This window comes from Brienomyrus brachyistius, unplaced genomic scaffold (genome assembly GCF_023856365.1).
Source record: "Brienomyrus brachyistius isolate T26 unplaced genomic scaffold, BBRACH_0.4 scaffold76, whole genome shotgun sequence".
In the NCBI taxonomy this organism is placed as follows: Eukaryota; Metazoa; Chordata; class Actinopteri; order Osteoglossiformes; family Mormyridae; genus Brienomyrus; species Brienomyrus brachyistius.
Window position 1 is genome coordinate 115,850 of NW_026042351.1, and position 71,899 is coordinate 187,748.

General features: G+C 46.1%; 2 protein-coding genes and 3 long non-coding RNA genes across 6 annotated transcripts in view; 3 read left to right on the forward strand and 2 right to left on the reverse strand.

The window, feature by feature from the left end:
- Positions 1-1,208: 1,208 nt before the first annotated feature.
- LOC125726797 (uncharacterized) lies at positions 1,209-2,573 on the forward strand. Its single transcript, XR_007388399.1, has 3 exons — positions 1,209-1,272; positions 1,846-2,295; positions 2,407-2,573. It is a non-coding gene; the product is annotated as an uncharacterized LOC125726797 (long non-coding RNA).
- An 894-nt stretch (positions 2,574-3,467) lies between these two features.
- On the forward strand, positions 3,468-5,608 carry LOC125726800 (uncharacterized). Its single transcript, XR_007388403.1, has 2 exons — positions 3,468-3,741; positions 5,367-5,608. It is a non-coding gene; the product is annotated as an uncharacterized LOC125726800 (long non-coding RNA).
- Positions 5,609-29,267: 23,659 nt separating this feature from the next.
- On the reverse strand, positions 29,268-30,450 carry LOC125726798 (uncharacterized). The gene is made up of 5 exons (XR_007388400.1): positions 30,373-30,450; positions 30,225-30,296; positions 29,812-30,045; positions 29,505-29,611; positions 29,268-29,400 (listed from the first exon to the last, which is right to left on the reverse strand). It is a non-coding gene; the product is annotated as an uncharacterized LOC125726798 (long non-coding RNA).
- A 6,831-nt stretch (positions 30,451-37,281) lies between these two features.
- LOC125726786 (uncharacterized) lies at positions 37,282-38,876 on the forward strand. Of its 2 annotated transcripts, none has more exons than XM_049003281.1 (2): positions 37,282-37,375; positions 37,817-38,876. In XM_049003281.1, exon 2 carries the CDS (start codon positions 37,912-37,914, stop codon positions 38,737-38,739), a length of 828 nt encoding a protein of 275 aa, XP_048859238.1. In that variant the 5' UTR covers positions 37,282-37,375; positions 37,817-37,911; the 3' UTR covers positions 38,740-38,876. The 2 variants fall into 2 exon arrangements, with proteins under 2 accessions (XP_048859238.1, XP_048859236.1); XM_049003279.1 differs by having other exon boundaries at positions 37,312-37,375; positions 37,701-38,876.
- A 13,107-nt stretch (positions 38,877-51,983) lies between these two features.
- The window catches only part of LOC125726783 (NLR family CARD domain-containing protein 3-like), a 20,394-nt gene continuing 478 nt past the window's right edge, over positions 51,984-71,899 (reverse strand). Inside the window, exons 2-7 of the mRNA XM_049003274.1 lie at positions 67,247-67,348; positions 66,606-66,719; positions 55,648-55,711; positions 55,236-55,464; positions 52,904-54,614; positions 51,984-52,309 (exon numbers count right to left, since the gene is read on the reverse strand). Of these exons, the coding sequence (XP_048859231.1) occupies positions 52,222-52,309; positions 52,904-54,614; positions 55,236-55,464; positions 55,648-55,711; positions 66,606-66,719; positions 67,247-67,308 (2,268 nt within the window). The 5' untranslated portion in view covers positions 67,309-67,348 and the 3' untranslated portion in view covers positions 51,984-52,221. The remainder of the gene's footprint in view (positions 52,310-52,903; positions 54,615-55,235; positions 55,465-55,647; positions 55,712-66,605; positions 66,720-67,246; positions 67,349-71,899) is intronic.

Sequence of the window (71,899 nt, forward strand, 5' to 3'; positions counted from 1 at the left end):
ACCCACTGTCAGACCCTATGCTGGTGCAGTGGGTCCTGGGTTCCTCCTGGTGCACGACAATGCCCGGCCTCATGTGGCAAGACCATGTAGGCAGTTCCTGGAGGATGAAGGAATTGATACCATTGACTGCCCCCCACGCTCGCCTGACCTAAATCCAATAGAGCACCTCTGGGACATTATGTTTCGTCCATTCGATGCCACCAGGTTGCACCTCAGACTGTCCAGAAGCTCAGTGATACCCTGGTCCAGATCTGAGAGGAGATCCCCCAGGACACCATCCGTGGTCTCATTAGGACCATGCCCCGACATTGTCAGGCATGCATACAACCATGTGGGGTCCATACAAACTATACTGAGCCAGAGGTCAGCAGAGACAGGCCCGGGAGGACCAGGACGTCCACATACAGTCAATATTTTACATAAATTGCATGCAAAGATAAAAATATTTCCGTGAAGCTCAAACTGTTCCTAAGTACAAAGGAACTTTCTACTGCATTTATTATTTGTTTCACTTTTAAAATGTTTCCAACGATGTGGATTTTCCGAATGTTGAGAATCTATTTGATATTATAGTTTGATTTTTTTTTTCATTACAAGTACATTGCATTACAAAAAATACATCTCTTTCAAAATTTATCTTGCTTTCACTTTTGCTTCACGATCTGAAAGAGCTGAAATGCCTCAGGCTTCTGCGTGAGAGACAGATGCGCCGTGTATGCGGGGGCGGAAACGGAAAATGAAGGGAGTGACTGCTTCTTTAAATGGAGATACAGTCATTGATTAGATTTTTTTGTAGTATTTAGAAATTTGAGTGTGAGAAGTGTTTCCGATATGTTGTGAGTTTTCCCTTTAGAAAGACACATTGTAAAACTTCTGAATGACGATTAAACTACGTAGTACAGCATGAAATGTTTGAGTCATGATATTAAACGCTTTGAACATTTATCACCAAAATGAGTTTTTGTCCAAAGAATTCTCGATCTGGAAAGGACCTGCTGGTTTTTGACACTTATGCCAGCTTTCATAAGCAGGGGGAAATCATTCATGTGAACGAATATAATCAGCATGTAGTGAATTCTGTCTCCATTCTACTAAACACCTTTGCTCTGGGGACCTATTTACATTAAACACAAGGGCATGTCGCTTTGCATGCTGGGAAATGCAACTTAAACTGGAGGAACAGTTTAGCAGCTCTGGCACTACAATATAAACTGAGGGCTGGAGATCAGCTGCAGACACTTCAGCTACTAGCGTATCAGGAGACCTGAGGTGGTAAGTCGTCAGTGACTGTACATTATTTGTGGATATTAACGATTTTATCTTTTTTTATAATTTACATCTGTGTTCTGTTAAACACAATAATGGAGCTGGGAAACCAAGCATTTCACTACACATTGTGAAATATATTGTAGAACAATATATTAAAGAAATAAAAACTGAAATTGACATGACTTGATTTTATTTCATTCAGAAACTTGATGGTAACTTCAGTCACATAGAAAAGAAATTATCAGGGGATGAACATTTTAATTAATTTATTTGGTACTTTCATTTTTGCACTAAGGAGTTACACTACATATTTTATTACACACCTATATTGTATAAATATATTCAGTCTGCTCACAGTCTGTAAATAATATATTGTTTTATTGTAAATTGTATGTTTTTTTAACACATTATCTACAGTACAATTTGCAAGGAATTATGACATATGTGAAACTCACCACAATTATTACTAGATATTTGCTAACGTGAGAATCTGTGTGAATCAGCCCAAATTGTCCTATTTGTTCTCTGACTTTTTGTCTTAAACAGACCATAACCTTCAGGTTTATTCACTTGCAGTTATAGGCACTCAGTGCAAAGCAGCTTCGGACTCCAACCTATAGGAAAGCATGGCTGGTGAGTCAGTTACCACACTGGCTTTTCTGCTCTGCTGTCTGGGCCTCCCAGCTGTGCTCCGTCTGTCTCTCTCTGAAGCACGTAGACTGATGGTCAGAGATTCTGTAACTGGGGCATCAGCTACACTGACATCCAGTGAGCGGGACTCAGACCAGCTGATGAATCTCTGAGGTGGAGGTGTGACTGAGGGTCTTACTCTGATGGTCAGAGATTCTGTAACTGGGGCATCAGCTACACTGACATCCAGTGAGCCGGACTCAGACCAGCTGATGAATCTCTGAGGTGGAGGTGTGACTGAGGGTCTTACTCTGATGGTCAGAGATTCTGTAACTGGGGCATCAGTTACACTGACATCCAGTGAGCGGGACTCAGACCAGCTGATGAATCTCTGAGGTGGAGGTGTGACTGAGGGTCTTACTCTGATGATCAGAGATTCTGTAACTGGGGCATCAGCTACACTGACATCCAGTGAGTGGGACTCAGACCAGCTGATGAATCTCTGAGGTGGAGGTGTGACTGAGGGTCTTACTCTGATGGTCAGAGATTCTGTAACTGGGGCATCAGCTGCACTGACATCCAGTGAGCGGGACTCAGACCAGCTGATGAATCTCTGAGGTGGAGGTGTGACTGAGGGTCTTACTCTGATGGTCAGAGATTCTGTAACTGGGGCATCAGCTACACTGACATCCAGTGAGTGGGACTCAGACCAGCTGATGAATCTCTGAGGTGGAGGTGTGACTGAGGGTCTTACTCTGAAGGGCTCTGCTGGCTGTAAAGGGCACTTTTACAGTCATATAGGCCTTTGCTGTGTGCAGTTGCAGCACATCCTGTTTCTTTATATCTTGGTGTCTGACTGCTGGTGTTATAGGCTATATATGCTACTTTCTGCACGATTGTAAACAACCGACATATGCAAATGAGGTTTTTTATTGGCTAAGCAGAAAGGGGAAATATCTGTCTTCAGATGTAACAGGGGATGAAAAAGTACCTCCCACTATCTTTCTCTTTCCCATGAGCTCATGCTTTGTGTGGCTCTGCACTAAATAATTATTAAAATAACTGCATCATCTAAAACACCTCTGGCTGACAGTTTTTTGCACATTGTTATGAGTATTCAGTCAAACTGAGACAAATGTTTAACATTCATGGTAACTGATATTGTGTTTCTCTCCCAAAGCACCTGCTGAATTAAGAATTGTGCTTTTGGGAAAAACGGGATCTGGAAAGAGCAGCACAGGAAATGTTATCCTGGGGGAAGAGAAGTTTGGAGTTTCCTGCTTTCTTGAAAACACAACACAAATTGTCAAACAGAGGAAGGAAATGTTAATGGCAGGAAGATTACAGTAACTGACACACCAGGGATAATTGACACTGAAAGGTCTGAGGAAGATCTGAAGTATTCCATAGTATCCTGTCTCACTGAGTGTGCTCCTGGTCCACACGCCTTAGTGCTGAGAGTGGGAAGATACACCAAATAGGAGGAAGAGTCAGTGAGGAAGATACTGAAGTGGTTTGGGGAGGAAGCCCTGAAACACACAGGTGTCCTCTTCACACATGGTGACGAGCTTGACAAACACAAGACCATTAAAAAGTTTGTAGAGAAGAACAAGGATCTGGAGGAATTTGTTGATAAGTGTGGAAATCAAGTACATGTAATTGACTCCAACTACTGGAAGATAAAAGATGGTAAACTGGGCCAAGGGTCAGGAAGACTTTCCAGTACTGGTAGATACTCATATGAATCAGAATACAGGAGCAACAGCTTTCAGATTAAACAGCTGCTGACAACTATAGATAACATGGTGACAAAGAATGGAGGCTGTTATTTCACAAATGAAGGTAATAGCAGAATCTATACAGGATGAAGCCAATAAAATAAAACAAGAGAGAAAGATTGAGGAACATGAAGTTTGGAAAGAGGCCTCAAAGAGAACCAGAAATAAGATTCTAAAATCAAAAGTATCAGGAGCAGCAGCTGCATCTTTGCTGGGGCTCCTGCTTGGAGTCGCTGTTGGAGCAGCTTTACCAGCTGTGATGTTAGTCAGACTTTTAACTGCAGCAGTAAAGTCAATCTTCGGCGGTAGAACAGCACAGAAAGTCAATGTCAAAGCTATAGCAGCAGAAGGATTGTCTGAAGTGGCAGTAAGGGGAACAGCTATAAGGATAGCAGAGACAGAAGGGGCAGTAACACATGTAGGGGCAGTACTGGGCACGTGTAGAGTTAAGGCTGAGATAGCTTTGGCTGTAATAGGAGCAGGGATACTAGCAGGAATTGGACTGGCAGTGACTGGAGGAGTTTATGCCATAGCAGGAGCAGTAAGAGGTGGGATGGCAGGAGCCAAAGCTGGAGAAACATGCGTCGATACCAACCGTGCAGCCAAGGAAGCTACAGGGCAGGCAGGGTGATCTACACTGAAGGACGTGTGGGACGCCACACAAAAGCTAGCCATGTCTAAAGAAACACAGTGAGCTTGAGTAGCATCTCTGCAAATATCTGGTGTCTGTTCACAGTGGGGGCTGTGCCCCGCATAACTTGGGCTTTTTGGATATGTTTGGCACAAGTTCCAAATGTGTGGTGATGTGTGACAAAATGTTTCTTATGACCCATAAGTGGCAATGTATTTAGAAAGAAAGAGGCTATCCCAAGAAATACTACTAGTTACATTGTAGCCATTTTGGATAGGTTTTGCTTAGGTTTGGGATAGGTTTGACACTCAGTTGCACCATTTGCGCTTTCCTCCATAAAACCTGTTGGGCTCCATCAAATGATATGAAATTGGGCACACATGTAGAAAACAAGTTCGAGAACCGCATAAAATTTAACCTAATCCACCATGTTGTCATACCCGGCTCATCCGCTCCTCGTGTGTGCCACGCCCCCTGATTACCCACGTGTATTTCCCTGATCGTCTCCAGCTTTGTCTAGTTACTTTGATTAGTCCTGTGTATTTAAGTCCTGGTCTCCCCGGTTTCCCTGGTCCGTCATTGATGTAAGTCAGCGTCTGATGTTCCCTGCACCTCGTTGTCCTCCAAATAAACCCCCGGTTTCCCTGTATCCCGCTTGCTTGCCTGCTCCTTACCCACACGATCGCTGCTCGCTGCCGTTACCTCCGCGAGCGATCGTGACAGATCTCCCGTGACACATGTAGTTTTTGAGCAATTTACAAAATGCCAAAACAGGTTTTTGTATTTTTCAACTGTTTTTGTTATTTTTGCCTGTCCATAAATTATACACAGGTTACTAATTTCAGTTATTCAGCTTCCTAAAATTAGTTGTGAGAGATCAGCTTTGATTTTAGGTAACAGGCATGTGTCTCTGACTTTTACATCTGAAGTTATAAGTTAATCATCCCTAAGAGGCAACAAATGGCCTGATCAACATGAACCCCAGGTGCAATCCATAGGGTTAATGAGGAAGCTTCAAGAGTCATTATGAACCATCAGTGATATTTTTCTCTTTCCAGGTAGCTTTTGTACTGTCTGAGATGTTCTCTGATGATCTGTTCAGTGCTCCTCAGATAAACGCCTAAATACTCATGCATGGACTGACAGCAAATGAGCAGCTGTGTCCGGCAGATCCTCTGTTTAAGAGGCAAATGTGTCTCCTTGCAATAACATCTCCTTAACTCTGATGTCAAAAACAGGATAAATGGTTTAATTCTTAACTATAAGAATCTTCGATATTGATAAAAAAAAAACACAATAAAGTTCAGCATGCTTGACTTACATAATTCTCTCTGCTTCATATTTTTGTGAGACAGGTGATGACGATGCCAAATTAGCCTTCAGAGTGACTTTCCAGCGGCTCAGGGCAGGATCATCATGGTGGGTATGGTGCACTACTGACCACAGATTGGGACATTGTGGGTCGGTGGAAGGAGTACTTCGAAGACCTCCTCAATCCTACCGACACGCCTTCCAATACGGAAGCAGAGTGTGGAGACTTGGGGGTGGACTCCCCTATCTCTGGGGTGGAGGTCACTGAGATGGTTAAAAAGCTCCTTGGTGGCCGGGTCCCGGGGGTGGATGAGATCCGCCCGGAGTTCCTCAAGGCTCTGGATGTTGTAGGGCTGTCCCGGTTGACACACACCTGCAGCATCGCGTGGACTTCGGGGGCAGTGCCTCTGCACTGGCAGACTGTGGTGGTGGTCCCCCTCTTTAAGAAGGGGGACCGGAGGATGTGTTCCAGCTATAGGGGGATCACACTCCTCAGCCTCCTTGCTAAGGTCTATGGTGACCTCAGGATTAGGTCTCTGCTTTTTGCAGATGATGTGATTCTGTTGGCTTCATCGGACCGTGACCTTCGGCTCTCACTGGAGCAGTTCGCAGCCGAGTGTGAAATGGCTGGGATGAAAATCAGCACCTCCAAATCCGAGACCATGGTTCTCAGCCGGAAAACGGTGGAGTGTTCTCTCCGGGTCGGGGAGGAGTTCCTTACCCAAGTGGAGGAGTTTAAGTATCTCTGGGTCTTGTTCATGGGTGAGGGAAGGATGGAGTTTGAGATTGACAGGCGGATCAGTGCAGCGTTAGCAGTGATGTGGGCACTGCATCGGTCTGTCATGGTAAAGAAAGAGCTGAGCCAAAAGGCAAGGCTCTCAATTTACCAGTCGATCTACGTTCCTACCCTCACCTATGGTCATGAGCTGTGGGTAGTGACTGAAAGAACAACGTCATGAGTACAAGCGGCTGAAATAGGTTTCCTGAAATGGGTGGCTGGGATCTCCCTTAGAGATTGACCGAGCTCCTCAGCCTTTCCGGAGGAACTCGGAGTAGAGCCGCTGCTCTTCCGCAGGGTGGCTGGGCTCTCCCTTAAAGATAGGGTTAGGAGCTTGGTCATTCGGGAGGGACTCAGAGTAGAGTGGCTGGGGAGAGGGAAGTCTGGGTTTCCCTGTTGCCCTCGCAACCCGACCTCAGATAAGAGGAAGATAATGGATGAATGGATTGATCATTTATTTGCCATGTAAGTTTATGATATTGAATGGAATGTGTGACCATGCCCCAGTCAGTGAAAGTGTGTTCCCTACCCTTAAACCCCAGAGGGTTAAATTCATTGGGAGTGACACTGACTACCTCCGCTGTAAACAAGGCAGAGTTACACAGAGGACAGAAGGAAGCGTATCGCTGAATTACCTGGACCACACATAGTAAATACACTTCAGACCAAGCAGAAGCTAGTCGACCTTTATTATTCAATTTACCATCCAATATATCAGCTGAGGAAGCAGAATTAGTAGCACTGCTAGAAGCTATTGTAACCTTGGGCTGCAAGGTTACGTAACCCCGACTACGCCACCAGAGGCCCTGCCCCTCAGGACTTCAAATTAACCCCACGACTTCCCTTTGCAGTTACATGTGCATGAACACACAGAGACGCATATCCCAGAATTAAAACAATTTATTAACAATAATTTAAAAATGAACCCTCCCAGCCAGTAAACAATTACCAGCATATGACACCAAAAACAGACAAATGGGGTTGAGAGCAAAACCCAGGTGCTGGTGGTCCAATACTATAATCACGCCTTAACCCCTTAGTCAGCCAGGGAAGGTGCTTACCTGGAAGAAAAAGGAGGAAGGGGAGACACCACACACATACACCCCAAGGGCACACATATCCAAGTGGGAGTTAATATCAAAATCACAGCAAACCACATCCTGGAGTTAATACTTCTCACCCACCCCACACTCACTCCATGCAGTGCAAGAAAACAGCCTCCAACCCCCAAACTCCAGCACCACATTCACTGGCTCTCCGCTGTAAATGGGGAAGAGACTAAACTACCCTCCAGACCTCCTACTATACCAGCCAGCACCCAGTTAGCCCCGGTAACCACACCCCCCCCTTATTCACAACAATGCCAGTACAACGCACATAATCTTACAAAACAAAACGAAATCAAAACAGGCAAAACAGCAGTGACCAGCTCCTGAGCATCAGCATAGACCCGGACACACTTGTCACCCCGAACCCAGCCTAGGAAGAAGATCAACAGCCCTTACATACCCGGAAGAGAACAGAAATGCACTCAGCCACCCCGTCCAACCCCTATTACTCATTACCTTACGCCGCAGCCGGGACACGGAACCAACCGCTCACCACCATTTCCGTCGCTCGCAGAAGTATCGCGGCAGCAATCGAACCTCCCCCACTAGCGGCTTCCCACCGCTTTTATCCACGCCGATCCCAGTTCATTGCGTGTACCGCTGTTTCGACCCAATTAAGACTCCATCATGAACCGCCCCCATTTACCTAATCAGCGTCTCATACATACAGCCGGATACGGGATCCGCGGATGACGTCATCCCTAGCGATCACCGGTTACACTATGAAAGCGCACAGAACCACCGTGTATATATACCGATAGCCATTACGCATTCGGAGTAGTGCATGATTTCATCATCCAGTGGGGTTGCGAAAATTCTTAACATCCACTGGGACATCAAACAAACACCATGACGTTATCAGAAACCCTATCTCAGTAGTTAAGGTGCGAACAAACATAACTAAACACCCAGACGAGCATCAGCAAAATAACAACATTGTAGCTCAGCTAGTGAAATTAGCGGGGAAGAATGGCAAGCTGAGAATCAACAGCTTCACAGCATTAACGCCATTCAGATCAGCCCATAAACTGGAAACAGTATCAGCGAGACTTGTGGGTCTCTGATGGAAAGCTGGCACCTCCACTAGACAAAGTGGTGCCTGGTCACCATTAAAGCAGGTATAATAATCGGAAAAGGCAAATATGTCGTGTCAGAGGCCTTACAGAAGCCCATACTCACACTATACCGTGAGTTTGCGCATGTCTCAGCAAGGAAAACCTTACAAATTATACACAGCTACTTCTGCTGGCCAGCAATGGCATCAGATGTAGAGGCAGGTGCAGAGCATGTCATGCATGTGCCACCATCAATCAGGGCAAAGCAGGTCGCACTAAATTGCACAGAGCAAATCCCCCGAAAGGCCCATGGGTGGATTTGCGAAGGGATTTCATTGGTCCGCTACCCAGTGCCATAGGAGGGGTATCGGTATTGCCTCATAATAAGTGATAAATTCTCAAAGTGGGTTGAAGCCATTCCTACGTGCAATAACACTGTAAACACAGTGATACAAGTGCTAGTGAAGCAAATCATCCCATTACAGGGGAGACCAAGGGAAACTGGATGCTATCTGAGCACCCATTTCACAGGACAGGTAATGTGAGATGTGTGCTGGATGCTGAACATCCAGTAAAAGTTCCACATCCCATACAGACCCCAGAGCTCTGGGATAGCAGACGGTAAACCACACAATCAAGGAAGGCATCCCAAGGCAGACAGCACAGTGCCATAACCGCTGGGCTGATGTGCTTCCCACAGTGCTGACTGTGCTGTGAGCAGCCCTTACAAAAGCAACAGGCATTAGTCCATATGAGCTTATGACTGGGCGAGTAATGAAAGTGTTTTGCTCATTTATTATTCAGCTTTTCACTAGGCTTAGTTTTTAGAAGCCCCCTGTTATTGAGGATGGTAGGTCACAGATATTAGTCTCCACCAAATTTAGTTGCTGGTCATTCTTTCTTTTGGTTTTCACTGATATATTCAAATTGATTCAATGTTTTTGATGCTGTATTTGAAAGTATGTATTCTCTAAAGAAGTCCTAGTGTGCTACTTGTAGTGAAAAATAAGCAGTGTGGTTTCATTTTGCAGTTGGCTGGCCGACATCCTACCCTTCAGGAGTCTCTAAGTGACTCACACTGCAGACTCCCAGACAGGCCACAGCCTCCCACTGAGCATCACAGGAAAACTAACCAGAGTCTAATTCTATGGCTGCTGTCAACATCAAACTTCTGTGTTTCTGTGCTTTTTAGAGACCCAGGCTTAACCTTCAGAAACCTACAGAGATGCAGGATGGTAGCCCACCGATTTTATTCTACAGGAATTTATTGTTAGTTGTTTTTCCGAATTCTGTGGATTGCCTGAGAAAACTGGTGCATATTAATTGTCTCTTTACCTCCAGTTCTGTAGTGGCCCTTATAGGTTAGTAGTGCCAAAGGAGTCTTTTCAATGGCTGTGATGCATCTGAATAAATATGAGCCAGTCTTGATCTGCTCTGTGTGAGCGGCCTTGGCCACGAGGTGAAAGAAGATCCCTGTTTAGCACAGGAAGCACAAACCTGCTTTTCCTGTATCACAGGCATGGCTCCTTCCCTTGGGTGAACCTCAGCTGTTCCCCAGGAGGTCAAAGCTGTTCTTCAGCTGTATCTAAAGCCATATGTAATTTACTTCATAATCACTGAGAAAGGGGCAGGACATACAAGAATTTTCTTCTTCCTGCTCCCCTTTCACTTATGGATTGTATGTAATGAACAGTGTGTGTTTGTGGCTTAATGATGCTATTGGAAAAATTCACTAAGTGCAATAAATGAAAATTGAAAATGAGAGCCACCGGGAGTAAAAGCCATCTGCTTATTACATGTGCTTTGTCATACATTGTTGGACAATTAAATTTGTTACTATAAGTGAACATTTTGGGGATTTTTTTGTTGTGCTTAAGTAAATTCAAAACATATGAGGCAAAATTATTAATGTTAAATTAATATGCTTTGCCTGGATATTAACTTAAATGTGTATAATATTTTACTGCAGAAATACGTGGAAATTAATTAAAGGCATTAACTGGCTCCTGAAAATAATAAGTGTAAGTGAACTGAACATTCATTCAGGGACATTGTATTTCATCCCACCTATAAAAATAAGTTTCAACAACTTAACATAGGTTTAATAATTTAAAGTTTTAAAATCATAAATCATTTGTCAACAAAATTCCTTAAATGTTTTGAGTAAAAACTAGAATTAAGCCAATTAATTTGAACCACTTAAAGGTAACACTGGGCAACACTGAATTTGTAACTGACTTAAAAGTGTCATATTCTACAGTATTCTGATGTGCTGAACATGAAAATGACCATGAAATATTTTTATTGACTCTCGTTTGGAAGATAATTCATATAGCGCATTTTCTACGTTTCACAAATTTATCTAGTAGGACTGTAACAGGGGGCGGCATGGTGGTGCAGTGGTTAGCACTGTTGCCTCACACCTCTGGGACCCGGGTTCAAGTCTCCACCTGGGTCACACGTGTGTGGAGTTTGCATGTTCTCCCCGTGTCGTCGTGGGGTTTCCTCCGGGTACTCCGGTTTCCCCCCACAGTCCAAAAAAACATGCTGAGGCTAATTGGAGTCGCTAAAAATTGTCCATAGGTGTGTATGTGTGAGTGAATGGTGTGTGAGTGTGCCCTGTGATGGGCTGGCCCCCCATCCTGGGTTGTTCCCAGCCTCGTGCCCATTGCTTCCGGGATAGGCTCCGGACCCCCCGCGACCCAATAGGATAAGCGGTTTGGAAAATGGATGGATGGATGGATGGACTGTAACAACATCTTAAATAAGCCTAGAATGATGTAATATTGCACCAAATGGCACAATAATTATAATCCAGGGTTTTTTATTGCATCATTTTCTGAATAATAATGAACCTGCTAGGCGGCTGCTGAAGTAAGCTAACGTCAGCAGTGTACTAGCATGAGCAACGTCAGCATGTAATATTATGCAAGACTTCGTGGGATACAGATGAAGCTATTGCTAGATTAAACTAATTATATATTATTTATTTCATAAATTTAGTCATAACAGTAATGCCTCGAAAGTGCGTTAATAACATTGACAACTTTTGTTATATTTGTGGAGAAGTGACTTTTGCTAACCAGAAGAAAAGTATCACTTCTCAAGTGAAGAAGGCATATCAGCTTTACTTCGGTTGCAAGCTTGGCGATCAAGACAAACCTTGGGCCCCACATATATGCTGTGTTACATGTACAGCACAGCTTTCACTGTGGCTGAATGGGAAAAGACCATCAATGCCGTTTGCAGTTCCCATGGTGTGGAGAGAGCCAAGTAACCACACAAATGACTGTTACTGCTGCTTAGTTCCTCCTCTTTCCGGCGGGATTACGAAGCAGAAAAAGTCGAGAATTGTGTACCCCAACATAACCTCTGCATTGGGACCAGTTCCACATGGTGAGGGACTTCCTATTACAGAACCTCCAGCAGAATAGTCTCTTGATTCCGCTGATGAGGACGTGGGTGAGCCGACTTGTTCTTCTCCTGGTCCGTCAGCATGCTGTGATCCAGATTTTCACCGTGGTCCATCGTTAACCCCGCACAGAATAACACAGGAAGAACTAAATGACTTGGTTCGTGATTTGGAGTTATCCAAGAACAAAGCAGAACTGCTAGGTTCAAGACTCCAGCAATGGAATCTTCTAGAAGAAGATGTCACAACTACTTCTTATCGAAAGCGCCATCAGCATTTGGAGCCTTTCTTCATAAAGGAAGGTAATGATCTGGTATTCTGTTCCGATGTTGAGGGCCTCATGAATGCCTTGGGAATCACTCATGACCCAAAAGCATGGAGACTATTTGTAGACTCTTCGAAACTAAGTCTTAAGGCTGTGCTCTTGCACAATGGGAACCGTCTTCCATCTATTCCAGTTGCACATGCTGTCCACATGAAAGAGACGTACGATACCTTAAAGCAGGTACTGAATTCCATTGAGTACTGCAAGGACAGATGGCACCTCTGTGGTGATTTGAAGGTAGTTGCCCTTTTAATGGGACTGCAGCAAGGATATACAAAATACATGTGTTTCTTATGTGAGTGGGATAGCAGAGCAAGAGCACTGTGCTACTTGCAGAAGGAATGGACTCCCAGACAAAATGTAGTAGTATGATAGAAGAATATCCAGCACCCAGCCCTGGTCGAGGCTCACAATATCCTGCTACCACCGCTTCACATTAAACTAGGTTTGATGAAGAACTTCGTGAAAGCCATGGACTGGACTTCGCCAGGATTCCGATACTTGCAAGAAAAATTCCCTCAACTCAGAGAAGCAAAGATTAAAGAAGGAGTTTTTGTGGGTCCTTAGATTCGAGAGCTCTTCAAAGATGACCGGTTCAACAACTTGCTGCAGGGTGTTGTAGGAATTATTAGCTCAGGTAAATTTTAATATCTCCACCAATATGTTTTGAAATTAATTAACTTTTAATTAATTATTATTTAATGCTGATTATTAACCAATTGTTATGCCGAATGGTCGGCTCCTCCAAACTCAATTGCGAATCCCCGATATCTGTTAATGTGAGACTTAAATGGGATTCATTAATAACCAGTATCGCTTAATAACCTGGGTTAGTAGGCTCGTCCAGCGAGCTGCGTCACCAGGTAATGTAAACGATCGGTAGCGAAGCTCCCCTCACGGCCAATGAGAGAGAGTCTCGCGATATTTCAGGCGAGTTTAGAGGTTTCAGAGCGTAGTAGCCAGATCGCACAGAGGCAGGGACTATTGTGAGCACTCAATGACGGAGGCTGAAGTTGTGTAAAAAGACATGCATTTATTCCTACAACTAACATAAAACAGACATTATACCTAACAAACAATAAACATGAAGTAACGGAAAAGACACAAACGATGTAATCATGAAAATGTAATGACCAGATTTAAAATGATTAACCTGAAAAGGGAAAACTGTTCTGCAAAGCAAGCAGTTTGTAGGAATATAAACCTAAAGGAATATAGCAGGTGAATAGGACAGTTTAGGTTGTTAGAAAGGAAAGGAAGTTGGTTTACTTGGATGCAGGAAAGAGGGAGGTCTTTGCAGTTGGTTGCAGTGGCTGATGAGCTGATGGGTGATGGCTCTCAGGGAGGCGCGGTGTTTGCAGCGGTTGTTGGAGTGGAGTCCCTCCGGTTCTTTCTTCTGGTGAAGCTTGGGCTGAGTTGCAGTTCTTTGGGTCTTCACCGACGGGCTTTAAGAACGCTGCTTGTTTCTCCGTTTTCTTCTCTTTTTCTTTTCTTCTTCTCCCGATTTTCTCCACTCTTTGTTCTGAGGTGCCAGGTTTTATAGCATAAGGTTCGTGATTAGGAGTGACCAGGAATTTGAGTCCTGGACCAATGGCTGACCATCCATTTGGCGGGCTTCGGAAGGGGGTCGGTATCAGTCCTTTTGGGATTTATGACCAGACTGACTTCTCTGGTAATGGTGATTTTCATTAGGCTGGTGTAACTTTTGATATATCCACTTTTGTGGTAACCATTGACCAGATTTGGAAACTGGAGTGATTTTCCTTCGGTTTGATACCAAACATGCCGTACCAGCCCAGCGGTTCACACCAAATACCATCTGTGATGATTAATTAATGACTTATATTATGCTATTATGTTATGTTCTATTACTCATACCAGTATATGGTACAGGTGGTTTAGGTTGTACCTCAACAGATATTACCCTTTATACAGACATTATATGACATATTCTCATGTCATAAGCACATCTTACCCTTAGATAGGCATGGTAGAATACAAAGATCAGATAAGGGTTGCCGAGGAATGTGGCAAAGAAAAGGGGGGGAGAAGGTTTGTCAAACAAAGAAAAAGAATCTCCAAAAGTTAAGACACATTCGAACATAACCTGTACATATCTGTATATTAAGACTAGTAGTCAAGAGTAAATACATATACAGATATACAAAAGCCAAACTTAAAAGAAACTTTCTTTGGGGTGTTCGTCCGTTCGGTGAGTGGTATGTAAGGCAGGATGTCTGGGGAGGGGGTTGTGTGCCAAGTCGAGGGGCCCCTGTCCTTGGGGTCCACTCTGCTGTCTGTAGGTCGTTAAAACTTTGAGCAATAGAAGTTGGAGTGCTGGCCTCCCTGGTTATCTATGTGTGTGGGGTCACAAACCCCCCTTTGGGGCCTAGGTCGATGTGTGCCTCTCGTACCAGGGTAGGCCTTGTCTCAGGCCACCTGGAATTTAAGCTTTGTGATATGTGCATGGGTGATCCTACAGTGTCTACAAACTTTCTCGGGAATGTTATGGCAGAAAACTACAGGGAACTAATAGCAGACATGCTGCTGCAGTATCAGAAACTTGGCTGCAACGCGTCTTTAAAGATCCACTTCCTTCATTCCCATCTGGATTTCTTTCCTGACAACTGTGGTATAGTTAGTGATGAACATGGCGAACGTTTTCATCAAGATATCTCAACGATGGAACAAAGATACCAGGGAAAGTGGTCTAGCACCATGCTCGCTGACTACTGCTGGACACTACAAAGAGATGCTCCCGAACAGGTGTATAAGAGAAAGGCAAAGAAACCAAAGATGTAGTCTATAACTTGATTTTTACGGGTATTAGCCGTAATCCTATTACTATTGGCATTCAGTAATAGACGTAAACAATATATTGCAAATAACAAAAAAACTAGAGCCAATTTTGCATTTTAACTGTCATATTCGTGTTCAGCACATAGAAATTGATAAGAATTGGCTAATTTCATTTCAGTTACATGACTTTTGTCAAAATTTGTTGCCCAGTGTTATGGGAAAACCAACAGCAGGCCTGGTGTCCCCTCTTAGATAAGTTATTGGGCATTGAATATCTGTAACGCGAGTCACATGTAACGCGAGTCACAATGTTTCAACTGCACTTCATACTGATTTCTTTAATTGTTTCAATCATAATAGCTTTATAGTAGTTTCTAAGATAAACTACAGATGGAAGCACTTTCTTTTACCCACAATTCATATCACTTCCTGTTAGTTCTGAAGCCACACCTCATTAACAAAAACAAAAGAAATTATATCCGACTTCATCTTGAATTTCAGGTAAGTTTAAGGAATTTTTTTACATTATACTTTTAAGTTTTAAATACTGAAAAACTATATAGACTTACTTAATACTAAAGAAAAGAAAATTAAGGTAAACAAAGGCCTGTTATTGAGGTCTCTAAGTATGACTACACATCCATTATGTACATGAACATGAATACAGAGTGATGCATCTTGTTACTGCCTGCAGAATAAGGCTGTGTGTTTTTATCTTATCTTAAACTTATCTTAAACACAGATAAATTTGTTTAAAAAACATTGGAACAGATGATGAAAATTGAAACCTGGCCACTGCAGTTGATATGCACAAATCTAGCAAAGACGACACAATTATCATAATTGTGAACTTGGGTTGATTTAAAAAAAAAAAAACAGAATGTAATTTTGTTTTTGAAATACATATTCAAAGTAAAGCTCAGCTTATTGTTTTTCCAGCTATCTTACTTCCATCATGCCTCTTTCTGCTGCTGAGAGACAACGTCGCCAACGTGAGAAGCTCCGTGCAGAAGGAAAATATGCTTGGTTTTCCTGATTTTAATTCGTAGTGGTCTCTTGCAAGATGTCTGAAGAAAAAGAGTAGACTTCAGCATTGCATAAATGTTTATACAAGTATTATATTTAGAAATCAGCAGTTCATGTATGACTTGATCTATTTAGTAGGTAAATCATGTACACTAGATTCAGGAAACAAAGGGTTAATGCTTATTTTGATCAAATACAGAGTCACCTGGAAATTTGCTAGGTCAGAGATTAGTGTAAAATAAAAAATGCTTTTCATCTGGTGACTCAAGTGAACTTTTCCAGTTATAGGAAAAATGTAACGTGAGTCACGGTAACACGAGTCACACCAATTCTGCAAGTCCCCAAGAATATTTAGAGAGAAGTATTTTCTATTCCATCTTAATATAAGAGCCTAATGTGTTTCTAATGCATTACAAGTATTCCTTTGTTCCAGTCATTTACCATTGAAGGAGACTTTTTTTAAAATGATGGCTTAGTTTTTTGCTCTTTCCTTTTCGTGTAACGCGAGTCACACTGTAATTAGAAGTAATTAAAAGACTAATTAAAGACTTGTCTTACTTTTTGTTTATGTCATTTCACACCCATTGCCAATTGGCACATGCATGCAAGAAATGGTGTATAAATATGTATGTGTGGGCGGTACACAAAACAATAACCTGAAAACAGACCAAAAAAATGTAAGGCGAGTCACATGGAAATGCCCCCCTAAAGTAGTCAAACCACAGAAAACCGCCAACAGAGGCAAAGGGAGAAATTGCGGGAGACTGTATGGAAGATGTCTGAACAGGTGTTAAGCCCTGAGGAACCTGTAGGGGGACTTTGGGAGGTTCCTAGTAATTTGAGTGCCCTGCAAAAGACAGATGAGACTCAGAGAGGCTTTCAGTAAGGTTGTGGAGATTGAGGGGAAGAAGACAGGAGCCGCTGCCACTTTACTTTGTTCAGGACGGTCTGTTGTACCATCAACCAGAGGGAAGCAGGTCAGAACAATTGGTTGTCCCTAAGTGTCTCAGGGCCAAAGTGCTAGCCTTAGGCCATGACATTCCTTGGGCAGGTCATTTGGGCACTGTGAAGACACTTGAGCACTTAGCCGCTCGGTTTCACTGGCCGGGGTTATACACTGAGGTGCAGAACTATTGCAGGACTTGCCCCACATGTCAGCTGTCTATCAGTCATAGAGTTCGACCTTACCCTCTGCAGCCGCTTCCTGTTATGGAGGTTCCATTTCACCGCATAGGTATGGACATAGTTGGACCCCTAGAGAGAACCCGTTTGGGTCACAGATTTATTCTGGTAGTGTGTGATTACGTCACCCATTACCCTGAGGCTTTCCCCTTACGCAGAGTCACAGCAGGAGCTATTGCCCGTACACTTTTGCAGTTATTCTCCCGGGTGGGGTTACCTCAGGAGGTGCTTACAGACCAGGGCACTGCTTTTCTATCCAAGACCCTTAAGCAAGTCTATAGGCTGTTGGGGATTAAGGGGGTAAGGACCACTTCCTATCACCCTCAGACAGATGGGTTAGTGGAGAGGTATAACAGGACTTTAAAAAGTACACTGTAAAAAAAGACAATAATAAGTTTTATATCAGTCAATTTGACTGTAATTCACGTTTTTTTTCCTGTTATGTTAAATGACAGAAAAAAATCATTAAAACTACATTGCATAAACATATATTTACGCACAGTTTGTAAAATAACAGAGAAATCCCTTCAGTGAAACTGGACAATTTCTTTTCTGTATTTTTACAGAAATTAGACTTATGGTTACATGCTTTATCTGTAAAATTTAAATGTTTTTACTGTACCAACATGCGCTGTTGGTTTATTAAATCGCAACAGCACTTTTTTGTGAATTTTCTTTCATTAACTTTAATTTTGCATTCAATGTATATAAAATCTACATTGGTTAACCGTTCTAAAACCTGTTGCACATTTCATTCTTAAACATATATCCACCACAATTGTACTGTGTTGTTGTATATATATTAAATAGTTTGTGTAGAGTTAAGGTTACAAACATTACAAAAAATAATTAAAAATTAGATAATATGGGGAATGTACGAGTCACCAAATTGGTATTTAGTGTAATTCATCCATCCATCCATTTTCTAAACCGCTTTTCCTACTGGGTCGTGGGGGGGGGTCCGGAGCCTATCCCGGAAGCAATGGGCACGAGGCAGGGAACAACCCAGGATGGGGGGCCAGCCCATCGCAGGGCACACTCACACACCATTCACTCACACATGCACACCTATGGGCAATTTACCAACTCCAATTAGCCTCAGCATGTTTTTGGACTGTGGGGGGAAACCGGAGTACCTGGAGGAAACCCCACGGTGACATGGGGAGAACATGCAAACTCCACACACATGTGACCCAGGCAGAGACTCGAACCTGGGTCCCAGAGGTGTGAGGCAACAGTGTTAACCACTGCACCCCCATGCCGCCCCTTTGTCCGTATATTTGATATTAAAAAGCGTTTCATTATCATGATATTACAGCGATCTACGTTAAAGACTTTCAAACCTGACCAAAAGGTCCTCCTGCTCTTGCCAACGACAAAGAACAAGCTGCTGGCCAGATGGCAGGGGCCCTATCGGGTGAGTCGGCAGCTGGGGCCGGTGACCTATGAACTGGAGATGCCAGACAGGCGGAAGCCTAAGCAGGTGTTTCACGTGAACCTGCTTAAAGAGTGGCAGGAGCGGGAATCGCCACTTAGTGAGCAGTTGATGGTGCGAACAGTGATGGAGGAGGACTATACAGGGCCGTTTTTCCCATGTAGGGGTACAGCCCAGGAGTTGGACCTTAGCCACCTGATTTCACAGCAGCAGCGTGAGCTGCAAGGCCTCATACCTGAGGGCCTGTTTCAAGATTGACCAGGGCGTACCTCGCTGGTGAAGCACGACATCCGGCTGAAAGAAACTAAGCCAGTGAGACAAAGGATGTACCGTATTCCTGAAAGCACGTTGTCTGCACTTCAGGAGGAGTTGGAGGTGATGCAGCAGCCTGGGGTTATTGAGAGATCTCACAGTGAGTGGAGCAGTGCAGTGGTCCTGGTTCGCAAGAGGGATGGGAGCCTACGTTTCTGCATTGACTTTCAGGAGGTGAATGCACAGTCACAATTTTACGCCTACCCCATGCCCCAACTGGAGGCCCTTATTGAGCGCCTGGGGAAGGCACATTATATCACCACCCTGGACCTTTGCAAGGGGTATTGGCAGGTGCCAATGGCCCCAGGAGCAAGGCCGTATACTGCCTTCCGAACCCCTCAGGGTCTGTTCCAGTTTACGGTGATGCCCTTTGGCCTGCAGGGGGCACCAGCCACGTTCCAGAGACTGATGGACCAGGTACTGGATGGCACTAGCGCTTTTGCTGCTGCCTACCAGGATGATATTGTTGTATACAGCACCACCTGGGAGGAGCACCTGGAGCATCTGAGGGAGGTGCTGCAACGTTTATATAGGGCTGGGCTGACCATCCAGTCAATGAAATGTGCCCTGGCCCAACAGGAAGTCTGCTATTTAGGCCATATGTTGGGGTGTGGGGTGATTCGGCCCCAAAAGGGCAAAGTGGTGGCCATCCGAGTCTGTACCAGGCCCAAGACAAAGAAAGAAGTCCGGTCTTTCCTGGGGTTGGCTGGATGGTACCGGCAATTCATTCCAAACTTTGCCACCCGAGCTGCCCCTCCTACCGACCTGACGCGGAAGTCTGCTTCTACACAGATTCAATGGGAGGAGGCTTTTCAAGACCTGAAAGCAGCTTTGCTCTGTGAACCAGTGCTGCAGAGCCCGGACTTTGAGAAACCGTTCGTAGTGCAGACTGATGCCTCTGGAGTTGGGCTGGGGCAGTCTTACTCCAAGGAGAGGCAGAGGAGCAGAAGCCAGTGGCTTACATAAGCCGTAAGCTCTTTCCTCGTGAGACCAGGTACTCAGTGGTAGAGCTGGAGTGCTTGGCAGTAAAATGGGCTTTGGACAGCTTTAGGTATTACCTTCTGGGTAGAGAATTTGTATTAGAAACCGACCATAGAGCCCTACAGTGGTTGGGGAGAATGAAGGATTCTAATGCCCGTGTGACCCGGTGGTTTTTGTCCATGCAGCCGTTCCGTTTTCAGGTGAAGTACCGGGCCGGGAAGCAGAACCCCATCGCCGACTTTCTGTCTCGTCACCCCAGTGACGAGTCTTCGGAGGAGGAAGGAAATGTAAAAAGTGAAGGGGTCACTTTTTGAATTTTGGTTGGTATTAGTGTTTGGGTGTAAATGTGTCCGGTACTCTGTTTGGGGGAGGAATGGTGGCATACGCATGGTAGCGCATTAAATTGGCACAGACTACATTTCCCATCATCCCTTGCTCACAGAACAGTAAAAGTTCCACACCTCAGTTTACTGCTCAGCTCATTCATTTATTTATGGCAACATCTTTGAACTGTGAGGTACCCACTGGAGTGGCCGTTACACCTCGGGTGTGCATTATTTTTCTAATAATTCAACGGTCCGGAGTCAATTATTCCGCTTATACTACGGTTGCCACACCTCAATACATCGATCAGATGATATATTTCAAGGGATTCGTCTGGTTTTTCTACTTAAATCGCTATTGTGAGTAGGATTATTTCTTCCGCATCTCATCCAACGACTCTTTTGCTAGTTCCAAAACGTCATTTTAAAGCTGGCAATGGAGGCTTCAGCCGTTGATAGCAGACTAATGCAGTTAATAATGAAGTTATTAGAAAGAGAGCGAGAGAGACAGAGACACAGAGAAAGAGAAACAGAGAGAGAGAGAGCTTGTATGAATTAGGCTACCTCTGTGTGTCCCTCAACAGTGTTCTGAAGCACCGTCTCTAAACTGTAAGTCTGCTTTAAGATGCAGCGCTGTTATTACCTCGCTAGTGAGAAATAAGTTGCTACACTAGGCTAGTTGCTACACTAGGCTAACTAATACTGCTGCAGCCCAGTTGTTGAAAGTTTCATATTCACCGTAAATATTAAAATTTACTTTCGGAAAATCGTCTGTCATGTTGTTTTTGTTAGTCCTGTGTGCTGTATAGGTACTGTATGCTAATTTCCGTTATTACAGTTAACTATGCGAAGTGATATGGAACTGTAATGCGGTCAAGAGAGCTGCCTGGAACTACTTTCTCCATGCGTTTCTCTGAAAATAATTGCACACCTCAGAACGTTCGTCAGCCAATCAGATTCAAGCATTCAACGGTCCCGTAGTATAAATCCCCTTAACGAGGCGGGGCCTGCCCAGCCCTCGCCTTTTTCACACTTGCAAATCAGACCCACCTGCCTGAGCCACTAACAAAAGCAGCTGCTCCTTTAAGAGTCGCTGTCTGATGGCTTAGTGCTTGTATGCCGCTCATTATGTTACAGCTGGAGTTTGAGAAGCACCTGTCCATCTCCCTCATCATGGACTCCATGGTGGGGATAAATGCTCCTTTTCTGAGGGCGTCTTTGCTGTTAACATGTCTTTGCTGTCCAGGTGTAGATGTGACTGACTATCATGTGGTCTGCTTGAGGTGTGTTTGGTTCTTTTTGGTTTGACAGTGGCAGAAATGCGGCGATCACTGCATGTTTCAGTCACTGTACCCCACAGCTCAGTAAAGCTGTCCTCTTTGCGATGTTCTTCAAAGGTCTGTCTGAGGGTGTCAGTGAGGTCGGCTGCTTTGCTAAGATCAGCCTTAGGTGACTGCAGCATGTCTGGCAGAAACTTTGCTTGACCGAGCACCTTTCTGAACACTACAAGGAGCCCTACAAAACTCAAGTCAATCTGAGACTGCAGTCCTCTGGCTTCTGCAGCTCTCTGGGGATCGGCATCATCTAAAATCTCACCCGGCAGCCTTAGTACAGCACTCAGCCTCTCCGTAAGGTTTCTACACGCAGCACGGCAGCAGGCCCATCTAGTCTCACTGAGCCTTTGCAGTTCCCCTGGGCCCCACTGAACAGCTGATTTATCAATCTGTTTTATAATAATACACTCGTCCTTCCTGAATAACCCCTCACCCTGTTGAATACAGTGATCTGATGCCCATTGCTAATGTATGGCGTGCAGCACTTGATACTCACAGGATGCTAATTCATTGCATGGAGATTTCAGTTCACTTACATTTTCTTCATATTGTGTGCGGTAAGTACAATAACCAAAGGAAACCTGGTAATCTACTCAAACACGTCTAGGTCTGATTTAGAGTCAAGGCAAGAGAAGATGTTATTTACTGATTTTCAAAGTGTTCTCTCATCGGTAACACTTTATAAGCACAAATAATGTAGTATTATGCTGTTACTTATGTATTAATTAACCACAAATTAAGTCTTAGTCAGCAGCTTGATTTAGTCCGTAAATATGGCCGCTGCACACGCTGCATCTAACCACTGCTGTCGTGGATTTTTAAAGGTCGCCGGCAGGAAACGGCAACATCACGTTCATCTCAAACAGGAAAGTGCTGAACTTCAGCAGCGCAATGTCTGTTCCTCCTTATATATGGATTATTTATGGATCATAATATTATAATTTTTTTATTATGGAAGAAAGCAAATGACTGCTAATGACAAACTTGAATAAAAAGAACTGTCCCGTTAAAATGAAGGAATCATGGTATTTTATATCGCGCATCGATCCGCTTTCTTATAATTTAATTCTGAACCTCTTTTATTTAGTAATCTGTGTTTTGTCTCCCCCTAGTGGCGTCCCTGAAAAGTACACATTGTTTCCGGAAGGATCACTTCTTCTGTGAATTGACGAGTCCAGTGGATGTAAGAAATATGGCAGCAGCTTCATAGAGAGACATTATAACTGACTACAGTAACTGTATAGAATGATAACTATTAGATCATTAGATTATCTTATATATAGCCACTTCTGTCGGCGTAACCAGACCTTTTACAGTGGGATGGGGGGTAAGGGTGCCTGGGCACCTGCCCGTTCTGTCCGACGGGGGCGTAAAAAGGCCATTTATAGTGTGGCAGGGAGGGGGTAAGGGTGCATGGGCACCTCCCCCTTCTGTCTGGCGGGGGTGTAATCAGACCTTTTATAGTGGGGTGGGGGTGGAGTTTAATGTATGTAAAACAAATTTCATTATATAATCAAATATAGTAATAATAATTTAATTTACTTTAATCCACTGAAGCAGGACAGTAACAGGACATAATTATATTTTCCATTGTTTTTTGTGTCTATTATGTCTCCAGTTAAATGATTATTATACACAATGAGTGTCATTGTGTCAGTTATGTTCAGCTGCAGTAATACAGTGAATTTAACTTAATCCAGCAGACTGTGGTTTCATTATGTCAGTCAGTTATGCTTTGGGTGACGCTGAAGCAGGACATTAATAGGACAGAACAGAAAGCCTTTATTGTCACTGTACAGGGAGGGAATACAGTAAACAGACATAAATATATAAAATGTACATATACAGGGGAGAGAGAAAGCACCCCCCCAATCAGGATTACATTTAGTTATATTTTAGTCTGAGAGAAAATGTATAAAACTCAATTTTCAAGTTTATTATACAACAGGAAACATCTCACGCTGACTGACATCAATGACAGACAAGGGAAACCGGGGAGACCAGGACTTAAATACACAAAGACAAATCAAAGTAAGTAGACAAAGCTGGAGATGATCAGGGAAATACACGTGGGTAATCAGGGGGCGTGGCACACACGAGGAGCGGACGAGCCGGGCATGACAGAACCCCCCCCCCAAAGGCGCGCTTCTCTGGGCGCGCCGAGGAAGGGGCCGACGGACGGGACGAGGCCAAACAGGACCTGAAAAACAAAAACAGAATCAACAACGCGGGACCGGGAACAAGACAGAGGCACAGAACACAGCGAGGGACAAGACAAAGGACAAAACCTGACAGAGGGCCGGGAAAGCAGACAGACAGACGAGAAAGGGCGAAACAGAGGGCACAGGCGGGACACAAGGGCCAGGAGTGAACGGAGGGAACACAGGAGGACGAGGAGCAGAGACGGGAGGAACAAAGCGAGGGGGAGCAGAGACAGGCGGGACAAAGAAAGGGGAAACAAACGAAGGAGGGACCTGGGCAGGAGAGAAGGGAGAGAAGGCGGGCGAACAAAGGGGAGCCCGAGGGAGACCCTGCGGGCGACGGGCGGCACCCGGAGGGGCCAGGGAGGGAGCACCGGGGAAGGGGACAAAGGAGCAAAAGGGGACCCTGGCGAGGACAAGGCGAGGGGGGGAGCCGCCGTAGGCGGTGGCGTCATCCGGCGCGGACGAGCGGGCGGACCCAACGGAGGAACCGCCATCGGGGAACCCACAGGCGACCGACCAGGCACGGACGGGGGGGGCGAGTCAGGGCAACGAGGCACTGGAGAAAGGGCCGCTGGCGGCGGCCGACCCGGGGGACCAGGACCTGCAGCCGCCACCCGAGCCCCAGCGCAGGCGAGGCAGGGTGAGCCAGAGGGCAGGGCGGGCGGGACCCCAGCCCTGCGTCGGTGTCCTCTCCCTTTGTGGGACACCGACATACGGGCTTTAGTCCGGGGTTTCACGTGTCTGGGCGAGGGCACAGGAGTCACAAGTGAGGTTCCCGAGGGGTCCCATTCAAGCTCCTCCACCTCCGAAGAGGGAGGAGCCAAGATGGAGTCTTCCGGGACCACCTCGGGGACTAGGGCGAAAAGAACTGGGGCTGCTGCAGGCGGAGGGGGCGCCTCTGGGACCGCTGCAGGTGGTGGCAGCTGGAGTGGGGACGCCGGCCCAGGAACTGCAGGCTGCTGCAGTGGGGGCGCCTGCCCGGGAGCTGCAGGAGGAAGAGGGACCTGCGGTGTCTGCGTAGGCGGCTGCGCAGGCAGCGGCAGCAGCGAAGGCGGCTGCGCAGGCGGCTGCTCGGGAGCGGGGTCCGCCGGCAGAGGCAGCGGCGGGACTGGCAAGTCCTGCGCAGGCAAGACGAGCGTGGCCCCTTTAAGTCGCCGGGGCACCCACGGGATGACATCCCGCACCACGCTGGCCCCCTTATTGGCCAGCCGTTCGGGCCGGAAGAAATACCGCTCTAGAGGCGGTGGTAGGTCCGTAGCGGCGGGGGACGGTAAGCAGCTTAGCAGCGCCGGTGACGGTAAGGGAATGGCTGCGAGGGAAGCGGGGACGAGCGCGCACGCTCCCAGGGTTATCGTCGGGGCGACCGCCGGCGACTTCGTCCGTCTTTTCTTCCGCCGAGTTCTGGTGGCGGCGGGAGGCTGCGGCGTCTCCGTTGGGACGGACGACGGGGACACAGCTTCTGTGCCTTGCGGTACAGCTAGCCCAAGTCTCCGTTCCATGAGACGCTGGGCTAGCTGCTGGAGGCAAGCACGTACCTCCTCCAGGAGGTGCTCGCTTTCCGGTGGAGGCCTCTCCATCAGGAGATCAGCGCTGCGACTGGCGAACTCCAATGCCACAGGGTCCTCCTGGATGGTTCAACCAGTAATAGGTTTCTTGCAGCAGACCGAGATGCTGCTCCTCGGTCTGCTGCCGCGCCTCCTTGTTTAGGTCCATCATTCTGTCACGATAGTCCGGGAAGTAGGCGAATGCGCTGGCAGGTGAGCGGGCAGTAAGCAGGCGAGCAGGTGTAAGCAGGGTGCACGGGGATTTATTCAACGAGACAAGAACAGGAAACATCTCACGCTGACTGACATCAATGACGGACAAGGGAAACCGGGGAGACCAGGACTTAAATACACAGAACTAATCAAAGTAACTAGACAAAGCTGGAGACGATCAGGGAAATACACGTGGGTAATCAGGGGGCGTGGCACACACGAGGAGTGGACGAGCCGGGCATGACAATATATATATATATATATATATATATATATATATATATATATATATATATTTAATGACCTGCAAAAATGTACCATTTCAATTAGTCAATTAGCTTTTGTCAGCATCGCCTTCCAACATGGAGCAAATGACACAGTAGTCCAATGCCTTGCCTACACACACAGAAGTTCCCATAAGCTTTTTGTGCTTTTATTATGAAATGTGTATGACTGAAGCAACACAGTTAGATGATTATTGTGGATATTTAATTACTCTAGAACCCACCCTGATATTCCAGGAGGGAACAGGCTATTTCCAATCGGGCATTTGTCACGAAATCTGAAGTCGTCTGAACTCGACTGATGTCTCCCTCTGAAAGGAGATGTTCAGCAAACTGCAAAAAAGAATAAACAAGTATATCAATATCACTATAAATTTGTCACAATATGAGTACATATCCTCAACTCTAAACTGAGGTTCAGCATAAATCTTTTCATGTCAGCATATGCAATACACCATGAAATGCAATGCTGGTGGCATAGAACTAAAGCTGAAGAAATCAATAGAACAACTACAAATATTTATTTAAATGTGCTTTTTGGGTATTGCAAGGTCACTGTACACAACAACAAATAAATAACACACAGCAGTGATAGCTGTCTCATTATTATTCCTTCTGCAAAACCAACACCTGTATACAACAAATTGCGTAAAAACTGGAATAGGTTTAAAAGCATCAATGAAAAGTTTTTAAAACATTTACCTTCAAAATGAAAACGCCACAACTGCTACCATCTCTCTGCTTGTTGTGTTGCAGGGTTGCTACTGTCCATGTTGCTCTGTTCTCATCATCCCCTCTCTGTTTCATAAAATTCCTAAAACATAAAGGTCATTACATTCACATATAACAAGGTAAAGACATTATAATTTTTCCACAAGAAAATATTCAATATACTTGAACTGTGATACCTCCAGTTGCGCAAATATCTCCTCTCATAGGAGGCTTCATTTCCAAATGGGTCCATCAGAATGATTTTTTTGAGGGGAATGTCGACAACCTAGAAATATTTGGATGCAATCAAACATACATAATATTAGTTATGATATTTTTAATAATATAAAAAATATGTAATTGTAATATTTATTGTTTCAGAATGATATAGTGTTCCTAATTCCCACTCACCACAAGTATCCAATGGGCTCCAACATTCACGGGGCATGCCCACTTCTCCACCACAGGAAATTTCATCTGTGGTAAGTGGTAAGAGTAAGTTAGTAATACTTAATCATGCAAGATATAAAATGTTACACTATGTTATGATTTAGTAACCTTCATGAGAGTTCGGAATTTGCCAGTAAACAAAGATGTTGCCACAACTGCACACATCTGGTGTATTGGTTTCTGTAAAAAAGAAATAATCTTGTCTTTTATAGATTGAATATGTAGTTTAAAAATGGACAAATGTTAACTGTTGTCATAATTGATACTTGCCTGTTGTTTCTCCAAAATGTAGTGCACATATGCATCAATAACCTGTAGACAACAGGCTTATAAGCAACATGCAAAACTACAGTATTAATATGTTGGACAACTTATTTTCCTTCTCTTACTTCATCCAAAAGCCACTCATTCCCCTGCAGGGTGCGAAAAGAATGATCATACAGTTTGTTTGGGCCAACAACTGCTTCAACTCTCCCAGTGTCCTTTGCAGCCCAAAGCATCATCACTAAAAAGCAAATGTAAAACAGTTAGTGTTACAATAAAGAGGTCCATCAGACCAACAGTCAAAAGCAAGAAATATCTAAAGAATTTGTAATGAAGCAGACAAACTGAACTCATGCAAACATAAAACATGGAATATACGGAGGGTGGACTAAATAGTCAGTTGGGCTGCTCACCCTTTCCTAATTTTTAAAACTGTTTATACATAAACATATTTTTGGCATTGTTTAGAGATTAACTATTTTGTGTATAGTTATCTGATCATGCTGTTATTTTGTTCACCGATCTGTAATTCAAGCAACAAACTTGTGACCAACCGGTCAAACAGGCAAAAAGTAAATGTAACACACAAAACGATGGACAGGGCTATACTGGCCAACTGGACAGGGCCAAACTGGCCAACTGGGAGCTTTGTAGTTACAAGACAAGACCTTCTTCTTGGGGTGTTCTCTTTGATATAGGGTTTTTGTCCTGTGTTGGTATTTTGCCTGTGGTGCCTGTGTTCTTTTTGTCAGGGGGAGGGGTGCTGTCATCTGAGCCATCAATATGTTTTTGCATGTTTTTGGCAAAAACAATAACAGAGGGTCTCTTCAAGTTGTGCTTGATTACCTCTGGGTCATTGTTCTTGTCCAAAGACTGCTGAGGTCTTAGCGTGGGCTTGACTCGTTCCACACAAGGAGGGTCGTTGGATGGATCAGTGGGTTGTGTAGTGGGTTGTGAGCTCCTTCTGTATGGCTTCAGGTGGCTGATGTTATATTTGTTTCTCAATATTGCTCCTTCGCGATTTTTTAGTGTTACAATTTTCCCACTGATTGTCTCTATAGTGTATGGTCCAGAGAAATCAGGTTCCATTCTGCCACCCTTCCTTCCATATTTTCTTATGTTGGCCAAAAGAACTTCATCTCCAACTTTGTACACAACATTTTTGTATTTCTTTTGCACCCTTTTCACATAAGCTGCCTGTTGCTTTTCCTGTGATTTCTTTATATTTTCTTCTGTGGTAGCTTTAATGCCCTCCATTGTTTTGTTTTTCAACTGTTTGAACTCACCGTAACTTGCTTCATCAGGGAGGATGATTGTGGAAAGCTAACAAGTAAGACCACAATGGAAAGACAGAAATCACAATTTATGATTAACATTTTCCCTGTCCTGCATGGCCTTAACATGAAGTGAAATAAAACAGGTTGAAAAGTCATACAAATTATAACAATTGTGCACAGGGAGAACAAACTCCCCAAAGAAAGGTCCCATTCAAACGGATTTGAAACCAGGACCTTATTGCTGTGAGGCAACAGTGCCAACCGCTAACCCATCGTGCTGCCCCTAAATGTGAACAATTTAAGAAATAAAAAGGTGAAAACATCTACACCCCCTGTATGTACATAGAAAGCTGTGGAAAACTTTCAAGACATAGTTCTACCACAGGACAGTTTGCAAAAACAGCACAAACACCTGCATTGAAACTACAAGACCTTATATGTGATTATAAAATAGATATATAAAAAACGGAACATGTCGTAGCTGTTTTCAGAAGCAATTGCCATGGCTGTTCAAGCCCCAATTCATTAGCTTGCAATCACCTTGTCACAAGAAACTATGCTAAACTATGTCAAGATATGAGTAATTGTACTTACTGGCAATTTAATGGGAACCTGTGAAGGAAACACTGCCTCTCTTCCGTACACAAGCAGAAATGGTGAATGTTTAGTGGTTGTATGGACCTTTGACCTTAAAGAAAATAATGTTGCATCCAGATAGATGTCCCAGTCATTCTGCTGGTTGTTAACCAGTTTCTTCAGAGCTCTTAACAGATCATTTAAAATAAAAAAATAATAAAATTAGTAAATATAACAAATTTGGTCACAACACACAAGAAATAAAACATCCAAAAAAAATAAAACACCAACCGTTTTATATTGTCGTTTGTTTTTTCATCCAGTCCATCTGTTTGTGGATGGTAGGCTGCAGTTACACTTCTCTCAATGTGCAACATCTCACACAGGCTGCGGTTGAGCTTTAAAAGAAAAACAAAGTTATTAAATACTAAATAAATACATTTGTAAATAAACAAAGAAAGAAATGTGTTCTCAATGGTACTGAATAAAGCTTAGTTACAGTGATAATACTACTTTTTGTTCATAAACATCTTAAAGCTACTGGTCTACTCCAAACCCAATATCTGACTGCCTGCACTTTAAAAGGACACTTCATTACTTCATTGACAAATTCTCTTCCTTGATCTGACAGAATTCTTTTCAGACATCCGTGTCTGTAAATCATGGAACAGAGATGCTTTCCAACTTCAGTTGCAGACTTTCCTTTCAAAGGAAATGCTTCAACCCATTTAGAGAAGTAATCTGTCGCTGTAAGGATATACTGGTAGCCATCAGTGGTTTTGGGCAATGGTCCAGTCAAATCTATTCCAACCAGCTCCCACACAGCAGATACCTATAACAAAACACACTATGTTTGTGTGTATTTACTCTTGGGGTAAATACTAGTAAATACAATTTGAAATTTGTAAAAGTACATGTAGAGATTGGAGTATGAACTGTATATACATACTGCATGCATTTATTTATAGCCATTTAGCGTCTTAATGTCTCTAAAAAAATTTTACGGATTACCTTAATACACTCCAGTGTCTGTACAGCTGTCAAAGGCCTCCCTACCTTTTGGCACTCATCACATTCCAAGATCTAAAGGATATAAAAACATTTCATGCCTGTAGAGTCTTCACATTCATTTGAAGAAAATACATCAACTCATACATACCCAGTTTTCAATGTCCACTGACATGCCATACCAGTAGAATCTGGAACATATGGCATTCCGTGTCTTGTTGATCCCGGTATGCCCTCCCAAAGGTGATGAATGGAACTCACTGAACATTGACCTGGCCTCCTCCTTAGTTTTGATCACTCTCCTTGTTCCATATTGAAGTTCTCCATCTAGGTTTGCACAGTAACATTGTTTATAGGGACATGGTTAAAACGGGGGCAAGGGGTTCACGACTGCAGGTTCAATTCCCCACCTGGGGCTCTGTGTGCGGAGTTTGCATGTTGTCCCTGTGTTTGGTGGGTTTACTCAAAGTGCTATGGTTTTCTCCTATAGTCACATGCATTGTAGCCTGACTGGTGGCCAAACTGATAATAGTGTGTGAATGTGACCATTCTTACCATTACTTAACCTTCCTATTATCTACAGAATCATATGAACACTTAAGGATCATTTGATTGTCTTTGGTGCATTGATTTTTAGAGTCTAGGTTTTTTCGCTGCCATGAAAACTAGTTAGGTAGCTAGTTAAATTGTTAGTAATTATTTGTATAGCAAAAACAATATAAAATAAATCCACACAAACGGTAAAAATGTGTACAACGTGTACGACTAGGACAAGCTACTACAGGTTAGCATAAAAAATAACGTTATACATGTGTTCTGTCATAAAATATACTAATAGTATATTCATAAACTGTTACAGTTACATTATATGTACATGCAAAGTTAACATAAAATCACTCAAACAAGAAAACGTTACCATAAAATCTGACAAACAAGAAAAATATATATATATACTCACCGCAGGTAACGTTAACCACAAGAGCAGCACGGATTTATGGGCGTTCCGGAAAAATGGAAAAATATTCAGAAGCGCATGCGCGGTGAGCGTAAGTAGGACGGATTCACAGGTAGGATGAATTTATAGAACACCGGTCTGAATGCATTTCATACTGCACGTCATACTGTATCTACTGATCCGGGAGAAACACTGCAGTGTCAAGCGGGGCGGAATAGGTGCCGCGCAAAGCCGGCAAACTAATGATAATACCATCTACAAACCATCAATAAAAGCGGATTAAACTACACAGATCGTGCATCATGAAAAACAGAAAGGATTCATTAACTCAGAAAAATATTGCTCAGAAAAACGGGATTATTATCTCATTAACTCGGAAAAACAGAACTGATTTCTTCTCAGATGAATGCAATACGCTTCCATAGAGAATCGCTTACCGCGCGCGTGACTGTAGATGCGGCGCCGCTGCCGCGAGCTTGAGCCCCGCATCTCGCGCACGCACGCGGCCGCTCTAATCTGTTAACATGGGCACCGAAATGAAATTTTATATTTTCCGCCTCACTTCCAGTGCGTCCAGGGTGCAAATTTAACAAGGTGGATCAGGAGAATCTTTTAATATTCATGAGTGAAGCCCTACATGATTGGCTGGCTGATTAATATTTATGAGAGAGGCACTACCTGATTGGCCAGTTAACATCAACATGTGCTGCCTGTTTCTTCTGCCTAAGGCAGGAGTGTCCAAATCCAGTCCTGGGGGGTCGGAGCCCTGTGCAGCTTAGTTCTTTCCCTGATCCACCATAAATGATTCAGTTCAAGAGCTGTGTGGTTATTAGCACAAGCAGATGAATCAGGTGTGATAAATGAGGGGAAACCCAAAAATGTGCAGGACTCTGGCCCCCCAGGATTGGATTTGGGCTCCCCTGGTTTAAGGCATTCAGTGACTAATCAGTAATATTCTCTCATGAATATTAATGATGGTTCCAGAACAACCCTGTAAAAGTGCAAATTCACATTTTGCACTTGAGGAGAGAGTCCGGTCTCACTGCATACAGGTGCCTCCTTAGGACAATACTAACGAATCTCGCACAGAAAACACATACACTCACGGCATCTGTCACGCCTAGCTCGTCCGCTCCTCCTGTGTGCCACGCCCCCTGCTTACCCACGTGTGTTTCCCGAATCGTACCCAGCTGGTTCCGTTTATTTTCAATCAGTCCTGTGTATTTCAGTCAGTGTCTTACCCGAGTCCAGTGTCCGTCATTGATGTTTGTATGCGTGAGATGTTTCCCCGTCCGCGCTTCCTAATTAAACTCCCGTTTTGCCCCGTTTTTGCCTGTCCGCTTGCTTTTTCCACACCTGCCAGCACGATCGCCGCTTGCCTCCGCGACCTATCGTGACAGAATGACGGACCTCAAAAAGAAAAGCAAGCGGGCAAGACGGATCCCGAAGGAGCCGGAGATCTGCCTGGGAGCCTGCGCGCTAGCCAGGCTATGGCTCCCGTCTGAAGATGAGGAGGAGGAACCCCTCCTACTCGCGGACTCCGAGCGGAGAAGTCCAGTCCTCCTACCGCCCCTAGAGCGGTGCACCTACCGGCCGGAACGCCTGGACAATTGGGGAGGAATCCGGACGGGAAGAGACGCTATTCCGCGAGTACCCCGGCGCCTTAAAGGGGCCAAGCCTGTCTCGCCTGCGCGGGACCTGCCCGTCCCGCCGCCTGCGGCAGCGGCGCTCCCGCAGGAGGTGATCGCTACGCCCCTTAACCTCGCCACCCAGTTCTTCACCCTCCAGGGGTTATACTGGAGAGTGATGGATGAACTGGCCGGGCAGGGGTCGCCTGAGGTGGACCAGCTCGCCAGGCAGCTTGGGGAGGAGTTCGCCGCGTTCACTCCCGCTTCCCCTCCAGCTGACCTTGAGAAACTAACAGAGGATCTCCGGAGGCTGATCCAGCTCCGGAGAGCTGCGGACCCCGCTCCCGTGCGGCCGCTGCCGCCCTCGGACTTTGCTCCCGAGCAGCCGCCTACGCCGCTCGCGCGGCCGCCTGCGCAGCCACCTACGCCGCTCGCGCAGCCGCCTTCGCAGCCGCTCCCCTCTCCTCTTGCTGCAGCCGCTCCTGAGGCGCTCCCGTCTTCGCCTGCTGCAGCCGCTCCTGAGGCGCTCCCGTCTTCGCCTGCTGCAGCCGCTCCCGAGGCGCCCCCACTGCAGTCACCTGCAGTTCCCGGGCGAGCGCCCCCACGACAGCGGCTTGCAGCTCCCGGGCCGGCGCCCCCGCAGCCTGACCGTGTTCCTGTCCCGGCGCCCCCTCTCCCTGCTGCAGCTCCAGTGGCGCCCCCTCTCCCTGCTGCAGCTCCAGTGGCGCCCCCTCTCCCTGCTGCAGCTCCAGTGGCGCCCCCTCTCCCTGCTGCAGCTCCAGTGGCGCCCCCTCTCTCTGCTGCAGCTCCAGTGGCGCCCCCTCTCCCTGCTGCAGCTCCAGTGGCGCCCCCTCTCTCTGCTGCAGCTCCAGAGGCGCCCCCTCTCCCTGCTGCAGCTCCAGAGGCGCCCCCTCCGCCTGTTGACCCTATTCGGGTCCCTGTCCCTGGCCCCACTACTGTCCCTGGCCCCGCTACTGTCCGTGGCCCCGCTCCTGTGACCCCTTATCCCTCGCTCCGGCGAACTCGACCCCGACCGAGGGTCATAATGTCTGTGTCCCGTAAGGGGAGGGGACACAGACGCAGGACGGGGGTCCCACCCGCCCTGCCCCCTGGCTCGCCCTCCGTCGCCTGCGCTGGGGCTCGGGGGGCGCCTGCGGTTCCTGGCCCTCCTGGTCGGCTGTCGCCTGCGGGTCCCCCTCCGATGCCTCGTCGCCCTGCCTCGCTCCCCCCTCCGGTGCCTGGTCGGTCGCCTGGGGGTTCCCCGACGGCGGCTCCTCGGTCGCCTGCGGGGCCCCTACCTTCAGCCCGTCGGAGGACGTCGCCGCCTGCGCCGGCTCCCCCCCTCGCCTTGCCTTCGCCCTGGCCCCTTCCAGCTCCCTCGTCCCCTTCCCCGGTGCTCCCTCCTGCTCCCTCCCTGGCCCCTCCGCGGGTCCCTCGCCCTGTCTCCTCTGCCCCTCCGAGGTCCCCTCCGGCTCCGGCCTCCCGGCCGCCTGCGGCCCCTCCGGCTGCCTCCCGTCGCCCGCTGGGGCTCCCTCGGGCTCCCCTTAGTTCCCCCTCCTTCTCTCCCTTCTTTCCTGCCCCGGTCCTGCCTGTGTTTGTTCCTCCTCCTGCCTCTGTCCCGCTGTCCTCTGTTCTTGGTCCCTTTGTTCTGCCCCGCTCCGCTCCTGGTTTCCTGTCGTTCCCTCCCGTCACTCCCGCTCCTTTTGTTCCTCCTGTTCCCTCTGTTTCTCCCTTCCTGATCTGTCTCTCTGCCTTTCCTGTCCTGTGTCGTGTCTTGTCCTGGCTTCTGCCTCTGTGTCAGTTTTGCCTGTCTGTCTTGTTCCCTGTCCCTTGATGGTTTTGGTTCTTGTTTTTCAGGTTTTGGTTCCCCGGTCTCGTCCCGTCCTTCGCCTCCTCCCGGGCGCGCCCGGTGAAGCGCGCCTTTGGGGGGGAGTTCTGTCATGCCCTGCTCGTCCGGTCCTCCTGTGTGCCACGCCCCCTGCTTACCCACGTGTGTTTCCCGAATCGTACCCAGCTGGTTCCGTTTATTTTCAATCAGTCCTGTGTATTTCAGTCAGTGTCTTACCCGAGTCCAGTGTCCGTCATTGATGTTTGTATGCGTGAGATGTTTCCCCGTCCGCGCTTCCTAATTAAACTCCCGTTTTGCCCCGTTTTTGCCTGTCCGCTTGCTTTTTCCACACCTGCCAGCCGCTTGCCTCCGCGACCTATCGTGACAGCATCCGCAAAAAGAACAAATGCAAAGCAATCTTTTTTTTGTGAAATTAAAGATGTATAACTAATTCAGAATATATTTTCACCATCCTACACTCCCACACAAACACAAAGACAATATGAGAAGCTATAAAGCATTTGTAAAAAAAGATTGTTTTGAATGATTAATTGAAATGATAGTGTTTTTGGTGATGATTTTGATATTTTGTGTTTGTTGTCTAAATGTTGTCTAAAATTACATGAAACTGTAAGGACATAAAACTTATAGTCCCCGCAGGCGCCAACTCTGATCAGCCTGCATCTAAGAAAAGGATCCATGACCCTGACCAGACTGGACTCCACTCATCAGACCTCCCCTTTTAAGGAAGGCAAAGGCCTGCCGGCTCCTGAGAGACTGGACAGGAATAACTGGAGCAACACAGGAAAAGCAAGACCTTTCACCCCTGGAGTGGCCGGAGCCCTACAGTCAACTCACAGCAACAACAGCCGTCAGCCTCAAGACACAGACACCTGAATGGGCATGAGGCGGCGAGTATTATACTCTCAAAGTTAAGGAATATAGACAAATTCGGCTAAACCCACCAAAATGAGAGAACCTCTCACATGGTAGAACAAGGGAATTATAACCGCCCCCTAAAGTGATCTGATTGGCTGGGGACTTGAGAACCAAGGCCAGCAATGCCCCTAAAATTAACCATTGACCGAAATTGGTCAGTCTTCAGAGACATGCCATCACCTGGTTTGGATACTTAAGGAAGGGCCTCAGAAGAAGTCAGGGAGTCACTCTGTAATCAGAGCTCCCACAGAGAACTGCGTGAAAGTCCATCTGTAGTCAGATACTTTCTGCAGAACTTTGTGCACTCTCAGCTGAGATATGTGATTGTTTAATATTGTATGTGTCCTAATGTATTTACAAGTATGTGGCCACATGTCAATAATTGTATATTGTAGTATGTTTAATAAATGTTCTGATTACTTTACGACTGTCTGATTTGCTAACTTCTTTATAAACTTTACAGATTGGATTTCTATCCTGATTAGGACTAAAGTGGTAAATACTATCTTGCAGCCTCTGGGTTAAATTCCCTTTATCCGGGTCCCAAACTCGACTGCCCAGGTTAAGTTAGGTGGATACCAAAACCGCACCTCTGGAGTTCGCACACGCTCAGTTATGGGCCGACTTAACCTCTGAGGTCAACACAAGCTGATGAAAGGTACCGGTCTACCCTCTGAGGGGCATACAAACTATGTTCCTAGGCACTGGGCATAGTCCCTGAGACGTTCACAAGGTAGATACCGGGTAGCATCGGTGGAGTCCCTGAGACAGGCCCAAAGTAAGCCTCGTACAAACTACCTATTCGAAACGTGCGCCTTCACTGCCGCTAAGGTTGACACAAGTTATGATATGGGTTGCCCCCGGCTGAGCCCCTGAGGTGGACGTACGTGTGGTTTGGGTAAACATCGGCTTAATCTCCAAGGCGCCCACAAGCTCAGTGATTGGCGGATACTGAGCCTTTGGGTAATTATATAGATCGAGGGACCCGAATAATCAGAGGCTGACATTGTCTTAAATGGTGGCGATTTCCATACCTCTAAGACAAACCCTGTGGAACAGGTCCGCGGATCGCCCTGTCGGCCGAGGCGAATCTGGCGGACTCCTCCGTCAGGGGTAAATTAGAGTTGGTAATATAAAGGAGAGTCCCTAAGTAATCCGAACAACATAAACATCATGACTACAATATACTGAAATAAGGTCTTTAATAAAATGGAGTCAGATATGTGTCTAATAGAATATCTTATATATTAAAAAGGGTAAGTAATTCCCAGGAGCGCTTGGAAGAAACAACACGCATTCACAGCCTTCGGCTGCGCCATTGGATTCCGCCATTGGGCCAGTGGGCGGCTCCCTATACCCCACAGTCCAAATACATGCTGAGGCTAATTGTACTTGCTAAATTGCCCGTAGGTGTGCATGTGTGAGTGAATGGTGTGTGAGTGTGTAATGCGATGGGCTGGCCCCCCATCCTGGGTTGTTCCCTGGCTCGTGCCCATTGCTTCCGGGATAGGCTCCAGACCCCCCGTGACCCAGTAGGATAAGCGGTTTAGAAAATGGATGGATGGATGGATGAATATTTTGCTGAATAAGAAATAACTCTACAGATAAAGGTCCAGTCAGCCCAACCCATACCCTCCCTCATGCAAAGGCCATGAGGAAACATTTTTCAAAAGAATTTCGCAATGGTATCACAATTGTGAAATCATTTCCCTATACAGTATATATAGAGGCTCTTCTAATCATCTATCACTGCTTATTCTTGTAGAACACTGTGCTTCACTGTATTTTGCAGTCCAGCTTAACTGTAAGTATCCTTGTGAATTTTATTGCCTTGTTTTCTGTTAAATCCACTTAATTCTATGTCATTTAATTTCACTTTGACATATGATGAATATTACTTTCTCAGAATGGCTCACCTTCATGCTGCTTAACTGTGTGACTATGCCTCAGTCAGTGAAAGTGTGTTTCCTACTCCAAGACCCCAGAGGGTTAACCAATGTTTCATTTTTATTTGTTTCCTTATGTATAACTCTCTGTAGTTTGTTCCAATTTCCTCCCGCCCGGTGCTGTAGAATGCATGAAAATACTGATGCTTTTGATGACAACCATCCTGTTAACTCATTTTTCAGAAAAAAGATGGCCGATATCCTCCCAAAGACCAAAGCCAAAGGGGTTGATTTCTGTGCTGTAGATAAGAATTATTATATAATTCGCTCTGATCTTGGCTGTTTCATGTACTCAACAGATTTCCACGGAGGCTCTGACCTCACGATTTACAGCTTGCACCCCTGCTGTCAGGGTGGAGACCACTATCTGGCCACTCACAATAACACATTCTACATGATCAAAGGCAACACTTACCGATGTGTGTCCGATATGAGCAAAGATCTTAATGCTGTGGTGTATAACCTGCACCCAAACTGTCAAGGGGGTGATCACTATCTGTCTGCTAATGGTTATTTCTACATAATATTTAAGAGCAAAGGTGTGTATCACAAAACATCCAATATGAACAAGGATAGTGATGCAGCTGAATACCAACTGCCTCCCAACTGCAAGGATGGCCTGTACTACTGGGGCACAAAGAGCTACTCCTACTTTCTCAAGTCAAAAGATGAGTGGGGAATCCAGTATCACAAAACTGATAATCTTAACAAAGATACCCATGCAGACACATTCTCAGTTCATCCAGATGTTCTTAACTTCCTTCCTGGAGGGCTTGGTCAGACACATGGCCCAGTCTTTGGAAAATGGGATCTCATTAAGATGATTTCCAATGATTCAGAAATTCCCGTAACCTGGGAAAAGAAGATAACCCGGAAAGTGGGCTTTACCAAATCCAAGTCATCGAGTATCGAGCACAACTGGAAAGTGAATATAAGCAGCACATATGAGTCAGGTGCTCTGACAGCAGCGATTGCCAAATACCAGTTCTCTCTGTCAGCAGAATATGGGGGAGTCAGTGTCAACACAGAAAGTGAAAACTGGGAAGAAGCAAGTGAGGTGGCAGAGACCATGACCCTGACTCTGCAGCCCCACTCTAAAATGTACGTGTGGCAGTACAAGCTTGGCCTTGGCAAGGAAGATCTCCTCTTCTGCCGTGACATGGTACTTAATGACAATCCTAACCCCCCTTCCATCATTCCACTTCCACCTGCTAACAAGTAGTGTGTTGATTCTATGGATGAGATGTATTTTGTTGGCTAGGCATGTTATATTTTACATGGGCTCGAATCAACAGCAAATATGATTATGTAATAGGAATGCTTTTGGGTACTGCATTATTTTTTTACTTGTTTGTCTTTCTTATTTTAATTTAGGAAGTTACAGTACAACAAAGAAAAACACAATAATCTTAACAAGAACTAAATCAACCTCTATAATGATATACTGATTTTTAAACCGGATCATATGCCAGATTTGATAAATCCATAAATACTGTATAAGATCCATGTACTCAAATATGATTTTTCCATGTCAGTATTCTTCAATAAAATTTGATTTTATATAAACATTTAAAATAATTTCAAATGAATAAATAATAGACATGAGGACTTATTTGTTGTAAAATATGCCATTTCAGCTCCTCCACTTTGCTGAATTGAATGCATTGTTTTGTAGACATGTGGATGAATAAATAAAAAAGTTTTTAAATGATTCTGAAACTATTCTGTGTGTCTAAGGAAGATAATAGGCACAGCCAATATGTGTTTTATGTGTTTTAACTTTATGGCTACAATGCATGACTCCATTATTTAATTCACATCAGCATGTGACTCCAAAGTCACTCAAAAATGTAGATATTGTAGATATTGGAAGTATCAGTCCCAAGGTTCAGTTATGCCTTTACTCTAAAACTGCTTCCTTACTGAGCGTTCAGTAGAAAGTATGTTTTTATAGACCCTGCTTACTGAACAGCTTTCCCATTAACTCAGAGGTTACTATAGACATGCAAGCCCAGCCTTTCCTATTTACATATCAGAGGCTTTTATTTATAAGTATTATCCTTTTCTGCTTGCTAGTCACATTTCACATGGATATTTGTTCTTCCTTTATTTCATTTGCCATTACTGTTAAGTCTCGACCATTTTACATCTTATTTTCCGCATTTTAAGGCAAACAATACAAAGAAGTATCAATATAAACAATACAAACAAGGAAAATTCATGTAATTTTTTAGGTACACGCTGAAATTCTTAGCATATCTGACCCAAGGTAGATAGTTGGGCGACATCATCATGCTTTCTGCTTCATATTGAAAAGAACTGTCTCTGATGCAAGAGTTAAATGTTAAGTTCTGAGCACAATGATATACATACATAATATATACATATTAATTCTATGGCAGTTTAAAAATGAACTTTTCTGATAAAAATAACACTATTATAATTGTTTTAATAATTTTATAGACACACAAAAACTGTTAGATCTATATCTATCTTTAGATAAAAAAAGCACACATACAGTATATGTCAGAGTGCAGGATACGCAGGCGGGCTGGGAGGACGGTACAGACATCTACTGACGCTAACCAACATCAATGACGGCAAAAACCAGGGCAAGACACGGACTGAAATAGACAAGACTGGGCGAAAATAATCAGACACAACTGGGCGAAGGTCTGGTCACGTGACGCTCGTCGCTAATGGCTGCCTAACTCTGCTCGTCCGCGCGTCCCATCCACCTATTTGCCCTTTAGTCAGTCCCCTTGCCACTTACCCGTTCGCAATTCTATACGAATTCGGCACTCATTCTTTTATGCTTCCTGATGGCTGCTAATCAGCGCAGACCTCGCCCAGTTCTTTCCAGTCCGGAGCAGAAAGTTCCCCGCTCTGATGGCGGCGCTTCTGAAGAGGCCCTTTCCCCTCTCCTGGCACCTTTTCTTGAGGAAATGAAGAACTTCGTTTCCGAACAGGTGAACTCCTTAAATGGCACGCTCCAGCAACACCATTCGGAGCTCCGCGCTGACCTGAACTCGCTGAGGGCGGATTTTAAATCTATTCAAAAAGAAGTCGCCTCCGTGAAGTCTGTGACCGATCGACACTCCAGGGAGCTGGCTGATTTTTATAAGGGCCTACTTTCCCTGGATGATAAAATCACAGAGATTGAGGACCGCAGCCGTCGCCTTAATCTTAAAGTAGTTGGGATTAAACTAGGGCGCGAAGGGGGCGATATGCGGTCTTTTCTTAACAGCCTCTGGCCAGCTATTTTCCCCCATCTCCCTAATTTCCAGCCAGCCATTGACCATGCCCACAGGCTGCATGGCCGGTCCGATACCTCTTCTCGTCCGCCTCCCATCCTCATGCACTTCATGGACTTCCGTGACCGGCAGGCTGTGGTACGTGAAGCCCGCAAAGTCCAGGACCTCAGTTTTGAAGGTGGGAGAATTTTCTTCTTTCAAGACTTTAGCGCCAAGACGGCTGCAGCCAGGAAGGCGATGAACGCGCCGATCCGGAGAGCGAAGGAGTCGGGTCTTTCTCCTTTCCTGATTTTCCCTGCGCGCCTGAAGCTGTCTTTTGGAAGCCAGCAGGTCATGTCCGCTACTCCGGAGGACGCGAATACTGCCATGGATCATTTCCAGTCTCTTGGGACTCTTCCCGTATAATTATTTCGCTCCCCTTTGGGTTTGCCGGTTTCTTTTTTTAATATATGTATTATTATTATTATTATTCATTTATTTTTATTTTTTCATTTATTTTAATTTTTCTGCGATCGCTGTGGGTCCTGTGTATTGTAATGTACTGTTATGGGATGCTTTTGTTTTTGTTTACTTTGCACTTTTCGCCTGCTTCTATTAGTTTATTAATTGGATGTCTGCTTTAGTGCTATTGCCTGACTACTCCCATTTGCCGTTTTTCCTGCTCTGTACACGGGGCAGCAGCAGTGGCACGGGGTCTGTTTTATCTGTGTCTCTGTTACTCAGAATGGGCTGGGGGACGTGTGCGCGGAGTTAGTGTGTTTTGTGGCTTAGCTTCGGGCGCCACATGCGCGCAGTTTCTGACTTCGGTCGGAGGGAGCGGGAGGGTGGTTGTTCTGGACCTGGCCGCAGTCCCGATTACTTTTTTAATGTCTTCTATGTTACTGCTGCGTTGCCTGTCCGGAGCATGGGTCTGGGGGATTTTTGTGTCTGTTTGGGGGGGTGGGAAGGGGTTTTTCCCTGAGACTTACTTCCTGAAGTCACGGTTCACCGACCGGCACATTCAGCTTCTGGTTCATGTCTGGTATATTGAGACTTTGTTTTTTTCCCTTGTTTACACCTTACTGTCTGTTTTGTTTTGATCATGGCCAATATAAATATAGCTTCCTGGAATGTTAGGGCTCTGAATACTCCCAAAAAACGGTCCAGTGTGACTGATTTTTTGAAGAGGCAGCACGTCGACCTTGCTTTTTTAATTGAGACCCACCTTCTCCAGCGAGATGCACTGCGGGCGGCCTCCAGGTTCTACAGGGTTATCTCCACTTCATCAGCTTCCTCACGTAGATGTGGAGTGGCCATATTAGTCAAGCGGTCCCTTCAGATTCATATTCTTAACTCTGGGGGGGATGCTGACGGCAGGTACTGTTACGCCCTCTCTGACCTGGGGGGTAGGAAGGTCTGCTTTGTTGCCGCATACGCTCCCACTCCCCCACGCGCCTCATTCTTTCGGGATCTTTCTGACCACCTTCTTAAATTTCAGGAATTTGACCTTGTTATTGGGACTGATGCTAACGCTGTCCACAACCCTGTCCTTGATAAATCTCCCTCTCTCGTGGGTAGCCGGGTGCCTCCCTCCACACGTTCCCTGTGTAAATTCGTGGAGGACTTGAATTTGGTCGATTCATTCCGCCTAATTAACCCCTCCGCCAGAGGATTTTCCTTCTTCTCACCTCGCTTCAAATCCCAGTCTCGCATAGACTACATCTTTGTTTCTCGCTCTCTTGCCTCTGCTGTTTCTAATGCTTCTCTGATTTCTTCCTCTGTGTCTGACCACAAGTGTGCTCTCCTCCACTTAGCTGTACTTTCTGTCTCTCCTCAGGCCCCACGATGGAAGCTCAATACTTCTTTGCTTCAAAACTCTAAATATATAGCCTATCTGACTCCTAGACTTGAAGAATTTATTTCAATTAATACAGGCTCAACTGATGACCCAGTCTACTGCTGGATGGCAATAAAGGGCTTTCTCCGCGATGCCACGGTTGCTTTTGCCAGTAGCCTACTTAGCGAACGTCACCGGAAGATCTGTGATCACGAAAGGCGGCTAGCTCACTTAGAGAGTGCTCGTCCTGTAGTGGTTGATCTGGATCATGAGACCCTCATTTTAAACATCAGGGCGGAGCTAAATGTCCTTCTGTCACACCGCGCTGAGTTTATGGTTCATCGCACTAGGTCACGATATTATGTCTCGGGTGCTAGGCCCAGTAAGTTGTTGGCTCTCAGACTTCAGCAATGTGACTCTTTCTCCACAATTTCTGTTAGAACCAAGGACGGAGCTCTCACCACTGACCCACAGGAACAGTAGCTTTTTTCAATTTTGCTCAGATGTATTCTCCCCTCCCACTGTCTTTCCACCCTCTGACCCTGATTCGATTCTTGACTCTGTACCACTTTCTTGTCTCTCAGGCCCAGAAGCCTCTATGCTCGAGGCTCCCCTTTCAATGTCAGAACTTAAAGAGGCTCTGGACTCCATGAGCCCTGGGAAGTCTCCAGGGCCCGATGGCCTCCCTCCGGAACTCCTTTCTGCCTTCTGGAAGCAGCTCTCTATTCCGCTCTTCCACATGCTGATTCTGCCATTTCTGCCTCCCATCTCCATCCTTCTCTTAATCAGTCCTTGATGACTTTGTTGCTCAAACAAGGTAAGGACCCTACAGATTGCTCCAGCTATCGCCCGTTGTCCCTTATGAATTCAGACATCAAACTGCTTGCCAAGGTGCTTGCCCGTCGACTGCAGGCGGTGATTTCCAAATCGATTCACCCAGACCAAACTGGTTTTATTAAATCCCGTCATGCGGCCGACAACATCCGTCGCCTCCTCCATGTACTTCACACTGCTCCTTCCTTTCCCTTCCCTGCCGCCCTTCTCTCTTTAGACGCAGAGAAGGCTTTCGATAGGATGAATTGGTCATTTTTGTGGAGGGTCCTGCATAGAATGGGTTTTGGCTCTTATTTTATCAACCTAGTCCAGACCCTTTACTCCTCCCCCTCTTCTGTCCTTTTGACTAATGCCAACATTTCTCCTCCTTTTCGGCTTCTTCAGGGGGCCAGGCAGGGCTGTCCCCTCTCCCCCCTACTCTTTAATCTGTCGTTGAAGCCTCTGGCTGTCGCTCTCCGTCACTCAGATGTTATTTCCCCCATCCTAGTGAAAGGTGTCCCTCAGTCAGTTTCTTTATATGCTGATGATCTGCTTCTTTACCTCGGCAATGCTCCTGTGGATCTCCCTCATGTCCTTAACCTGTTTCAGTCATACGAATCCCTGTCTGGCTATAGGATTAACTGGGCAAAATCCTCTCTCCTTCCGTTGAATCCTGCCTGCCGCTCCTCTTCACTTCCTCCTTCTATTCCTCAGGCAGGGTCTTTCAGATACCTGGGGTTGGACATTTACCCATCAGTTGCAGAGCTCACAGCTGCTGGCTTCCGCTGCACTCTCGAGGGCATTAAAGCCTCGATCTCCTCGTGGTCTTCTCTTCCCCTCTCATTTCGGGCTAGGCTGGCTGTTATTAAGATGAACGTGCTCCCTAGAATTAATTTTATGAGTTCCATGCTTCCCCTCTCCCCTCCACCTGGGTACTGGGCCTCAGTTAAGTCTACTATTTCTACTTTTCTTTGGGATGGCAAGAGACCCTCCGTCAGACACTCTACCCTAATCCGTGACCGGTTGGATGGAGGCGTCTCTCTACCGGACTTCCAAATTTACCACCTTGCTTTTACTCTAAGGCCGGTTTGGAGCTGGATCAGTCCTCCCCAGCATCCCCCTGCCTGGCTTCCTATCGAAGCAGAATATGTTCTTCCCCCATCATCTAGCCTCGCTTCCTTTCCTCCCTGTTAAATTCAAATCCATCTCTGCCTCCGTCGGTCTGATTATCTGTCAGGCCCTTCGCACATGGAGAAGGGTTGAGAAATTGTTGGGCCCCTTCCCAAAATGGCACCCCAGTGTTCCGTTGCTCCATAATCCTGTCCTGAACATTGGAGGCCGCCCCATCTCTTCCTCGCCGTGGTCTCAGTCAGGTATCTCCACCCTGGGTGACATTTTTGATAACTCAGGTCTCAAATCGTTCCAGTCTCTTAAGGTCACGTTTAATCTTCCCTCTTCTTCATATTTTTTCTACCTCCAGCTGAGGTCCATGCTTAGGGCCTGTAATATCTCCTTTTCCTCACCTCTTCGGCTTCACCTACTGTGCAGATTTGCTCTGTCCTTTTCTCCTGTTTCTAAGCCCGTGTCCAGTCTCTATTCCCTCCTCCGCAAATCCTCTCATAAACCTCTCCCCATAATTGCTGTCTGGCAGGGGGAGCTCTCTCCCACCCCCGTCTTATCTTGGAGCGTTATTTTTCATAATATTAAAAACTGTTCTAAAAATCCCAATCACCAGCAAACACAATTTAAGTTTGTTCACAGATTATAACCCACTCCCAGGAAACGCCATCTCATGGGCTTAGAGCCTGACCACTTGTGTCATCTTTGTCCCCTCCAGGTCCCTGGTACCTTTCTCCATATGTTCTGGGACTGTCCTCCAGTGGCTGCTCTTTGGGATTACGTGGCCAGATCTCTCTCTTCAGTTCTTTCCTCTCCCATCCCCCTGTCTCCCGTGGTCCTTCTTCTCCTGGACTTCTCTTCTCTCTCTCTCTCTCACTTCCAGCAGAGGCTTCTGATGTCTGCCTCCTTAGCGGCCAAGTTGTTATTAGCCTCTCGTTGGAAGTCTCCTGATCGTGCCATTCCTTCTGTCTGGAAGTCCACCTTTCTTGATCTGCTTCTGCTGGAACTCTCTGCAGCCCGGATTAACAACTCGTCTGGTTCTACAATCCAGAGCTGGGTCCATGACGTGCAGCTGGTCAAGGATTGGTTGCAGGTCATGTCCTGAGGCCATATTCCTTGTTTTTTGTTTTGATTTTTACTTTCCTAATTCTGACATTTTTCAGTGGTATAAGTGTGTTATTTTTTTTTTATCCTCAGTTTTTAGCTGTGCTCTCCGTGGCTGAGTGTGCCGGTGACCTTTGTTGGTTTTCTGTTTCTTTAAATTGAACTGCTGTCTCAGGGTGTATTGGGGGTGGGGTGGAGTATGTTCTGTTTTGTTCCATCTTGTTCTTTGTTATAAAAAATCTCTAATAAAAATTTGGTCACAAAAAAAAATGTACGATGGCGATGAGGAAATGTACTTTGTACTCGCCGATCATCATTTTGTTTCTGTCACTTTCTCTTGCACTGATTTCTCCTCACAACATTGTTACTGGTGTTTTAGTAATAAATTAGTTCAGGACCACCACTTTGTACGATCTTTCTCCTTCTGGGAGGTGTGGAGGGAGAAAAAAATCACAATTCAAGTCCCTCAGTCAATGGTGGGATGTCGGAAAAGTGCAAATTAAGCTCTTCTGCTAGAACTATGCTGCATATTTCCGGACTGAACTACAGAACCGGTTTGGGAGCAGCGTGTGGCTCTGTGGGCTAAGCCTGTGTGCCTGTAATCAGAAGGTTGCAGGTTCAAACCCTGCCTCAGACTGTGGGTCCTTGAGTAAGGCCCTTAACTCCCAGCTCCCTGGGCGCCGCTACGGGTGGCAGCCCTTCGCAGACAACTTCCTCTATGAAAAAAGAGCAAGTTGTGGGCAAGTTGTAAAGACAATTTCCCTACGGGGACAATAAAAGTATCGATTATTATTATTATTAAAAGACTGGAGGATGAGATCTTGCGGCTGTGCACAGGAGCAGAGCCTGGCAGGGTGGGAGATGCTGAAGCCCTGCAGAGGAACCGACTCCTGTTGAAAGACCTTCTGGTGGAGAGAGGGGCTGGAGCGTTGGCCCGGGCCGCTATACGAAGGAGACTGATATGGACGCCCCCACCGCGTATTTCTTTGGATTGGAGAAGCACAGGGTAGAGAGAAAGACGTTTCGCCACTTGATCCTCCCTGATGGGCGTAGTACGTTTGAACAAGCATGAGATTTTAACACTCAATAGCCTTTTATGAGACCATGTTTTGTGCTGAGGCCTGTGATCAGTCAGTGGCTGATCAGTTTCTTTGGGACTTACCAAGTCTTTCAGTGACATGAGCTGGAAGAGCCTTTGACTCTGACAGAACTTACTGCTGCTGTCCATGAGCAGTCAGTCAGGAAAGCACCAGGCCTGGACGGACTGACCGCGGAATTTTATAAATGTTTCTGGCCCCTGATTGGTGAAGACTTGTTCTGTGTTTTTCAAGAAAGTGTTGATATGGGCCTTCTTCCATCCAGCTGCCGGAGGGCTGTTCTAACGCTGCTGCCCAAGAAGGGGGATCTGGGACTTCTGAAGAACTGGCGGCCGGTCTCGCTTCTCGGTGTGGATTATAAGATCTTGTCCAAAGCTCTGACTAACCGGCTGAAAACATGTGTTTCGACGATCATTCACTGGGATCAGCCTTACTGTGTATCAGGGCATTCAATTTTTGATAACCTTTTTTTAGCTAGAGATCTTTTGTCCTTTGTGTCAGAACGAGGTTTGGACGCAGGTCTGGTCTCTTTAGATCAGGAAAAGGCATTTGACAGAGTGGACCACACCTTTCTGTTTAAGACCCTTCAAGCCTTTGGTTTTGGTCCAAAGATTGTTTCTTACATTAGACTCTTGTACAGCAATGTGTGGAGCCTCCTGAACATTAATGGCTCTCTCACCAGGCCTTTTCCTGTCACCAGAGGGATACGGCAGGGCTGTGGGTTGTCTGGGCTGCTGTACTCACTGGCGGTGGAGCCGCTGCTTCAGGCTTTTCGAAGGCGTCTCCAGGGAGCACCGGTACCTGGCATCAGCCTTGGGGGAGGAGTGACTGTTACACTTACTGCTTATGCAGATGACGTCACTGTTTGGACATCAGGTCCAACACGGATATGGAGGTGCCTACAGCACTTCTTGGCGATTTCCAGCGTGCCTCTTCTGCTCGCGTCAACTGGAGCAAAAGCGCCACGTACCTGCTGGGCCAGTGGTCCGGGCGGGGCCCTCCTCAGCTGCCACAGCAGTGCGTATGGAGCAAGGATGGCATCAGAATACTGGGTCTTTACCTGGGAACTGAGCGCTTCATGGAAAAGAATTGGAGCGGATTGGTTGACAGGATTACTGGACGACTTCAGCGTTGGAGGTGGATTCCGCCCCAGCTCTCATATTGGGGGAGAGTGCTGGTGATTAACAGTTTGGCTGCCTCCATGATGTGGCACCGAATCATGGTGCCAGATCCTCCGATGGACCTGCTGCATCAGGTCTAGAAGGGGTTCATTGATTTCTTCTGGAATGGGCAGCACTGGCTCCCTTCGGGGATTCTTCATTTGCCAGTGTCTGAGGGAGGGCAGGGCCTGGTTCATCTGCTGAGCGAGGTCAGGGGGATGAGGCTCCAGTGTGCACAGACACTGCTTTACAGCACCGAACACCTGCCGTGGATGCATGTGGCCCTCGCCCTGCTCCGCAGCTGCGGAGGCCTTGCATATGATAAACAAATGTTTTTACTTTCTGGAGATGCACTTCAGCTTATTGGAGTGAGTGGTTTTTATGCTGCGGTGCTGAATGCTTGGCGCTTGTTCCGGGTGGCACAGATGGAGAATGACCACTATGGCCTCGAGGAACCATTGTTTAATGATTCCTTTGTTTCCTCGCGGCTGGAACTTACTAACTCAGTGCATAAGATACTTGTGGAGTTGGGGGTCACAAGGGTAAAACATATTTTACATGCTGAGCCTGGACACTTTTTGTCACCTGACTCACTTGCTACCCAAGTGGGGTTCCGGTCTGTGGGGCTGCTTGGGAACCTTTACATGCACTTGAAGGTTTTTTCCCCCCAACCTTTCAGGAATATTTACAATGGGTTCCAGGTCGAGTGTTTTGCAAACATTTAAAAAGAAGAAAAAGAATGAAATTCAAATAAGTTCAGAATAAATGACAATAAGCGCAAAAGAAATAATAATAGAGTAAAAATGTTTTAAAAAAATAGAATTAAAAACCATCATAAAGGACTTTAAATACCCATGTCCTCTTTAAAGGCACCTCCTCAAAGGGGCCTCTAGCCCCTATGTCTTCTGGGGGAAGCGACCGCCCCCCCCGCCCCCCCACAATTACTGATATTAATAAAAGCATAAAATAATAAAACTGATTATCATAGATTATTATATGCGGTGGTGAAAATATGCGTTTTCAGCCTAGTTTTGAAACTACTGAGACATTCAGTAGCTCTCAGGTTTTCTGGGAGAGAGTTTCAGAGTTTGTATATCACTCCAGTTTTACACCACTTCAGCCACCGTCATTGAGTGCTCACAATAGTCCCTGCGATTTGGCTACTAAGCTCTAAAACCTCAAACTCGCCTGAAATATCGCGAGACTCTCTCTCATCGGCTGTGAGGGGAGATTTGCTACCGATCGTTTACATTACCTGGTGATGCAGCTCGCTGGACGAGCCTTCTAACCCAGGTTACTAAGCGATACTGGTTATTAGTGAATCCCAAGTAAGTCTCACATTAACCGACTCACAGGGATTCGCAATTGAGTTTGGAGGAACCAACCATTCGGCATAACAATTAGGTAATAAACATCATTAAATAATGATTAATTCAAATGTAATTAATTTCAAAACAGATTGGTGGAGATATTAAAATTTTCTTGAGCTAAATATTCCTACAATGGTGTCCCAGAGGGATCAGTGCTGGCCCACTACTGTACACTGTATATATTGGTCACATTATCAGAAATCATGGTGTTGGGTTTCATTGTTTTGCTGATGATACACAGTTATATATATATCTGTTAATCCGGATGATGCATCACAGCTCTCGGTTAGAAGACTGTCGACTACATATCCGGTGCTGGATGGCAAATAATTTCCATCCATCCATTTTCCAAACCGCTTATCCTACTGGGTCGCGGGGGGTCCGGAGCCTATCCCGGAAGCAATGGGCACGAGGCAGGGAACAACCCAGGATGGGGGGCCAGCCCATCGCAGGGCACATGCACACACCATTTACTCACACATGCACTCCTATGGGCAATTTAGTAACTCCAATTAGCCTCAGCATGTTTTTGGACTGTGGGGGGAAACCGGAGTACCCAGAGGAAACCCCACGACGACATGGGGAGAACATGCAAACTCCACACACATGTCACCCAGGCGGAGACTCGAACCCGGGTGTCAAATAATTTATTTATGTTAAAGACAGAAAAACAGAAGTACTGTTAACTGGTCCGAAGGCGGCTCAAAATAAGCTTGACAACCTCAACCTTGGTGGCCTTCCTACCCAACCTGACACAGTGGTCAGAGATCTTGTTGTTCTGGTTGATTCAGATTTATGTTTCGATGCTCACATAAAAAGCATCACTAAAGCTGTGTTCTATCATGTACGGAACCTCGCCAAGCTTCGGAAGATGCTCTCCTTTCATGAAGCGGAAACACTAACACCTTTATAACTTCCAGGCTGGATACTGTAATGCCTTCCTTTCTGGGTGTCCATCTGGATCCTTACATAAACTTCAGCTGGTACAAAAGGCAGCAGCCAGAGTTCTTACAAACACTAATAAATGTGATTATATTAGCCCTGTTCTATGCTCCCTTCATTGGCTTCCAGTTAAGTCTCAGATTAACTACAAAATACTGCTATTGATTTATAAAACACTGAATGGCCTTGCACCAGAATACCTTAGTAACCTGCTGGCCTTATACAACCCTCCTCGCTTTCTTACATTATAAAGAGCAGGATATCTGTTAGTACCCAGGGTAGAAAGAGCTACAGCAGGCTGCAGAGCTTTCTCTTATAGAGCTCTTCAGCTGTGGAATGGTCTTCCAGCGGATCTGCGGGATTCAGGCTGACTCTCAATATTCAAGTCTAGACTAAAAACACTCCTGTTTAGTTTAGCTTACAGAGACACTAGTTCTAGCTCTAGCTAACTGCTCACTCCCAGTCAGACCTATAGTGTGAGGTGTAGAGCTGGGTGGGGATCGGTGCCATTGGCTTTGGATAAACTGAACTGTCAGTCTGTCACTTTAGCTTCACACCCCCTTGTGGAATTGGAGTGCTGACATTCAGGGACTCCCCATGTCTGCGTTCCCACCTGCCTCTCCCTCCTACTTATGCTGCCATAGCCATATCTGCCAGAGCTTACATACTGCACTCACCTAACTGTTTGCACTGCCTCTACTCTCCCCTACTTTGGCTAACTGCACATTTTATTTCCCCTACTCACCCTGGGCTGTGCTGCCTGGAGACCCCAACCTACCCTGCTGCCTGCGACGTCTCCACTACCTGTGAGTCCTTCCGGCCTGCTCACCCTTCTGCCTGTGACATCTTCCCTGTTTACCCTGCTGCCGTACTACTGTTCTCCCTGCCATCTGAAGCAGCTCCAGCACTTGCCTGTCATCACCTCCCTGCCCCCCGCTTTGTGACTGAAATGTTAAGATTGGGATAATGTGAATTAGGACTTTGCCATCTTGATCATTTGACTTCCTCTGCTGCCCCCTGGAGGATGGGCTCCCCCTTTGTGTCTGGTTAGGGTTAGGGCTTCCTCTGCTGCCCCCTGGAGGATGGGCTCCCCCTTTCAGTCTGGTTAGGGTTAGGGCTTCCTCTGCTGCCCCCTGGAGGATGGGCTCCCCCTTTCAGTCTGGTTAGGGTTAGGGCTTCCTCTGCTGCCCCCTGGAGGATGGGCTCCCCCTTTCAGTCTGGTTAGGGTTAGGGCTTCTCTCTGCTGCTCCCTGGAGGATGGGCTCCCCCTTTGAGTCTGGTTAGGGTTAGGGCTTCCCCTGCTGCCCCCTGGAGGATGGGCTCCCCCTTTGACTCTGGTTCCTCCCAAGGATTCTTCTTTCTAGGGAGCTATTCCTTGCCACTGTCCCCCCTGACTTGCTCACTGGGGGCTTTGGGCAGGGATGCTGTAAAGTGCTTTGAGATGATGTAATGTTGTGAAAACACACTATACAAATAAAACTGAACTGAACTGAAATTGCATTCAGTGTTTGGTGGGGGGGGGGGGGGGACTCAAAATGAGATCTGAACCAGCAACCTTCCGCTCATTGACACAGAGTCCGAACCCAAAGAGTCACACACCACACCCAGTATTTACAGAAATGCTTCCTACAGCATCCAGAACTGAAACGAATATGAGTGGTTTTCCCACTATTAATGAAAACTGGACCATTCTGTATGATGCTGTATCTTTGGTTATTTGTTACACAAAGGATGATCGTGGAAATCTTGTCTTTTTTGTTTTTACTACATCACTACCTTCAGTTAATATAAACAAGTTTAAAAAGGAACCTTGTTGATAAAAGAGGGGAAATAAATTACATATATACATATTCATTTTATATTTTAAACAATGTTTATCTATGTCTGCCGGACTAGATGTGTCATCACATCCTCAGCCAGGTGCAGCTGAGGCCAGCAGAGGGCGCCAGTGAGCAGCCAGAGACAGCAGTCATACAGAAGCTCCCAACTCTGGGCTCCATCACATGAACACGCCTGCAGACAATAACACTCACATACCACTGATACACCCTGTGGATAAAGAGCCCTCACTGTTTCTATAGCAGGTTAGGATGCTGTGCCTGTGATCAGAAGGCAGACTAGATGGGAATGGAAACGTAGTAACAAACAAAAAGTGACATCACTACCTTCAGTCATTATAAAGTCTGTGGTCAGGATTAGCTACTGCTGTACAAACAGCTATAGCTGTGATTATCAGAATAAAACCCACTTATTAATCCATCCATTTTCCAAACCACTTATCCTACTGGGTCGCGGGGATCTGGAGCCTATCCTGGAAGCAACGGGCACGAGGCAGGGAACAACCCAGGATGGGGGGCCAGCCCATTGCAGGGCACACTCACACACCATTCTCTCACACATGCACACCTACGGGCAATTTAGTAACTCCAATTAGCCTCAGCATGTTTTTGGACTGTGGGGGGAAACTGGAGTACCTGGAGGAAACCCCACAATGACATGGGGAGCACATGCAAACTCCACACACATGTAACCCAGGCGGAGACTCGAACCCGGGTCCCAAAGGTGTGAGGCAACAGTGCTAACCACTGCACCACCGTACCGCCCACTTATTAATCAATGAGGAGAAATATATAATATATATTACACATTTCATACAATATTCATGTATTACTGCCAGACCAGACATGATTTCCCATCCCCACGTCACTTACAGAGCCGTCCTGGAGTTCTTGACCACAGGCAGCAGCCTGCAGTGCTCTTTATCTCGTCTGATGTATTTCTTCAGATCAAACACATCCAGCTCCTCATCTGACATCAGCATCACAAAGGCCAGAGCTGAGTACTGTGCAGGTGAGAGGTCATCTGCTGAAATGTTTCCTGAATTCAGGTATCTTTGTACTTCCTCTACTAGAGAATTGTCACCAAGTTCAGTCAGACAATGGAACAGGTTGATGGTCCTTTCTGGAGATAAATTCTCCTTTATTTTCTCCTTGATGTATTTGGTTATTTTGTTAATGTCATGTGATCTCTTTCTTCTCTGTCCCAGTAGCTTTTGTAACAGAGTCTTACTGGAGTCTGTTGAGAGGCCCAGGAGGAAGCGGAGGTAGAGGTCCAAGTGTCCATTCTTGCTCTCTAATGCCTGATCCACTGCAGTCTTCAGCAGGTCAGCTGATGAGTTTGACAGAAACACATATAAAGCAGCGAGATACTCCTGGATGCTCAGATGCACAAAGCAGTACACCTTCTCCTGGTACAACCCATACTCCTCTTTAAAGACTTCTGTGCACACTCCAGAGTAAACTGAAGTTTCAGTGACATCAATGCCATTCTCTGACAGATCTTGCTCATAAAATATGAGATTTCCTTTCTCAAGGTTGTCAAAAGCCAGTTTACCAAGTTTTAAAAGGAATTCCTTGCTGTATTCCTTAAGCTTAGTTTCTTGGTTTTTCATATACTTGTCATTTTTTAAACTTGTCTGAAAGATCAGGAAGTGTGTGTACATTTCAGTCAAAGTCCTTGGAATTTCTCCCCTGTCAGTCTCACTAAAAAGCCTCTTAAGCACAGTGGCTGAAATCCAGCAGAACACAGGTATGTGGCACATGATGAAGAGGCTCCTTGATGATTTCACATGTGTGATAATCCTGCTGGCCAGGCTCTGATCCCTAAATCTCCTCCTGAAATACTCCTCCTTCTGGGCATCACTGAACCCTCGTATCTCTGTCACCTGGTGGACACACTTAGCAGGTATCTGATTGGCTGCTGCTGGCCGGGAGGTTATCCAGAGGAGAGCGGATGGGAGCAGATTCCCCTTAATGAGGTTAGTCAACAGCACATCCAGTGACGTTTTCTTTGTTACATCAAACCAGCTCTCATTGTTCTGAAAATCGAGAGGAAGGCGACACTCATCCAGACCATCAAAGATGAACAAGATTTTGTACATAAACAGCTCAGTGGATTCAAGTGATTTCAGTTCTGGGACAAAGTGGAGAAGCAGTTCAATCAGACTGTATTCATCCTTAATCAAATTCAGGTCCCGGAAAGGAAGAGCAAATATGAAGTGAACATCCTGGTTCGCTTTTCCTTCCGCCCAGTCGAGAATAAATTTCTGCACAGAGACTGTTTTCCCGATACCTGCCACCCCTTTAGTGAGTACAGTTCTGATAGGTGTCTCACGCCCACATAAGGGTTTAAATATATCATTGCACTTGACTGTAGTATCTTCTGTTCGCCTTTTCTTGGATGCTGTTTCAATCTGTCTCACTTCATGTTCATCATTGACTGCTCCAGTCCCACCTTCAGTTATGTAGAGTTCTGTGTAAATCTCACTGAGAAGTGTTGGCTGTCCTTCCTTAGCTTTCCCTTCAAATACACACACAAATTGCTTCTTAAGTTTACCTTTGAATTCCTGTAGCATGAGCTGTCCTGAAAAGAAATGAGAGGAAAATGCACTAATTCTCACTGTGATCCTGACCAGTATGAGAGGAAGAATATTTACCAAAAACACACTTTTTTACACATACATATCCAGATATTTCCCTGTGACTGTGAATGTGAAACTGAAAGTTTTATCATGCGTATTTTACTGGAACACCGCATACAGGACCGTGAATAAGCCTTAGGCAGCCGAAGGAAATGTTTAAAGCCATTTATCTGGGTAGTAAGTGTATATCTGCTCAAAACCAAAAAACATACAAAACCCCTTTTCATTTCCCAAACCTCTCCTCAGGGGCACCACAGCCAGTCCATGTATTTGTTAAATTTCACCACCAGCTCACTTCATGAATTAATTAAATTAGTTTAAAACTCAGTGAGATATTGATCAGCTACATGAGGTGTGTTAGTGGTCAAGTGAAAAAATACAGGGATATACTGCACGATATATTAAGGTGATGTTGGGAGAGGTTCTGAAATGGCAAACACACTTTGACATACATATTATAGTACTTCTACACCAACATAAAGACCATTTAAACATCCTTTTCTTTGGCTGCCTAAGACGTTTAGACAATATTGTACATGTATATAATATTATAAAGTTCTTACTCTTGTCCAGCAGGTCAGCAAGATCATTTTGCTTCATGGTCCTCAGGATGTACAGTGTGATCTTCAGAGCTACTTCTCTAACACTGGTCTTCTGCATCTGACCATCACAGTCCAGGTCATTGTCCTCCTCCAGCTGAGGCTCAGAGCATTCTGGGTAATTCTGATCTAGGTACCTCACAAACGTCTTCAGCTCGTCCTTTAGGAACTTCATGGCTTTCTCCTCTAGTGACTAAAATAAACAGTCTCAGTTAATTATTCCTACTTACACCAAACCTTTTCAGAGTTTCACTTGTGAATCATAGTTTAAAACATATTTTCTTTAACACGATGAATTTCTTATTATACAGCTGTATAAAATATAAGCTAATTGACATAACAGCCAAGAAAATATATATCAGCAATAAATACAAACCTTCAATATGGATGATAAACCCGATTTATCATGTAGATCTGTACTGCAATCTTTCATTTGGTCTCTGTGAATTAGGCAGAAACATAAAGACCTCAATTCATCTACACAAATGTAACTGAAAGACTGAAAAGTTCCCCATTAAAATTGCTGTTACTGCGGATAAAGAATAACATTGTAATATATTACAACACCAATTCCAAAAAGTTGGGACATTGTGCAAATTGTAAATAAAAACAGAATGTAATGATATGGAAATCTCATAAACCTGTATTATATTCATAACAAAGTATAGAAAACACATCAGATGTTTAAACTGAGACATTTTGCTATTTCATGAAAAATATTGGCTCATTTTGAATTTCATGACAGCAACACGTCTCAAAAATGTTGGGACGGAGGCAATAGGTGGCTGGAAAAGTTAGTGGTACAAAAACCCAAAAGCTGGAGGAACAATTTGCAAATAATTATGTCAATTGGCAACAGGTGAGTAACATGACTGGGTATAAAAAGAGCATCTTAGAGTTGCAGTGTCTCTCTGAAGTAAAGATGGGCAGAGGGTCATAATCCCCCTAATACTGCACTGACAAATAGTGGAGCAATTTCAGAAAGAAGTTCCTCAGTATAAAACTGCAAAGAGGTTGAATATTTCATCATCTACAGCACATAATGTAATCAAATGATTCTGAGAATCTGGAGAAATCTCTGTGAAAAACCAGACTAGATGCCTGTGATATTTTGGCCCTTAGGCAGCACTGCATCACAAACAGGCATGATTCTGTAATGGAATCACTAAATAGGCTCAGGAATATTTCCCAAAAACATTGTCAGTGAACACAATTCGCGCTGCCATGCACAGATGCCAGTTAAAACTCTATCATCCAAAGAAGAAGCCGAATATGAAGATGATCCAGAATCACCGACGTCGTCTCTGGGCCAAAGCTCATTTAAAATGGACTGCGGCTGAGTGGAAAACTGTTCTGTGGTCAGTCGAATCTAAATTTGAGATTCTTTTTGGAAACCAGGGATACCGTGTCATCCGGACTAAAGAGGAGAAGGACCACCCAGCGTGTTATCAGCACTCAGTTCAAAAGACAGCATCTCTGATGGTGTGGGGGTGCATTAGTATATATGGCAGGGGCAGCCTGCATATCTGGAAAGGCACCATCGATGCTGAAAGGTATGTCCAGGTTCTAGAGCAACAGATGCTCCCATCCAGACGATGTCTCTTTCAGTGAAGACCTTGCATTTTCCCACATGACAATGCCAAACCACACACTGCATCAATTACAACATGATGGATTCGTAGAAGAAGGGTCCGGGTACTGAACTGGCCTGCCAGCGGTCCAGATCTTTCAAGCACTGAGAACATTTGGTGCTTCATAAAACTAAAAATATGACACAGAAGATCTAGGACAGTTGAGCAACTAGAATCCTGTATCAGACAAGAATGGGACAACATTCCTCTCCCAAAACTCAAGCAACTGACCTCCTCAGTCCCCAGATATTTACAGACTGTTGTTAAAAGAAGAGGAGATGCCACACAGTGGTAAACATGGCCTTGTCCCAACTTTTGTGAGATGTGTGTTTTTGCTGCGAAATTTAAAATTACCTTGTTTTTTTCCTTAAAATTATGCATTTTCTCAGTTTAAACATTTGATATTTGAGTTTTGTTATGAATAAAATATAGGTTTATGAAATTTCCATATCACTGCCTTCTGTTTTTATTTACAATTAGCAGAATGTCCCAACTTTTTTGGAATTGGGGTTGTAGTTTGGAAAGATGTATCTGCCATGTTAAGCGCCCCCCCCCCCCCCCAGAGTGAGCAAACAGCTGCCTATGCAACCGGCAAACAGTGAATCCCCCACGCTACCCTACCCCTCGATAAGGCTCTGCTTTGCTTATCAATGGAACCGCCTGCTCTGTGAGCGACTGGCCCACGGCCGCGCCGACCTGGCACTCGCGAGTGAGCAGGGAGCGTCAGACGGGGGGGGGGGGGGCGCCTATCAGCTTGTTGCCTGCATCACTGCCCCCCCTCCCGCTTCTGTACCAGCTGCTCCCCAGGCCCCCACTAGCCGCGGCGATATTGTTGCCTAAATATGATGAAAAATTAAACATCATCATCCTGCACCTGTTCTCTATCCCAGTGGACATAATGTGCATGATGTCATCAGCATGCGCCACTCCCTCTAGAATATTCTACTGTATTACAGAATACTAACCACTTCAGGGATCATCATTTGTCTGTCAGCCAGCAGCAGTGAGGGAAAACATACACACAGCTGTCCATGAAGTGCTGGTGATTCTGCCTCAAACCTTCAGAACGTTCTTATCCCATTAGGATGTGATGGGGATGTGCTGACCAGGGACAGGGGGAAGCGTGAGAGCGGGTGGGAAGGGGAGCGAGCAGTATGAGCGGAGGCAGGCCTCTCAGCTTACACCACCCAGCTGACCATGAACTCAAGTGCTGGTGATGCTGCCTCAAACCTTAACTGGCCCAGCTGTGCATGCAGGGCAGGCAGCTTGAGAGCTGACAGGGCCTGGTGGGGCTACGCGCTTTAGGAGTTCCGACTCATGCAGCCCCCTCCATCTGCTTAATCAGACCGGATGCTAGTGAACGTCAGCACAGCCAAAGTCGGAACACTCTGGGTCACTCTCCCTGGCCATAACGCTGTGGGCCAAGCCTTCTGGGGGGTGTTACATGAAGCAGGATTAAGGGAAAATCTGACTTATTTCGACAAGTCTGGCTCATTTAAGTGGGAATTCCTTTCCATCAACGTGTCTTAAATTAATCCCTGCTGAGCTACCATGGCAACTTATAGTAGGTGAGTGAACAAGGTTGATCCAGACCAGGTTAACTGACTGCTTAGTTAAGCGTTGTCTCAAAGAATGTCCAACGTGTAGGAACAGATTCCAAAAACATTGTACCGTCGGGCGAAATTCCGCGATCTCACTACTAATGTTGTGTAACAAATATAATAAAGCCTATAAAAAAAATAGGCGCAGGCGAGGCAGGGCGAGCCAGGGGGCAGGGCGGACGGGACCCCAGCCCTGCGTCTGTGTCCCCTCGCTTTACGGGACACAGACACGATGACCCCAGGTCGGGGTCGAGTTCGCCGGGGCGAGGGAGAAACAGTCACAAGTGCGATCCCCGAGGGGTCCCATTCCAGCTCCACCACCTCCGAAGAGGGAGGAGCCACGATGGAGTCCTCCGGGACCACCTCGGGGACTAGGGTGACAGGAACTGGGGCACGGTCAGGGACCGGAACAGGGTCAGCAGGGTGTGGGGGCGCCGGCCCGGGAGCTGCTGGAGCGCGGTCAGGACTTGGAGCGCGGTCAGGACTTGGAGCGCGGTCAGGACTTGGAGCGCGGTCAGGAACAGGAGCTGAAGTCTGGGGGGGCGCCTGCCCGGGAGCTGCAGGTGACTGCAGTGGGGGCGCCTGCCCGGGAGCTGCAGCAGGCGAAGGGGGCTGCGCATGCAGCGAAGGCGGCTGCACAGGCAGCGGCGTCCGCACGGGAGCGGGGTCCGCAGGCAGAGGCGGCAGCGAAGGCGGCTGCGCAGGCAGCGGCGGCAGCGAAGGCGGCTGCGCAGGCAGCGGCGGCCACACGGGAGCGGGGTCCGCCGGCAGCAACGGAGGGAGGTCCTCCGTACTGGCGATCGCCGGTCTCCTCCGTCTCCCTCGCTGGCGCCTGGCGGTGGCGGGAGGCGGCGCGACGTCCGTAAAAACGGACGGCGGAAGAAAGGCCTCCGGCTCCGGGTAAGGGTAGAGGAAGGGCTCCTCGTCCTCGTCCTCACTGGAGAGCCAGTACTTCCACGCGGGATCGGGGTCGCGTGTGGTCGGCCCCCGGGCTGGAGGTAGGGCGGGTACCTCCCTCTCGTCCTCCGTCGGGAGCCAAATCCTGGAGAGCGAGCAGGCGCCGAGACGGATCGTCCCCTGCGGGACTCTCCGTCTCCTCCGCTTCTTTTGGTCTGTCATTCTGTCACGATCGGGGTGCAGCAGACGGGCAATCGTGCGGGTAAGGAGGAATCAGGAAGCAGGCAGGCAGGATTAGGGACGAAAGGGAGTTTAATTAAAGGTTTTCGGGGAACAGGGAACATCGGACACTGACTGACATCAGACAAGGCTGGAAACAATCAGGGACGCACACGCGGGTAATCAGGGGGCGTGGCACACACGAGGAGCCGACGAGCCGGGTCATGACAAGGAGGACCTTTTATTAGAGGATGTAAATAACCCCAAGGTTTGACACGAGACTAATTAATGTTACAAAACATATTGAGTTGCGTATTGCATATTTTTAATATACATTTGTATTCTGTATTCATTTGTATACATTCATTTATGCTTATGTAGTTTTATTTAGTGGGACCCCTTTTTTTGAGGGACTTCCGTTTTTTTCAGTTACCAGAACATCGCTAAGCTAAGCGGAGAACGTGTTTGTCTTTTGCTTTATGATATTTTATAAATGGTTTAAGCCCCACCCCCCCCTGGTAAAGGCACAAGCTCTTACGTTGGCTACGTTTTTTTTTGGTAATTAATTTATTTTAAATACATCGTGAACCATCAGTCATGTCTTTTGGCCATAAATCCGGAGGGGAATGCTGCAGTAAGAGCTTTACCTTCGCCCGCCACAGTGCGCTGCTGACGGATTTTACGGTTACCTGGCTCAAGCTATTCAGAACAGCAAAGCCATTAACAGGCTCTCAATGCCAGAGCCTGCGATGTTTAATGGGGATCCAATTCATTTTATTGAATGTAAGGCATCCTTTATGTACTCATTCAGAGAACAGGTATCTCTTCAGCAGATAAGCTGTATTACCTTAAGAAATATATCAGTGGTCCTGCTCATAAATGTCTTGAGGGCACGTTCTACCAAAGTGATGATGAGGCATAAAAAGATGCTTGGAATAAGCTTAATCAGCGATACGGTCAGTGATACGGTCAGTGATACGGTCAGCGATACGGTCAATGATACGGTCAGTGATATGGTCAGTGATACGGTCAGCGATACGGTCAGCGATATGGTCAGTGATACGGTCAGCGATACGGTCAGCGATATGGTCAGCGTTACGGTCAGCCATACGGTCAGCGATATGGTCAGCCATACGGTTACCCATACGGTCAGCCATACGGTCATCCATACGGTCAGTGATACGGTCAGCCATACGGTCAGCGATAAGGTCAGCGATACGGTCAGCCATACGGTCAGTGATACGGTCAGCGATATGGTCAGTGATACGGTCAGCGATACGGTCAGCGATATGGTCAGCGATACGGTCAGCCATACGGTCAGCCATACGGTCAGCGATACGGTCAGCGATACGGTCAGTGATACGGTCAGCAATACGGTCAGCGATATGGTCAGCGATACGGTCAGCCATACGGTCAGCGATGCGGTCAGCGATACGGTCAGCCATACGGTCAGCGATGTGGTCAGCCATACGGTCAGCGATACGGTCAGCGATACGGTCAGCCATACGGTCAGCGATGCGGTCAGCCATACGGTCAGCCATACGGTCAGCGATACGGTCAGCCATACGGTCAGCGATGCGGTCAGCGATACGGTCAGCCATACGGTCAGCCATACGGTCAGCCATACAGTCAGCGATAAGGTCAGCGATACGGTCAGCCATACGGTCAGCGATACGGTCAACGATATGGTCAGTGATACGGTCAGCGATACGGTCAGCGATGCGGTCAGCGATACGGTCAGTGATACGGTCAGCCATACGGTCAGCCATACGGTCAGCCATGCGGTCAGCGATACGGTCAGCGATACGGTCAGCCATACAGTCAGCGATAAGGTCAGCCATACGGTCAGCCATACGGTCAGCGATACGGTCAGCCATACAGTCAGCGATAAGGTCAGCGATACGGTCAGCCATACAGTCAGCCACGCGGTCAGACATACGGTCAGCGATACGGTCAGCCATACAGTCAGCGATACGGTCAGCCATACGGTCAGCCACGCGGTCAGACATACGGTCAGCGATACGGTCAGCAATGCGGTCAGCCATACGGTCAGCCACGCGGTCAGACATACGGTCAGCGATACGGTCAGCAATGCGGTCAGCCATACGGTCAGCCATGCGGTCAGCCATACAGTCAGCGATAAGGTCAGCAATGCGGTCAGCCATACGGTCAGCCACGCGGTCAGCCATACGGTCAGCCATACGGTCAGCGATACGGTCAGTGATACAGTCAGCCATATGGTCAGCGATACGGTCAGCGATACGATCAGTGATACGGTCAACCATACGGTCAGCCACGTGGTCAGATATACGGTCAGCGATACGGTCAGCAATGCGGTCAGCCATATGGTCAGCCACGCGGTCAGCCATACGGTCAGCCATACGGTCAGCGATACGGTCAGTGATACAGTCAGCCATACGGTCAGCCATACGGTCAGCCATACGGTCAGCGATACGATCAGTGATACGGTCAGCCATACGGTCAGCCATACAGTCAGCGATAAGGTCAGCGATACGGTCAGCCATACGGTCAGCGATACGGTCAGCGATATGGTCAGTGATACGGTCAGTGATACGGTCAGCGATACAGTCAGCCATGCGGTCAGCCATACGGTCAGCGATATGGTCAGCCATACGGTCAGCCATACGGTCAGCGATACGGTCAGCCATATGGTCAGCGATACGGTCAGCCATACGGTCAGTGATACGGTCAGCGATATGGTCAGCCATACGGTCAGCCACACGGTCAGCCATACGGTCAGCCATACGGTCAGCCATACGGTCAGCCATTCATCATCCAAAGGACATTTCCGGAGAGGCTCTCAAAATGGCCACAAATACGGTCCAAAGATGCCGAAGGGTTACAGACATTTTCTGATTTTTAAATGCCTGTTTGCAAACTATGCCTCATGCAAAGGGCCTAGACATACTGAGTGACTGTGGGGAAAGTCAAACATTAATTTAGAAGCTACCTGACTGGGTAGCATTGCGCTGGAATCGTCGGGTTACGGTAGCCCTCATGGAAGGTGGCGAATTCCCATCTTTCCAAGACTTTGCCAAATTCATATGTAGCTCCCACAAAGGCGACCACCATACCAAGGCTAGCATTATCAGCGGCAGTAGTCTCAGTTACAGTCAGCAATATGCTTAGAGAAGAGCTTAGCTATTCGAATGTGGCAGACTCCAAACTACTCAAAAGTAGTTCTGGGCAATATAAATAATGATGCATGACTCTTTCACACGTTTGTAGCCAATAGGGTTCAGACAATTCGCCACAGTACAAATCCTCAACAATGGCTTTATGTCTCAACAGAAGAGAATCCATTAGACACTGCCTCTAGAGGGAAAACCATAAATGAGTTGTTTTCCTCAAATTGGTTTAGTGCTTCTGTGTTCCTCTGGAAACAGGAAATATCGATAATAACAGATGTAGTATTGGAACCTCTCATAGGTGATCCAGAGGTGTGAAGAACTGGAACACTGCATACAGGGGTGTAGTGCTGCTGACCGCTTGTCCGAGTTCTCATCATGGTTGCAGGCTACTAAGGCCATTTCATGCCTTTTGTGAGGAGTTAAAGGAAAAATAAATGGACTCGCTAATGTAAGTGCATTGGAAAGTGCAGGGCGTGTCATCGTCAAACACCTCCGAAAGCAGGTGTACAAGCAAGAAATACAGTTACTGAAGAAGGGAAGTCGGTTGCCAGATCATCCCAAGTCGATCATCCTTCTACAACTTACTCAGACACCCAGTGATCTTATCAAAAAACCATCATGTGACTAAGCTGATAATTAGTCATTATTATGAAAGAGTAAAACATCAAGGCGAGGGCTTTACCATCAATGAAATCAGATCCAATGGCTATTGGACTCCTGGAATAAGCAGAGCAGTTGCATCTTTTATCCGGCAGTGTGTCACTTGCCAGAGACTCAGAAGACCTCCAGAAGGTCAAAGGATGAGTGACCTTCCAAAGGAAGGTGTAGAGCCCTCCCCACCTTTCTCATAGTGTGGCATGGACTGTTTGGTCCCTTTACCACTAGAGAGGGAAGAAAGCAGCATAAAAGATATGGTTTGCTTTTCACTTGTTTCTGCTCATGAGCGATCCATAGTGAAATGTTAGAGGATATGTCCACTGATGCCTTTATAAATGGTCTGAGATGTTTCATTGCAGTTCGTGGTGCTGTTAGACAAATCCAATGTGATCAAGGCACCAACTTTGTGGGGGCAAAGAACGAATTGAACAAAGCTTTACAAGAACTTGACACTCCCAGACTCACCACCTTTCTATCCGAAAAACATTGTGATTTTGTTTTCAACGCACCTCACTCCTGTCACGCCGGAGGTGTGTGGGAGAGCCAGATAAGGACCATAAGGAGTGTGTTGGACTCCACATTATCATTGGCCTCTTGCAGACTCAACGGTACTTCTCTGTGAACGTTGTTTTATGAAGTCATGGCTATAGTCAACAGTCGCCCACTTACTGTGGACAACCTGTACAACCCTGATAGTATGGAACCACTCACAGCCAATCATCTACTTACAATGAAGTCCAACATGGCTCCACCTCCACCAGGGAAGTGTGTTAGGGAGGACCTTCATGGACAAAGGAGATGGCGCAGAGTACAGTATCTGACGGAACAATTTTTGAGTCACTGGAAAGGGAGTATCTCCACATTATTATTGCAAGACAGCGTTGGCACACACCGAAGAGAAATGTACAAGCGGGAGATACAGTGATGCTTGTGGATGACTTGTTACCCAGATGTGAAAGGAAACTGGGACGGATTTCAGAGACTGTCACTGATGAAGATGGACTGGTAAGAAAGGGTAAAATATGTATAGGAGATAAGAGACTTAAGGAGAAAGGGGAACGCCTTGGTAAGCTGTCAGTGCTAGAACGTCCAGTGCAGAGGTTAGTCTTGTTATGAGAAGCTACTTAAGTACATTTCACTGATGTTTATGCTTTATTTTCCAAATGATACAGATTTGAAAATTATTTGTGTTTGTGGGTATTGCTTGGAACACACATAATTTTGGTGGGAGTGTAAATAACCCCAAGGTTTGACATGAGACTAATTAATGTTACAAAACATATTGAGTTGCGTATTGCATATTTTTTAATATACGTTTGTATTCTGTATTCATTTGTATACATTCATTTATGCTTATGTAGTTTTATTTAGTGGGACCCCTTTTTTTGAGGGACTTCCGTTTTTTTCGGCTACCAGAACATCGTTAAGCTAAGCTAAGCGGAGAACGTGTTTGTCTTTGCTTTATGATATTTTGTAAATGGTTTAAACCCCCCACTGGTAAATGCACAAGCTCTTACGTTGGCTACGTTTTTTTTTGGTAATTAATTTATTTTAAATAAATCGTGAACCATCAGTCAAGTCTTTCGGCCATCAATCCGAGGGGAATGCTACAGAGGAGTATGATGAATTCAAAGATTTAGTATCTACTAAAGGAAACACATCAAAAGCGACCCAAAACAGAAAAGACGGCTGGCAAAAAGTGTCCGACAAGTTAAATGTGTAAGTAGTTTTTAGTTATTGTATTTATCGCTTGAATGTATTACTACGGTTCCAGTGTTTCATCATTCTTTTATTGTCATAATTACAGATAAAATACAATCAAGTTAAAGTACAAACATGACATTTCATACATGTTTGTATGTATGAGTTTGTGTATGTATGTATGTGTTTGTTGATTTTACGTATATGAATGGTGAGGCCATGATTGAACCCATTTCCATGCACGGACACTATTAAGTCTGTGAGCTAATCCCTGTTTATGCAGAACAAACCTGCATCCGAGCAGGTTTGAGGATTTGGATGTGCTGCTATGACAACACATCCAGCAAGACTTTCGAAAAACCGTGCCAAGTGCCCCAGGCGGCTGGCGTGTGCCAAGTGCCCTATGGCCTGACTATAGACCCAGAGAGACATGCATGCTAGTGGGCTGTAACACTGTTACCTCTCAGGGCTCTTTCTCTTACACCCCACAGGGGGGCGCATTTCATGGCTTGCACTATAAATGTTGTGACTCACAGCTTCTAAAGTCCTGAGGCCCCAGGGCACTGGCCCCACTGGCCCGGTCCATAACCCAGCCGAGGCTCCAGGGGGCGCTATCTTGGGGCACCTTCAGCCACCGGCTCATTCCCCCACTGTGAGCTAAGAAGCGCTACTGGGGATCTTTCCTGCCTGCTGCCGTTAGACCCCACAATGCCTGCTGTCGATGTGCAGCCCCCACAGCCAGCCTTAACGTCCCATTTTTAATGTGGTAAAAGCTGCTCTCTGTTTTTAATCATATAAATAACATAACACTTTGCTGCTGAACACAAGAAAATTTCCCCTCTTGGATCAACAAATAATCTTATTTTATACTCAGGGGATGAGAACCACTATAGTGTCACATTAATTATGATCTGAATCAGCAAGTATTTAAATGTCACCTTTGGCAAAGAAACCAATAGTCTTCCTCTTTTTTTGTCTGATGATAATAGTTTATTGTTTAAGCCACACAGTTTGACTAAACATGTTAAACTAAAGCCTTCATCTGAATATGATCTAATGAGTTCATGAGAGTGAAATTATTTGTTATCAAAACAGAAACATCCATCTCACGAGACGACAATCTATTGTCGAGTCATTCTTTAATGGACATGCAGGGGGGTAACAGGCAAACCAGTTTTTTCCAGCTCTGTGCTGAGGACTGAAATTTAAAATCCACTTTGCGATTAAATAACTTCCAATTCCGGCTCGCAGAAAGTCAGGTTTTACAGTAATCCTCATCCATTTACCTCAGATGTTATTTATATAGAATACAGACAAAACTTTTGTTTAAATTCTCAAGGTGATGGAATCTGTTAAAGGTAAAAATTGGTGCATTCATAATAAATATGTTATTTCCTCATAGCTTGTATGTGTCTCTGTGCCATTTGACTGAGAGTCTGAATGTCATTAACAGTGTTTGTTTAAATGCACATTTACCTTTGATCTGTAGGAAAAGGTCCCTCTCTGAAGGCGAGTGGGGGCTCCATTGACCAGTCACTCTTCAGGGAAACACAGCTGGGTACAGGGGAGTCTGCTCTCTTCATCAGGACACTGTGGGCAGCGAGAGGAAACAAACCCTCATGGTATAAATATAATTCATACAATGGGGACGACATCACACTGCTGTTTATCCTTCTGCTCTGCCTTCATGTACTTTGATATGCTGTGAAGCTCTTGATGTAAGCAGACTTATTTACAGTCAGCTTTTAAGGAAATTATCTCATCTAAAATTTAAATATTATATGAAACTTTTAGTATGACCGTTAAAAACCTCCATAACTACACTTGACTTATGTTCCTTTTTACCTGTTTATATATTTTTGTTTGTTTGTTTAGTTTTGTTATGTGGCCATTTTGTATAGGAGGGATGGTCTGTGACTCGCCTCTAGTATAAAAGAACTGGCTGATTGTGGAAGAAGACGGCGAAGACAGAAGATGGCGAGGTCTTTTTATTAAGCTACACATATTAAAGTGCTGCCCACTGACCAGCCCTAGCTAGGAGCCCAGTTTACTTTTATGTTATGGCCTGACTATAGACCCAGAGAGACATGCATGCTAGTGGGCTGTAACACTGTTACCTCTCAGGGCTCTTTCTGTTACACCCCACAGGGGGGCGCATTTCAGAAGCAGATCCATCCATTTCTATGCTGATCCAGACCAGATGATTCCTGCTGGGGCCTCTGTGAACATGAGGGGTAAGTAGATATATAGATAAATACACAATATCGAGGACTCAGCATTTTTACATCAAACTGATGAATTGTGTCTTCATTCTGTTATGTTCCATGTGTAGAATTACACATAGTAAAGAGGTTTAATGCAAACTTTCAATGCCACATTTTTTATAAATAATTATATGTATCAACATCCTCTCCTGGAGCTGACACCTTATCGTAGTGGAGGGGTTTGCGTGTTCCAGTGATCCCAGGAGCTAAGCTGCCCAGGGCTTTATGCCCCTGGTAGGGTCACCCAAGGCAAACAGGTCCTGGGTGAGGAACCAGACGAACTGCGGCTCATTAGACCCCTTATGATGAGGAAAAACATAGATTCACGTTTTCCCTCGCCCGGATGTGGGTCACCGGGCCCTCCCTTCCCCCCCCACAGACAGGCCTGCACCCATGGGCGGAGATGTTGGCTCTAGGGAGATGGAATATCACCTCTCTGGTGGAGAAGAAGCCTGAGCTGGTGTGTGAGGTTGTGAGGTTCTGACTAGACTTTTATGGATGGAATTTCTAGGCACAGCCAGGACACTGAGGGTTTGGTGACCTCAGGATTGGGTCTCTGCTTTTTGCAGATGATGTGGTTCAGTTGACTTCACTGAACTGTGACCTTCGGTTCTCACTGGAGCAGTTCGCAGCCAAGTGTGAAGCAGCTGGGATGAGGATCAGTACCTCTAAATCCGAGACCATGGTCCTCAGCCGGAAAAGGGTGGAGTGTTCTCTGGGTCGGGGAGGAGGTACTTCTCCAAGTGGAGGAGATTAAGTATCTTGGGGGCTTGTTCATGAGTGTGGGAAGGATGGAGCGGAAGATCGACAGGCAGATCAGTGCAGAGTTAGCAGTGATGTGGGCCCTGCATCGGTCCGTCATGGTGAAGAAGGAGTTGAACCAAAAGGCAAAGCTCTCAATTTACCAGTCAATTTACTTTCCTACCCTCACCTGTGGTCATGAGCTATGGGTAGTGACTGAAAGAACGAGATCGCGAATACAAGTGGCTGAAATGGGTTTCCTCCGCAGGGTGGCTGGGCTCTCCCTTAGAGATAGGGTGAGGAGCTCGGTCATTCGGGAGGGACTCAGAGTAGAGCTGCTGCTTCTCCGCAGGGTGACTGGGCTCTCCCTTGGAGACAGGGTGAGGAGCTCGGTCATTCGGGAGGGACTCAGAGTAGAGCTGCTGCTTCTCCGCAGGGTGGCTGGGCTCTCCCTTGGAGACAGGGTGAGGAGCTCAGTCATTCGGGGGGGACTCAGAGTAGAGCCGCTGCTCCTCCGCATTGAGAGATGACTGCAGTGGGTGCATGTATACAGCAGTGATATTCCAGCAGACCTGGGGAGGGCAGATGTACTTAAACAAAGTACATCTACACAGTACAGTACAAAAACCACGACCTCCATCACACCTATCACCCCCTACCCTCCCCCCTGGAACTCAGAATACACAAAGCAGATGTGAGCCGGCTGTTCCAGAAATCCAAGAAGCCCCCAGACCAGACGGTGTCTCCCCCTCCTGCCTCAGAACCTGTGCTGATCAGCTGGCTCCCATCTTCACCCGCATCTTCAATAGATCCCTGGAGCTGTGTGAAGTTCCCTCCTGCTTCAAACGCTCCACCATTATCCCGTCCCCAAGAAACCCACCATCACAGGACTGAATGATTACAGACTTGTCGCCTTGACGTCTGTGGTCATGAAATCCTTTGAACGTCTGGTTTTAGCCCATCTGAAGGACATTACAGGACACCAGCTGGACCCCCTGCAGTTTGCCTACCGGGCAAACAGGTTGGTGGATGATGCAGTGAATATGGGGCTGCATTATATACTGCAACATCTCAACCGTCCAGGAACTTATGCCAGGATCCTGTTTGTGGACTTTAGTTCGGCTTTCGACACCACTGTGCCTAATCTCCTCTCCTCCAAACTCTCCCAGCTCAACGTGTCACCAGCTACCTGCCAGTGGATCACCAGCTTCCTGACAGAGAGGAAGCAGCAGGTAAGGCTGGGGGGTCACTTCTGAAACACGGTCCCTCAGTATCGGTGCCCCTGAAGGATGTGTCCTCTCCCCACTGCTCTTCTCCCTCTACACCAATGACTGCACCTCCAGGAACTCAGCTGTAAAACTCCTGAAGTTTGCAGACGACACCATCATTGGACTCATGCAGGATGGTGATGAGTCTGCATACCGGCAGGAAGTTGAGCGGCTGGTACTCTGGTGCAGTCAGTACAACCTGGAGCTGAACACGCACAAGACTGTAGAGATGACAGTGGACTTCAGGAGACGTCCGTCATCACTGCTCCCCCTCACCATATCAGACAGCCCGGTGTCTACTGTGGAGTTCTTCAAGTTCCTGGGTACCACCATCTCCCAGGACCTGAAGTGGGAGACCAACATCTCCTCCATCCTCAAAAAGGCCCAGCAGAGGATGTACTTCCTGAGACAACTGAGGAAGTACAGTCTTCCACAGGAGCTGCTGATCCAGTTCTACACTGCAGTCACTGAGTCTGTCCTCTGCTCCTCCATCACAGTCTGGTATGGAGCAGCCACCAAACAGGACAGGAAGAGACTGCAGCGGACCGTACGGACAGCAGAAAAGATCATAGGCGCCCCCCTGCCCTCCATCACAGTCTGGTATGGAGCAGCCACCAAACAGGACAGGAAGAGACTGCAGCGGACCGTACGGACAGCAGAAAGATCATCGGTGCCCCCCTGCCCTCCATCACAGTCTGGTATGGAGCAGCCACCAAACAGGACAGGAAGAGACTGCAGCGGACCGTACGGACAGCAGAAAGATCATCGGTGCCCCCCTGCCCTCCGTCCAGGACCTGTCTCTCTCAAGATCCAGGGAAATGGCAGGAAAATCATCACAGATCCCACACACCCTGGACACAGACTTTCTGACCTGCTGCCCTCTGGCAGACGATATAGAAGCCTGCAGACCAGGACACCCGACACAGGAACAGCTTCTCTCCCCTCGCCATCTCCCTCCTAAACAGCTGATCTGTCACACTGCTAAACACCTACAGCACTGCAACTGCACTCCTGATTCTGATTCTGACAAAGGCTGATTTCCAAGGGACCTAAAAGTATGACAAGTTCGGGAATAGAATTCAATGCTTTATTTCCAGTAGGATGTGTATGTTTGTAACATTACAAAGTGTTTTTATAAAAATGAATTTTATCATAATTTGAAAACCATATCAAACACTGTACAGCAGGGGTCTCCATCTCCGGTCCTGCAGAGCTACTGTCCAGTAAGTGTTTCTATCCTACTGGCTATTTACCTGAGAACAGGTGTGACTCATCAGAAGCCAAGAAGTCACGTGATCTCGTACAGGACGACCGCTTAGAGTCTTGCTCAGCTCCCAACTATTTAATTTCTCCACCATTTAACCCCCCAAATCACTATTACAATATACTTTAACCTTGTCGAAGTTACAGAGATTTTCCATTTTTTTCCTCAACTCGTTCTCACACTGATAAGAAAAAAAAATGAAAATTGGTTTGACGAGTATTCGCTAGTCAGTAAGACGATGACTCCCATTCTAGTGCGGGAGGTGCCGATTCTGTACTGGACCGAATTTTGGCTCGTATCGATGGTATTGAAAAATCCCAAGACGCCTTGGACGATATAAAATCATCAATCTCCTCCATTGAGAGATCTCTTTCTAACTTATTACTGTTAATGATTTGTTGTGATTGTTCGGCTCCACTACTCTTGGCAGAGTGCCCCCGCCCCCAGTAGACATACGAGTAGAATATGAGGTGATTGAGGTATGGATTGATTCTGATCGTATATGGACTAATCATCCGGAGATTCAAATACGTCGTCCTTGACTCACCCATAATATTATTGTGCTATGGTTGAACTGCACAAACATGTTTTTCATTGTTCACGTATATAACTTGTTTTTCACGAATAACTTCTCACGGAAAGAGTTGGAAAACCTGTCTTGGCTTGTCTTTCACTGGGGAAAGGGACGCTTACCTTGCTTCTCCCAGGGGAAAAGGAGAAACTTTGCTCAAAATGCTTCGTTACCACAAGCGCAAACCCGCCGTCTGTGTAAAAGTGAAGTTTGTGTCTCTAAAATCACACCGTGTGTTTATTTTCCGGTACAATGTGTGACCCCCTCCCCCTCCGTATTTACTCCGCTCGGTGTCCGCGATGTGTAATTCATTCCTGCTTGATGGCTCTGCTGCGCCCTTTTCGGGACTGATAAAGAGCTCACACTTATACACACACACACACAACACAATTAACCCCGTGTGTGTGTAATACATACATACACCACCTTCTGTCATTCAGCTGCGCTGTGGGTTGCGTTTGACTTAATCTTTACCGATTATTAAAATCAGACTTGCGTACTATTTGCATTAAACAATTTAAATACGACTGCAAAGCCAGTCAATTAATCAGAACATTTCAGATTGGAGAACACAGAACAGATCCGTGGTAAAACCTTTGATTTAATAAAATGTTAAGCCTTATGTTTAGTTGCATATTAATCCCCAACACTTTAAAAAAGAA

Bases quoted from the DNA above. Each gene is read 5' to 3' on its own strand.
- LOC125726786 (XM_049003279.1), top strand. From the start codon at position 37,708: ATGGCCGATATCCTCCCAAAGACCAAAGCCAAAGGGGTTGATTTCTGT.